The 72,089-nt window shown below is 35.7% G+C and overlaps 1 protein-coding gene and 1 long non-coding RNA gene across 3 annotated transcripts; both read left to right on the top strand.

Moving 5' to 3' along the window:
* The first annotated feature begins 1,641 nt into the window (after positions 1–1,641).
* Positions 1,642–3,288, top strand: LOC128920208 (uncharacterized). The gene is made up of 3 exons (XR_008470325.1): positions 1,642–1,807; positions 1,879–2,751; positions 2,835–3,288. It is a non-coding gene; the product is annotated as an uncharacterized LOC128920208 (long non-coding RNA).
* Positions 3,289–6,364: 3,076 nt separating this feature from the next.
* On the top strand, positions 6,365–27,319 carry LOC105208498 (uncharacterized). Of its 2 annotated transcripts, XM_054226987.1 has the most exons (11): positions 6,365–6,498; positions 10,245–10,972; positions 13,463–13,570; positions 16,958–17,045; positions 17,476–17,924; positions 18,040–18,649; positions 20,828–21,326; positions 21,759–21,956; positions 25,172–25,325; positions 26,370–26,598; positions 26,675–26,813. In XM_054226987.1, the coding sequence occupies exons 2-11, from the start codon at positions 10,394–10,396 to the stop codon at positions 26,683–26,685; spliced, it is 2,925 nt and encodes a 974-aa protein (XP_054082962.1). In that variant the 5' UTR covers positions 6,365–6,498; positions 10,245–10,393; the 3' UTR covers positions 26,686–26,813. The 2 variants fall into 2 exon arrangements, with proteins under 2 accessions (XP_054082962.1, XP_028893766.2); XM_029037933.2 differs by having other exon boundaries at positions 26,370–27,319.
* The last annotated feature ends 44,770 nt before the right edge of the window (positions 27,320–72,089 follow it).

Consider the following 72,089-nt stretch of genomic DNA (forward strand, 5'->3'; position numbering starts at 1 on the left):
TTCTTAAGGCAAGACAATAGTAGATTTGAATGCCCTCAGAATGCAGAGAGATACTAATAGCTGAAACACACAATACTATTGTTCGTACGAATACTAGATGTGTGTCACCAAATACCAGCAGTTTACCATGTAGTATTTTGCTGGTAAAAATGTTAGCATTTTAATAACCCTATGTGAGAGCTTATTTGCAAAAAATATTTAGTCAAAATGACTTTTCAAAAATAAATAAATAAAATGGAAAATTTTTTTTTTCAAAACGCCAGGGTCATGTATCGCCATATTTTGATGGCCGTATGTAACGGGCTTTTAAGATACATTTCAACTACTTCAGTTTTTGCAGAAAATACATATTTTTGCAATTTTTTTATAACGTTAAAATTGCTTTCTCCATTACCCATATGTAAATTTTTTAAACATTTTGTTTGAAATATCTGATGTCTGTGAAACAAAATTGGTATTTCAGTTTACTACAAATCGATGTGTGTCAATGTATATAGTAAACACATTACCATAATACTTTTATCATTGTATTATTATCACATGTGTGTCTCGGGTATAAGAACCATTCCTAGGTCTATAGCGTAATAATTTTAGGTAGAAAAAGGTTACATCTATACGAGACATAGAGAGTTCGCTCATCTTGATCTCGGCTTTATTTCGCAGATACTGGATCATATTACGTTTATCTGCTTAGCATTAACAAAGGCTCGATACATAGCTATTAACGAGAGTGTTCTTCTTAAAAATTTGGAAATTTGGAAATTTAGGTTCTATTAATAACTGTCAAACTGTCATCGAAAAATCGTATAGCCTAATTACAATAATATGGCTTATAGTACATTCTTATATTACATGGACCATTCGTCCAACGAAACCATTTCAATTACACAGTACAACAATCAGCTGCGTATTACACCAAAATATTTTTACTTTGGAAGAATGAGAAGTAAATTTTCGAACTTCGAAACCAAATATTTTGATTTTGGAGGCGAACTATCACAAATTCAGATAATACAGCTACATATTCGTATATCCAAATAACTTATTTGAGGAAATTAAATAATGAAGAATTCTTTGTCTGAAAATTTATTTGAATACTCGAAATTCATCGATAATTTAATCAATTTTTTGTGCTCGTTGTATCGATTATATTTTCATAATGAAAGTATTACTAGTACCGAGTGTACTCAACGAAAATTAAAATGTAAACTTATTATTCATTTGGCTGTTAAACGAACTGTTAAGCTCGACATAATGATAATTTTTTAAGCAGAAGCTTTCATTTAACCCTTCTGCTATGTTTGGTCAATTTGACCCAATTTTCAGTAAAACTCGTCGAAATTCGCGTTTAGTCTAGTCGTATTGTATTGATTCTTCTTCTATTTGTTAACTGCAGTAAAAAAGAATAGATAAATATGAAAATTAAATAATATCTGTTTTTTATGTTGCTGGAGGATGCCAAATGTAATTTCATTACACTTATCACGTTGTTGGGTCAATTTGACCCGCCTAGTATTTTGAAACATTTTGCCGTATATTATTACATCACTCGATCAAAAACGCCGACAAAGAAAGCAAGTTATGGGAAATCGAGTATATTTTGCACAGCTCAATGTTTATATATTCTCGATAAATTTATAACCTTTTCGAAAAAGGGAAACTCCCGTTTTATGCACCTGTGCAAAGAGTAAGTGTCGATTGTTTGCTTAGTTAGTAATTTTTTGTCGCGCAGTAAGGAGCTTATCAAAGTTTTTATAAAGAAAGTGATTGTTAAATATATATTTCTACAATGTCCCAAAGGAAGAGAGTAAGTCAAGTTATTTAATTTACTATATTTATGTTGCTGTTACACATTTTTATATTTTTATTTTTGAAAAGAAACTAAGTATTGAATACACCAAATTATTAATTCTGATGCTAAGGATATTTTCGACGAAAGTGAAAGCGATGAAGATTTTGTACCTATCGTAGAAAATGAAACGGACGATTCAAATACTTCATCCAGTGGAAGTGAAGTAGATGTCGGTTTTGAAGGTAGCAATGCGACAGAAGAAGTCAATTTGGTAAATATTTTATCGAAAGATAAGAGCATAATATGGCATGATCAGCCACTTCCAATGTCAAGAGGCAAAATTCCTCGAAATCAAATTTTAAATTGTTTCAAAGTGTGCTATTTCTATGGTCACAGATATAAAATCCTCTTTTGATATTTTCATCCCCTCAAGTATAAAAAAACATAGTGGTAGAAATGAGCAACATCAAAGGATTGCAGTTTTTTGGAGATAATTGGAAAATTATAGACCTTATACAATTGGAAGCATACATAGGATTGCAAATCTTAGCAGGAGTATACAAATCGCACAATGAATGTCTAATTCATTTGTGGGATGAAAATAATGGCAGACCAATTTTTCGGGCCACAATGAGCTTGGAAAGACTAATGAACATGTCACGATGCCTTCGTTTTGACTCCGCTGCAGACAGGGATGAAAGAAGACAGCGTGATAAATTAGCACCTATAAGAAACATTTGGGATCAATGGAATCGGCAGCTCAGGTCATATTATCACTTACATGAAAATGTAAATGGTCGTTGCAGCTTCAGGCAGTACATTCGATCGAAGCCCGCAAAATACGGCTTAAAAATATGGGCTCTAAGAGATTCATATGTGCTCTATGTGATTCAAAAAGCAAGCAAGGAAGTTTATTTAGGACACAAGGAAAGGAAATACACAACCGGAAAGGAACCAAGGTAATGAATTTATAAATTGGCTTTTTGTATGTCTCAAACCTATGTACAGTATAAATAAACCGTCTCTATACAAATATTTTTAGGGGAACGTGTTGTTCTATCCCTATCAGAACCCCTTCCCTGAGGTCACACTATTACTTGCGATAACTTTTTTACGACGTACAATCTCGCCGTTCAGCTACTTCACAGGAACATTGCTTTAGTCGGTACAGTGAAGAAAAATAAGCTTTTTTTGCCACGAGAAATTGTCGACATGAAGAAAAAGAACATTTTAGAAAGCAAATGGTCGAACCAAATATTGTCCGCAGAGAGAGACTGCCACGAGGAATCGCTGCTAAGAATATAGTAAAAAATATTCAATCATACAAAAAATTCGAACAAATATTCAGCTGTTTGTAGTACGTGCCAAAAATTTGTTTGCAAGGAGCACAGCAGCTTAGTTTGAGAAAATTGCCGTTAAAACATACATATCTCAACTGTTTTCTACAAATAACATACACTTAACTTGATTCAAATAAAAAAATATGAACTCTTTCAATAAAATGGTGTTATTAGTGGAGTTTTTATAAGTGGGTCAAATTGACCCAAAATACTATATGTGTAATTTTTTTACTAACATAGCAGAAGGGTTAAAAGTCTACACGGTCGATTTTTTCGAATTTCAAGTTTAGATGTGGGTTTAGGGGCGCTGCTCATCTATAGAACGCAATATTAGAATGTTAGCGGCATAATTATGCACTACTCGAAGGCTTATCCTATGGACTACAGAATGCTGGTATACAACATATCAATAATATAAACAATCATTTACCAGATATACTATCGTGTATGCAAGCTTTGACTTAAGCGTATTAATGCCAAATTTATATCGAAAACTTAAGCTTCATATAATCATAAAAATAAATTAATCATAGCTAACAAGTTTAACAAAAAAATTAATTTCTGAATTAAAATAATGAACATCACAAACTTCATATAATCCCTTTAATGTTATCAATTTAGTTTTATGTCTTGCATAATCCATCAGCAGCCTCAAAAATTGCTTTGTTCATACAGCAACAACAAAAATGATGTAAACAACAGAAAAACTGTCGTGGATAATAGCAGTGCACTGCCTACACAAAACCGGATATGCCTCAAGACAGGCCAAAGTGTGTGGCGTGCCAAGTTAGCCGGGCAAATAAGTGTTGCAATAAATTGTAAAATGCTCAAGGCACCAAAAACACACACACGTACAAATATACTTAACGACAAAAAGTTGTTTTTGTATTAGTGTTCGCACATTTTTTTATGATCGTATGCATGCTTAGCACGTATTGTCAACATATCACAACGCGCGTTCAACTGCTTGGGTGTGGCATGGTGATATTTGTGAGTTCACTCTGTGTTTGTCCTTGTTGTTGGCACAGTTAACTAAACTCTCTAACGCTTGGCAGTTGTTACTATTCTTCAGGTGGAAAATATTATTGTGTGGCTGTCACGTTGTTATGATGATTTGTCGCACGTGTAGCAAATATGAACTCGCTGCTTTTTATTCTTTCTTTGCAAAAACAAACAGTTAACTTAAAGCGAGTGTCAATGAAAGTGAGTTTGAAGACCAAAACACTTCTATTCTTACAATTTTTGATAGAAAATTATATTACTGTGTGTAGAAATAATAATGCCCTTCACATATGTACATATATCACAGACTGAGTTCTTATCGAACACCACAACTTTAGCTTAATTGTAGTTAAAAAGGAATCTTAATCTGAATCAGTAATTGAACCAACATCCTTCTGCTTTTATCTTTCGGACTATTTCTCCTTTATTTGGAAGCCGACAAAGAACTTTCCGATGTGATCGTATTCAAAAAACTAAAAAAGTGTTATGGTATTACTAAGGATACATATATCAAGACCTGACATGAATCTACACGACTAAATATTAAATAACATTTGATAACATCTACTAGAAACTAGTGTTTATAAAAACTCAAAAAATAATTTGCTTTAAGTCGGTTAGTTGTTTCTATTGTACATTACAGAACATTATAGATGGCTTCTTCTTCTTCTTTGGCACTACAACCATGAATCGGTCTGAGCCGAGAACACTAAATTCGCCAGTTGTCTCTATATTTTGCGAAGTCACGCCAGTTGTACATCCCAAGTAGAGACAGGTCCTTATGCACTTGGTCTTCCAGAAGATGAGTGGACGCTCTTGCTATGCGTTGTCCACCCATGGCTCTCGAATAACAAGATCTTTTCACCGGAGTGTGTAAACAGCGCTTTCGTTAGATTTTGATGTGCTTAACTATAACCATTTCGTCGTAGATCTCATACAGTTCATAGTTTCATCATCTGCGGTAGTCCTCGTTTCAGCGGACGCCGTGAGAACGGAACGAATCTTGCGGATAACAGTTTTTTTGAAAGCTCCAAGTAACTACTCATCTCGGGTTGTCAACGTTCATGTTTCCGCGCCGTATAATAGGATGGGAATGATGAGAGGGAGACTTTTAGAGTGTATTTTTTGTTTGTCGAGAGAGAGAGATCTTCTCAATTGCCTACCGATCCCAATGTAGCACTTGTTGGCAAGAATAGTTTTATCTTAAGGCTTAGCTTATTTGTGGCATTTATGGTGGTTCCGAGTTGTAAACAGTGACATAGCTCTCAACATGCGAGGAAACTTTGTATGAGGACAAAATGTACTTTGTCTTGTACTCGATCATCGCAAGTTCAACATCTTTCATTTATCTTTCTAGACTGTTGATGGTTCTAGCCATAGTCCAGCGAATAAAAAGACAGCAGCTACGCTGGCTAGGTCATGTTGTTCAAATGGACGAAAGTGCTCTAGCTCTGAAAGTGTTCGATGCAGTACCCGCTGGTGGAAGCCGAGGAAGAGGGAGGCCTCCACTCCGATGGAAGGGCCAGGTGGAGAAGGACCTGTCTACACTTGGTGTTTCCAGTTGGCGCCAAAAAGCAAAAAGGAGGAATGAGTGGCGCGCTCTGGTGGATTCGGCTATAATCGCTTAAAGCGGTTCCTACGCCAAATATATATATATATAATATTTCCAGCATTATATGTATTGAAGAATACGCACGAGAGGGAATCATCCTGTCTAAAACCTTGTCTGGTATCGAACGGCTCGGAGAGGTGATTCTCGATTTTTGCTAATAGCCCAACATCATTATACATACCCGTGTGAGTTTAGGCAGCTCCTATTAGTGCAATCGTAAGCGGCTTTGAAGTCGTCAAAATGGTGATGGGTGGCAAAATGTCGGAATATAATAGCAGAATCCTAAATATGTATGTTTTTGACACAGTTTCAACCGACTTCTGTGTACATATAATTATTTAAAAGATCAATTTGAGATATTCTTACGTACCCGACTTCATATTTTCCTAGATAGTTACGAGCTGTCAAAAACTTTTGTACATAAGTCATCAAATATTTATATCTTCTTAGCGCCCAGTATAATAGTGGCTGCTTACCTCCTCTTTAAGGCAAACTATATAACTTCAAACTGGCAACACCAAACATATCCTTAGAACTGCGCATGTCCTGAAAACAATTGTTATTACCGCCACTGCGTGCAACAGCGAGGCATGCTTGACATAACTAGCATTGTCTATGAATGAAATCAGGTGCGAACGACAACGACAAACGAACAGCACACATAAACCGAACAGAAGGAAACAAAACGCGGAAGTGAAAAGTGCAAAATTAACAAATCTCAGTGCAAAGTAGATACAAATTGTGTGAAAAGTGTAAATAAAAGATAATTTAAGTTCCAAAATCAACTAAAAGTGTAATAACAACTGCTTATCAAGCACATTTTGGAGTAAAGCAAGTGCTAAGTGTACAGAAAAGCTAAAAAAAGTACACAAAAGTTGAAGTACAAGCTGCAAGGACATGCAGCTAGGCTAATATTTAGTGTATAATTTAGGGCTTAAATATAATTGCAAGGGTTGAATGTTAGACCGGGGTGTGTTACTAAAGAATAAAAGCACTCAAATCTGATGAAGAAATGCTGTGATTTACATAATACGAGCGAAATCAGTACATTTTCCGCAGACACAATTGGCGGCGCCTATTGATTTTTCCCCCAATACAATATGCAGAGAAGAAGCAGACATCGGCAGACCAAGCGTTGTGTGCTGTAAAACCGTTACACACAGCTGTCATCATATATGACATGCTGCTCCCACACAGCTGTGCGTGCTTGCTCTCATGAGCGCGCGCTCTGCGCACTGAGAGAGTTTACGCTCGCACGCGGCATTTTTGATTTTCCAAAACAAAACCTGCCGCTCACCCGCCTGTCAATTGCCGCTTCAATTTGACTCGCATTTCTTAGGCGACAACCAGTGACTTTGACACTTTATTGTTATGAGTGTCGGTTTTTGCGCCGTTATTGTGTTGTTCGTGTGGCACTTGTTGACATTGTTGGAGTTGTTTTTTTTGTACGTATGTTTTTTTAACGAAGCAACACGATATTTTTGTTTACACCTGTAGTTTTTCAATGATTTTATTGCATTTTTGATTTCTTCTATTTTTTGTTTCATCTTCTTCTTATTCTTCGACGCTTATATTTAATAGCGTCCGTCTTGGGGGGTTGGCAATTTTATAACGTTCGGAATAACACTTGTCCCCTATTTGCTGGAGAAATGCAACTTCGTCGATTTTTGTTTATTTACGTATATATTTGCTTTCTTTTCTTTTCATTGCAGTTTTGTTTTCGTTTTCCACTTGGTAGGACACTTCAGTTGACGCTTCGTAGTTGGCGTTTGCAATGTCAACAGTTGGTTGGGTTCGTTATTGCGTATAGTTGAGGGGGTTTGGCACCGCGGCACTATGTAGTTTGGCAGTGTAACGGCAAGCAATTATGTCAATAGTTTGAAGCGGTAATTATTTACGAATATTTTGTCACAGTAACGGTGTATTTGTTGTTATTTACATACATTTTATTTAAGACGGTATACTTTCTATGGTTTCCATTAGATTAAGGACTTCTGGCATAGCTGTGGTTGTCATGGGTGGGTAGGCAGGCTTATTATTATTGTTATTATTATTTTGCGCGAGATGTGAAGTTTTGTTGCACTAATTGTTATATATAGTAGTACTGTTATCACGTTTCATCGTTTCATACGTACTTTCGATTAAGCTGCTTCTGTCCGTTATGCTTTTACGTAGACATCCATTCAAAGTTTTGAAGCCTGATAGATTCCAAGTGTTCTGTGTCAGATCTCTGATAGTCTTTACTTATTGCTTTCTAGTTCTCAGCTGTGGCTAATATTTTTGTGGGGCTTACCCACTTTTATTGCATGTTCTCCAAATGGCCAATATCCCGTTTAAGTAGTTGTTAGTATGAAAATACTTTTCCCGGATCTATTTAAGGGGTTAGAGGTAGTCAGGATATTCAAAAAATATATTTTTTTTGCATTTTCGTTTTTCCAAAAATCTAAAAAAATGTCCTGAGACCGCCATTTAATTTTTGAATAAAAAGCTTCGATCAGGCTCAGGATTATCTATTCATAAAACTAATTTTTCTTATCCGAATGATTGTAGATGAATCTTCATGAACTTATGATAGTCATCGCAAGGACCTTTTTTGGAACTGGGACAGCATATCTTTGGGAATTATACTATTTTTTTTTTTTAATTTTCGTGACTTCAAGTCAAAACATTGTGTAATAATAATTAACTTTTGTAAAATAACATGATTTAATAGCAAAAGAAAATTAGTGAAAATTCTAATATTTCGTGTCTCTGACTACCACTAACCCTAGTTAGATTTGGGCCATATCAGTTTAGTTATTTCACATTTGGTTACAAATATATTTCCCATTGTTTGATTGATTCTAGTGAGCATGGTAACTCTGCTTCGGTTTCGTCTAGAAAAGCCCCTGTCTTCGTCACTCTTCTGCTTTTTCGTTAAGGAAAATGTTTCTGTGGCCGGGAACCAACAAGAAGTCTAGGCGGAATCTGTCTTCCAGTGAACTCAAACCCTTCTTGCAGTTATGGACTATGCTGGAATTCAGTCATTGGCGACGACAAGGCTAGAAGTGCCGCGAAGCCACCTGTGTGTTATGGTTGCTTTAGTTATCCTCTCGCAGAGCTTCACAAGCCTTCTCCATGACCAGTACTTCCGCATGATAGATGCTAGTCGAGTTCGGTAGACAGATAGTAAGAAAAACGTCAAGATCATCCCATCGGTATTGACTGAGATGGTAGGTACCTTCCTCCCCTACTAAGCACGCTTTTATGAGCTAACAACCGTTTGAAGGTACCAACTTCAGGAAATATAATTTTTTATGCAATTCTGGTCCTATCTTCTACCAAATATAAATAGTATTCGTCACTAAAATTCTCAAAATTACACCATTCATTTAATGATACGGATCATAAGAGAAATACGCGAACGAATGAAGCGCTACGTCATTCCCATTTGGCATGTGGCATTCCACATTTTTTAGATAACCACTCATTAACTAAGTGCAAGCTGTGAAATAAGTGAGGTTAACAGAAGTTTTCGGGTACTGATATATATAAATAATGCAAAGTTAAGCTCCACTTTTGAACTGTGACAAGAACTTTTTGTTGTCCAAAATAATTTTGCGGGATAAAAATCCGGATCCATTCCGGTTATCTAGAATCGACTGTCGTAGGTGCGATATATGTAAAGCATATGCTGTCACACCTATTTTCCAATTTTTGAACTGATACGCCTGTGAAGCTACCTAATTATTCTTAATTATTCTAATTCTTAGCGGTAAACGACAAGGGATCTGAAAACAATTTCACAGTTAAGAGATACCCCAGAGAGCATTATAATTGTAGTTATAAAATAATTTTAAATTATTTTCAGAGAAAATCTTACCATACATATGCTATTATAGAAATATATCAATGGATAAAAAAAAACTCATAGAAGTCGTAAGAAGGAATATGCTTTCAGTTTATGATGACATAAATTAAAAAAAAAAATATATATGTATTATTCGTTTCCATTATGGAACGAACTAACGTTCAAAAATAACTTAAGGTGGTCAATGATATCAACAACTCTTCGACATCGAATTTAGGAAGGGTGAACCAAAAATTTGTGCTATTCATCCACTCCATACTGGATTTATATCTCGTGACAAAGCAATTTTTGGAGACTTAGTGGGAATTTCATTTCAAAATTTCACTCGGTTTTGGATATGACCTGCTGGAAACAATAACTTTTTTTGATTGGTTTAATTGGTGGGTGAAGCCTTGCTTAGAAACCAAATTATACTGAGTAGTAGTATTTAGCAAACACCGAAGAGAAGAGAAGGTTTTCGGATGTACATACTTCTAAAATTTTTATGAACATTAAATGTTTATAGGACTCCAACAAGGTGTCGACTTTGGGCAAATTTTTTTGAATTACATGTGTGTAGTTTGGTTATAGGATTCAGATGAAGAAAATAATACTAGAAAAAGTAAAAATATTCTCGAAATAATTAAAAAATATGTATTTCACTTATAGATAGTGCTTCCAATTGTATACTTATAAATAAAGTGAACTAGTAGCGTTCAAACAAAACAAAAACAAACAATAACAAATACTGAAGTGTGCGCAACAACAACAACAAACTTATTCACGTTATCTCATAAAAGTGTGACAAATATCAGAAAATGCCTTTCAAATGGAGCCCCCCACAACGTAAGAAACTTACCAAGGGGGGCTCCGAAGCATTACTCTCTTCAAATTCATCTCTAACGTCGAATACTTCGAATGCAAACAAATCCACCGCAACCAACAATATCCAGCAGTATGACGACGATAACTTCTTACAACAGAAGCAACAACAACAGCAACACAACTCAGCACCACTGAAACTCGGCAATTCGAAATTTCCACTGAAACGTTCAACAACCGCAGATTGTAGTACAAGCAGCTCAATGCAATCGCTATGCTCAACGAATTCCACAAAAATCGCCGATGCGAAGCGTGAAAAGGAAGATGATTATGACTTTGATCCAAAATTAGGTCATCATTTTCATAATAATCACCATCACACACATTCGCATGTGTTCGGACGTGGTGGTGGTAGCAACAGCTCAAGTGAGAGTTGCAGCGGCAGTAACAGATTCGGTGGTAATACGTCGAAGCGGGGCAAAAAACAAATATGGGGTTCTCGCGAACGCGCAGGCATGAGTTTCTTAATTGTTATTGCATTCTTTGCCGTCTTCGGACTGATTGTTTTGATGGAGGTGAGTACAAATAATGTTACAAGTTGGTGGGTTGTCTGATCGACCAATTATTAATTATATATTTAATATACTCGGACGTTAAGCCTATCTTATATTTTGCATATCGTTTAACAGCGACGTGGATCCATATGTACTTAACTTCCCCGATATCGACGATGTTTCCAGAATATTAGTTTTATCCGTAATTTAATCAATGACCTCAATGGTAGTCTTAAAAGCTTGTCAGATCCAGACGGTTCATCAGTCTCCAACTTTTAAACGAGTTTTATTAGTTTAGTAGTAATAGTCACAACAGATTTCGACAGATTATGGACTTCAATCATACTTCCCTTGGACGAAAACTGGATTTATACAAAATTCTAATTTGAACATTATTGACTGAGTTCTATTTAACTAACAGGCTTCTGACACTCACTCTGATCTCACAAGCTTAAGTAGAATTCAGAGCCATGCTTCTTCAATAAATATTTTTATCCCTTTCACTAACGTTCTATAAACAGTGAGTTTATTTAAGTTTTTTTTGAAAAGATCATCTTAAACATTAATTTCTTAGACAGGACCTTTTCTTATTCAAGTCGAGTGAGAACTGGATTTTTGTCCATTTTTTTATGCGATGCATAATCTCGATCATAGTAAAAAGATTATGGTACCTATTAAGTATGTAAATGCCATAGCTTCAATTTCTGGGAGATAATATTTCTGTTATCTTGAACTTCTTGATATGTACAGGAGTCAAGTCTTTGTCCACACCAACCTTCTAATTGGCTTAAAAAGGCCAAATAAAAATATTGAAAGAAATTTGTTACAACATGAAGCGAGTACCTTAGTTTGTAAAACTATTGGTATAGAATAGTTTCTACCAGTAGACCATAGACCGCAAAATGTTTAAACTGACATTCAAAACATATTAAAATGGATCACATGAGCTCTTTACGGTTTTTTTTAGGCTAGTTCAGAATTTCTGTTCCTATAACTTAGAAATTTATTGAAAATGTTTATCTAGCCAACAATTAATATAAAAATCCCTATTGAGAGTGTCGACTGGAAAATTACAATTACTCATTTATCAATAAAAAAATTTCCAATCGTTTGAAATTTTGAAAATTGAATCTTGTCGAACAAATTACAAAATAGTATATCAAAATATGATCGAATCAATCGACGGGAGTTGATTCTACTGCCAGTAGACACTCGCAGAGGTGCAAATTATAATAAAAGATCAACATGATCAAAACAAAGTTCAAAGTATTATACGCCATTGCTTTTAATCCACTAGTTTAGAATAAAACTTTATGAGCAAGATTTACTAGTCCCAAATGAGATCTAGAGACAAAAAACTATATGTAATAAACATTACGTCTCTCTAGGTTTCTGCGTGAGCGACACATCTTCAGGCAACCATTCAATAAATATAAATGAGTATATAAAATTATCACTATAAAATCTAGTATCGTCCTAAAATTAATGCCTATGATTCCCATATTCATTAAATAAATTTAAAAGCATCTACCCCATTAAAGCAAACCGACAAGACAGTTAGTCTCTTTCAATTTTGGTTTTGAAACAAACTCACTGTATTTTGTCCTCGATAATAATCCAATAAAAATCCTTCCCGGCTACAATGACCCGACTATTCTGGAAAAAACTGATAAATAGATTTTGGACTATATGTATGGTTAGCTATCTGAATACTGTCTGATATATACACGACCCAAACGTTACAACGAAAACATTTCGATAATTCGAGAGACAAAGAGAGAGAGAGAGAGAGAGAGAGAGAGATAATTCAGCAGAGTTTCAAGCTTAGTCCGTTATAGCCCTTTCACACAGCCAAATTAATTGATCAATCAAATTTCGATTGATAAACCAGTTTTTGCGCTTCACCCTGCCGGCTACTCGATAACCGATTAGCTGTTACGCATTTTTGTTTTTGCTTTCCATAAGAAGTTGGTATGTTTCATCAGCTGATTGCTATTTTTTAGCAGCGACAACTACCGTCGTGTTGATGAACTACAACTCGCAGACATATAATTACAAATACGGAGAGTTGCATTTCATTTTCAAGTCGATTGAAATTCAATTCAAAACTAATGTAGATTTTTATTTTGTATGGTAAATCGATCTTAATCAGTGTTTTAATCGAACAGAGGCCGATTAATTGATCAATTAGCTGCTTTGTGAAAAAGCTATTACCTCCCCTGAAATCTGCTGATCATCCTTTCAGCTGGAAGCAATTAATATTACACCTCGCCTTTATTTTTTTTATAATCACGACATACGAGTATTTTAAATTTATCACATTTTTAATATTTTCATTTAATTAAGCGCTGAAAAAGTATAATCGTGTTAAAACCTCGTAAAAAAAAAATGAAAAAATCACAAAAAACAATATGACATTTTAATTGTAAAATAATGCAGCGATTTTTTGCATATTCTTTTTCTTCTTTTTTCCATGAAACTTTGCCACACTGCTGTTGTTGCGCGCAAAAGCTCTTCATGATCGACGACCGTACGCACACTGGTTTGATGTCGTTGCGCCATGCCAATAACTTTGGCTCACGTTCGGGTGATTCAATGCCGGATTATGATAATGTGAAGGTGAGTTCTTTTTTATTGTTGTTGTTGTTGTTGTTTTACAGTGTTAAAAAAGTAGAAACAAAAACATATGCTGAGATTGGTAGCATAACTGAAAGGGCATACAAGCCAGAGCAGAGCAGGCAGTTGAAAATAATAAAAAAATAATAAAAAATAGCCAGGATTAGATAGACAAACTGACCGAGGCTAAGCGAAAATACAATATTCTACGGTTAAGTGGAGATTTTTATAGATAAATATATACATATATATATGTATGTTTGTAACCATGCAAGTCCTGTTGCCGGGCTTCGACGATATTAAAATTCGTTGTAACAACGGTAAAAGTTAAGCCTTAAAGAGTTGTTCGTGTCTGTATTTTTTCAAAAAAGGTAAATAGCTAAAAACAACAACAACTAAAGCAAAAAGGGCGGCAAAGCCGGGCAACAACGTTGCGAATTATGCAAAATCATAATTCAACAACAGTTGCAGACTTTCACAATGCGTTTTAGTCGCTACACGTTTGCGCTTTTACTGCTGGCATTTTATTGTTTTTGTTGTTGTTATTTTATTTTTACGATAACTGCAGCTGTTAGTTCAGCACTTTGCACTCCGGCTCACCTGCGCGTGTGAAGTAAGTGACCTGGTGGCTTGTGTATATAACCCTCTATATATATATGTATATAACAGTAAATATATAGGTGTCCGTGCAAATTGTCTATCTGCACCGTTAGGTACAGTTAGTTAAAACTTTTTGTTGTGCATTAATTTCATGAATTTTTTGTTTTTTTTTCGCTTCAACTTTTGGTATTTTTTTTCACTCAGCTTTATGCTTTTTAGTCGCAGTTTGAGACAAATGGATTTGCATTTATTAATAAAAAGTGGCGTATGGCAAAATGCATGAACCAAGTAAAATGCATTTTACAAAAGCTGATTTCCTTTTAACCCTTACACTCTCACTCTCTCTATCCCTCAGTTATGAATTTCATTATGCGACTTTTGCACTACGCAAGGGTCTCATTGTGTGGCTGTGTATTTATGTGTCGGAGCGTGTGCTTGTGTCACGTGACGACGACGTTTATACTATTTTGGGTACTTAACCTGAAACAATGTGAATCCAGGCAGATTGCAGTAAATGAGTAATTAATGCAAAATACACACAAAAAGAGGAGAGTAAGGGAAGACTTTTGAGTACTTGTGAATTAATTCAATAACAACAAAGGGTATAAATTGCATAAGTTCCATTTTTTCCAAGAATTTTTGCAAGACTGCTGCTAAGGTCTTTCAGCCGGAGTGCGGTCCCTATAAAATTGCTTAAACCATTAAACATCTGAACACTTTTGTTGACACCGGAATCTTATTCATCTTCTTTCCAAACAAACTACTCGACGAAGTCTCCCTTCGACCGAAGCTACAGATGTATTTAATGCCATTTTATATAAAAACCCCTATTTTTTTAAATTCGAAGATGTCTTAAATGAGGTTAGGCTGTAGGCTGATGCCTGAGTTAGAGATAAGAGTGGTATAGAAACAGGGAAAATAAGCTATTTTTAATCTGATAAATCTAATAAAATCCGTTGATTGATTGAAAATTGCATGTATCGACAACATACCTTGAGCTCATCCTCTTAGGACATCGGTTTCGACTTTAGATAGGTTCCCTAGATGGGCTAAAGGTACAAGATTTCGACAAATAAACTTCCACAAAATTGTTGCATGCTCATCTCAGGGCGGCCAAAGAGGTAAAGGTCAGCTGGATTTTTTCATAAATTTTGAGACAGCGAACATTGAGGAAGAAGGTCTTGAAATTTACAGGGATCAGCACGAAATTTCCACCGCTCTACCATTGAAAATTGATGGTTCACTAGCACGCGACAAGGTCAGCGCAGCTCTCCGGTAATACACCACAAGTACTCAACAAAAATTTGACATGCTTCCAATCTGTTAATATTGAGAAAAGCTTTTCACGCAATTTCGCTATGGTCAGGCAGTCAAACTAGTTATATTAGAAAATAGTTTGAAAGAATTGATAACGAGATGAAGCAATGAAGTATACAGTCAATGAGCTCAAGTTTACAGGCTACTTCTGCACTAAAAACTCTGCAGTGATCTAGAAGCTTGGAAGTATAGTTGATAGGTGTATATCAAAATTATATTCAATACATAATTGGGAAATTTTGATTATTATTACATTGTTATTGGTGTTAATGCTGGTTCCCAGGTAGACGAAATTATCTACAACTTCAAAGTTATGACTGTCAACAGTGACGTGGGAGCCAAGACGCGAATGCGCTGACTCTTTGTTTGACGACAGGAGATATTTCGTCTTGTCCTCGTTCACCACCAGACCCATACGCTTCGCTTCCTTATCCAGGCGGGAAAAAGCAGAACTAACGGCGCGGGTGTTGTTTTCAATGATATCGATATCATCGGCATACGCCAGAAGCTGTACACTCTTATAGAAGATTCTCTATTTAGATTTGATGATATATACCGATGGTTTAAGCTCACTTTTGTTTGTAACGGGTGATCCTAGTAGAGATAATTTTTCAATGGAATTTTTTGACAGATCACGCTTGAGGCGTGTCAAGCTGTCATGTTATTTCTGTTCAGTATTGACGTTTCAGTCTGGAAAGACTTAAGCATGAATAACGTTTACACATTGTTCAATTCTATTACCAAAACTCACGTTCTGAAAAAGAATTTATTTCGCGCGTTTCTCTCAACTTATGGCGAACAAAATCGACCTACTGAGCGTACTCTTTGCAACACCATCACTCATCTTTAGAACCAGCATTCATTATTGGATAACATTCAACCGAGTAGATTACAGTCGGCACGAAGTGAAGTTGTGAACCGGTGGAAGAATCGGTCCATATTTCTTCAAATGATGGGGGTGAGAACGTGGCGATCACTATGATAACCGACTATTTGATGACTGAAATTGAAGCTCATGATCTCGACGATATTCTGTTTAACAAGACGGTTTCGCTTCGACAGGTCTTGGAGCAAAACATCACACGTGTCATTCGCCAGTTATCAGTCGGAATGCTGAGACGTAGCCGCGGCCGACATTTTAATGAGATAATCTTTAAAAAATTAATGCCAAAGAATGTTCTTTCGAATGATAATAAGCATTCCCATTAAATTTGAATTTTCTGTGTTTTTTTTCTTTAAAAAGTAGGGAACGTCAAAATGAATCACTATTTTCAAATATTATCACGATTCGAGATGAATAGACCTCCTTAGTTTGGGAAACTTAATTAGTAATTCGTAGTATAGTAACCGAAGACAAATTTTTCAAGAACTCAATGTTCTAGTTGTAAGTTCAACCGTTATTTCTAATTATAAGTAATCCTTAAGACATCCTTTACCAACGAGTTCATTACTTTTATCTATTTTTCTTTGCAGGATGACTACGATTTGCTAGATGAAAATCTACTGACGGATAGTAAATTGGGATTTGTACAATTTCGTGATAATAAATTAAAAATTCAAGGTGAGTAAATAATTGAAAATTGAAAATAATCATTGTTCGGTCGAATATGTTGGCGAAAAGATAACAAGCAAAGCCAGACAAAGAAAGGTTAAGTTGGAGGAAATTAAAAAAAACAAAGCATTCAATTATCTTAAGGGTCAAATTGGACAAGGTTGGGTGATGATTGGGATATTTTATACCATATATGCATACAAGTGCCTTCCACATGAATGCTGGAAATTCACTCATTGCATAAACGGAAATTGCGCATTTTGGTCACATTTCTAATTGCCCCCGAATGGCAGCCGGCTTGTGAAGAGCGATGCATGTCTGCAGATAAAATTTAGCCTACAGTCAATTCAATAAGTCCTTACAAAACCCTTCGTCCCTCGTATTATTTGGTTATACAATTCATTTCTTCCGCCATTCATTCATTTATTTATTTGCACAGACGCTGATGGCGATGGCAATGGACGTGTGGCGGGCGTACTACTCAATTCCGGCAGTGTCTCTGCGCAGCCACAGCGCGGTGCGGATGGTGGCGGTGCAGCCGCAGGAGTGGGAGCTGCACGACCAGGCGGCATGGGTACACCCATTATACCCTGGGGTAAAGTATTGCCCGCCAAAGTGGAGGAGACATTGCCACACTTTCCGATTGGCGTGCAGCCAAATGATGGCGCTTGGCAAGTTGTCAACGGCACACGCTTCAAGTTCTTCGTCTTTTCGACCTATTATGATCGACGTGATGGCGCGAAATTGGTGCGCGTCATAGGCGCAACCAAGACACGTACACCGGAGCGGGTGTGGTGTCGCTTCTGGTATCCACAGCAGTCGCCGCAGCAACAACAACAGCAGCAACAGCCGTCATATACATCGGCGACTGTGATGGCGCGAGTTAAGGTTAGTGTTCATACAATTTTTGCATTACCACTAATGTCCATTTAGCTGCACCTAAGCTGGACCGCCTTTTAACTGTACATACTGTCTGTCCTCATCTCTTTTTCCCACCAACCAGGTTATACGCGAAAATTGGAATCTCAAATACAGCGCCGTCTTTGTGCTCTGTCCGGTGCGACCCGCCGAGCTGGAAGTGCCGCATTACGTGAGCATTGTGGCACGTTTACGCGCCCCACCGGGTAATCTTCTACAGCTGCGTAACACCGATTGGGATCCTGACTTTGTGCATCTCCGCAAGCCACCGGCAGCTGCCAATAGTAGTGGTAATGCTGCGCAAACTAATGCATCCGCTGCACAACTTCAGCGTCAGCAACAACAACCACAATACCATCGGTATGCAACAATGTCACCGGCCGGTGCACAATATTTGCCATTCGGTTTGCCCACCGATGAACAGATACCGGATAAAATCGCTGTCTGCGTGAAACCCTTCCATTTCAATTATGACCAGGCATTGTATCTAATGGAATTCCTGGAGTTTTACGCTCTCATGGGTGTTGCTCATTTCACATTCTATAATCACACTTTGGGTCCGCACGCCACTTGCGTGCTGCAACACTACATTGACGGTGATATACCGAACACTTCGTCAGCGTGGGATGTGGATTTGGCGGAGGTGTTGGGCAAAGGTGTTTCTCTAATGGGACAGGATGCGGTTAAAGTGGACGGTAAGTTCATTGTCGGACATTTAATAGTTTTAAGCGCTTGTTGATTGCAATGTTGAATTGCCACAATAGTTGATCTTATTATAAACTAGCAAAGTATTATCGTAGAACAAATGAACCATTACTGAAGAAAGAGAGATTCGGTATTATAATCACCGAAATTTGATATATACACATTAACTTATCTACCAAATGATACATTTAGTTAGATTAAATTAAATAAGATATGACTCTCAGGTTCTCATTTGAGAATACAAGAGAATGAGATCTAGATGGAATTCGTTATGAAAAGCTTATAGTTTCACGAACCGAAGTGAGCTGTTTTCAAAAAGGTACTAGCAAATGAGAAGGGCGTTTCGGCAATAATTTCTAGAGTTACCCTAAAATATATGGATTGCGGAATTCTAATCAAGAACGAATGATGCACTCAAAATATCGTGCTCAAATGTGGTCATAGATAGGTAGTTAGGTAAATATAGTAGATATTGAATGACGCATCTAGACCTTATAAAACTCATTATAATACCATCGGTACTGGAATCCTCTCCCTTCACACTAACATGTCCTCATTGAACCACTTAGTGGTCTTGATGAAATTATTTAATTCCAAAAGTTTTAACTGTGCAACTTTCGAGATATCGTCGCGGAAACCGCGAACCATATTTGCCATTCTTTTCCTACTGCATTCTAAAGTTCTACAGGTTCTTCATCCTCTAACCCTTGACAGCTTCTGCAGTAATTATAGTATAGTCCCCAATCTGCATGCATGTCTACCAGAGTTCTTTTATCGATCCATTTAAATTTCAACAAGGGAAGACAGGGATTGCTTTCACTGATACTCAGCCAACTCTATGACATATTTATCTATTAGGTGTTTTCAAGTGGCCAAACGCATGCATATTCTCTCTTCATCGGGTTCTAATTGTAACGTCGTCTTTCATTAGGGAGGTTTTTTTATGTGGTGGGTCCGCAGAAGCGCAAACGGATGTCTGTTGGCTACCCAGAGGATACTTGGTCTAAAACCAGATGTCGTGAGCTGCTTGAGTCATATGCAAAAAAATTGTTCCGGGCTACTCCCAAGTTAATGGCAATCAGAAACTTTCCTCACTTGCGTGAGCTTCTAAATATGACTCCATCCATGCAGTACCCGCTGGAGGAAGCCGCGGAAGAGGCACTCCGATGGAAAGACCAAGTGGAAAGTGACCTGGCGTCGCTTGGTGTTTCCAGTTGGCGCCAAAAAGCAAAAAGGACGAATGAGTGGCGAGCTCTGGTGGTTTCGGCTATAATCGCTTAAAGCGGTTCCTACGCCAAATATATATATATATATGTATATATAATTGTAAGGTGATGCCCAAACTGACAAGTTCATCTGCTTTACAGTTACCAGTAGTATCGCTATGTCCTCGAACCCATTGGTAATTTATAGTAAAATAGGAAGCTAATTCTGTTAACAACTCTGGCATTCCTTTACCTACTTCATAGAAACCTTATAGGCTTTAGTGATTTTAAAACTGCTTGGCTGTTTGTGAATATAACTAAATATGTTTCTTGTTGTAAGTACTTTCATTGTCAGAACAAGGAGTTTTTAATTGGAAACTTCCTCCCGAAAGACGCTACAGTGTTCTGATAGACGGAAGGCGATTCTGATATGTCGCTTTGTTGAAAAGGCACCTCCTCCCAATCTTTTATCCAGTTTGGATCCATCAGTATAGATCCTTATCTCTGTGTCTTTATCCACCTCGTTCCTATTCCAATCCACTCTGGAAGGGAAGGCAATATCTAGAGCAACAGATGGCAGTGACGAAATACTGAAGCTTAGCTAGTTGGAATGGACTTGAAGAAACTTCATAATTATGCTTAGATTAGGTTTTATAACAGAAAAACCCAGTCATACGTATACATTGCTCTTCACTATTTATGAATTTTTTAAGAGTCTTCTTTCGCCGAATTTCAAGTGTAAAACTATGAAAAAGACTATGAGAGAAAAAAAGAAAAACATATTTGCATTCTTTAAACCAACAGAAGTAGTAAAAGACGATCTCTTTTCCAAGAACTTTTCCTATAATTAATTTCTTTATGTTCTTGAGTACTTCAAACACTTCTATGTTACCTCAAACTGCTCCCCTCAACTCACCTTTTCTTTTCCATTTTTCGTATTTCTTTTAATTATAATCGACACAGCTGTGCTTAGCGGTTACTATAATCTTCATAGCAACAACAATAATTACAACAAAGACAACGATGGTAACAATTTGAACCACAAAATCAACAATAAGCGAGAGTATGCTGGCAATCAAACGGGTGTGGCAAATTCAGAAACGACACAACAAACAACAGCAACAACACATGAAAGAGAAGTAACCGGTGCATTACAACCACCGCCACCGCCACCACCGGCTGAACCGCAACAGCAACAGGAACAGCAGGCGAAACCACCTTTACAAACAACATTGCCACCGGTGAAGCGTTATAAGAGTACACAATACGCAAAGCCCACAATTAATATTCTGCCATGGAATTTGCGTATGCGTTCGCAAAAGGAAATACGCACCGAGGGGCTTTTTGCGGCACTCAACGATTGCCTCTATCGTACGATGCATCGCTACCGATATTTAGCGATGGTGGATTTGGATGAATTCATTGTGCCACGCCACAACGACACGCTCAACGAATTAATTAAGTAAGTAACGGTACACACAGAGATACATTGAACGGTGTACAGGCAGCAGGCGGAAGGAATTGCGAAAGCTGTTTATAAAGCAGCTGAGGCCGTAGCGCTAAAGCAAAAGCAGCGCCATTGCATACTTTTGTGCGCGCAAGTGAGTGTGCTTGACGCCTATTTGTAGGCAACACTGTTGCGCTACTATTGATGGCGCTGCCAGTAGCTCTGTCTTAACACAGACAGTCAGACATACATATAGCAGAGTGTCTTAACATTAACATAATATCCGCACTAATTGCTTTCAGCTGCCTGCCTGGCAGCTTAACCTCAACACAATCGCTGGCACACTTATGTGCTCAGCATCTTGTAGCTTGTAGACACATTCTCATGCCATAGTGTGTCTTATCTTCTCTTGTCTTGTCTTGTGTTATTTACTTTGCTGTTATTTAGCTCGCTTAATCATCGCTTCCGTTATCGCAATCTCGGCGCTTACTCCTTTCAAAATGCCTTCTTCTATCTACAATTCCCCGATGATCCACTGGTGTCGCTGGCACATACTCAATCGCAGTCGTGGCAGGCGCAACAGCCATACGCGCACACAAATCCGGGCTTACGCGCCTCATTGGTGACACAACGAAAGACACGCAGGTGAGTCGAAAGCTTTCAATTTGTATGTACTTCTGTGTGTAATTACAATTATATTGAACATGTTAATTAAGTCGCAGCGGGTATAAGATGGTTTGTAGTTAAATAATGTTGGAATAAGTGTTTAATATTATGGTTACTGGTGAGACGTGCTTTTGGGGTGAGTTTTAAGGGGGGGTCTCTGATTTGTAAGGGTAGTTAGAGCAAATTTATTTAGATGGAAAATAAGATAGATTACCACAAAAATGTGTATGTCAACTCAGACATGGTATTATAATGAGATCGTAAGCGACACAAAGGGTACAAGGAATCTCAATCAACGGATTTTTGAAAACGATAAAATATGTTAAATAAGCTCCAACTCAACTGACTATACAGCTGATAGGCTACAATTCACATTTTATGGGTGTTTGCTTGTTAAGAAAACTTTAAACCTCAAGCTATTTTCATTTGACTCAGTAAAACCTACGTAGAAGAAAAATAAATTAAATCCTTTGTCAATGTTTTAGTCCAAAGTCTAATTTTGGGTGACCTCCGCAAAGAAGTTAATGGTAATCTCAGTCATGCAGGCGAAACACTATGGATGAAAATACCTCCATTTATCGTCAATGTCAGTTCACCTTGTTCATCGAAGTTGTGACAAGCGAGACGTACGAACAAGAAAACTTGACGCTTTCCATAAAATACAGGTGTTTTTATTTGCCTCATGGACTAAAACGGATTAATTTAATTGAAGGAAGAGTCCTGGAAGCCAATTTGATACCCAGCATCGGAGATCTATATCAGCACCAAAACGACGTAATCTTCCATGACGATTCTGAGCCAAGTGACAGGTCCAACCTTCCTAGTTATTTTTTGGGAGGTACGCGATTTTTTGCCTAAAATGGGAATAAATCAGTCGTCGTGTCCAATTGCATAAGCTTCAGTGGTCAGTCTCTAGATTGCAGAGAGTTAACGATGTGGGGCGACGCCTTACATTCAAATCTGACGCCCTTATAATATTATCGGACTCATGGGGAATGGGGTCATATGTAGAAGTTCACGCAAGTGAGGAAAGTTTCTGATTGCCATTCACTTGGAAGTGGCCAGGAACGATTCTTTTGCATATGACTCAAGCAGCTCACGACTTCCGGTTTTAGACCAAGTATCCCCTGGGTAGCTAACAGACATCCGTTTGGAGGCGAGCTAAAGTGAGAAGGCGAAGCCCACTTCTGCGGTTGTGCGTAGGGCTTGGGACCCACCACATAAAAAATCTCCTCAATGAAAACAAACACCGAGCCTCGGATGAGAAACCCACCTTTTGATGACGACCCCTGCAAACGTACTAAGGATCATGATTTGAGGGCATGCACCTGGAATGTCCGGACTCTTAATTGGGAAGGTGCCTCTGCCCAGCTGGTTGATGTCCTCATACAACTAAAGGCTGACATCACCGCCATCCAAGAAGTGCGATGGACGGGACAAGGACGGAAGAAGGTGGGTCCTTGTGACATCTACTACAGCGGCTATATAAAGGAGCGCAAATTTGGTGTTGGATTTGTGGTGGGAGAGAGACTACGTCGCCGAACAAACACAAGGAAGGTTCGACGTAGAAAAGCTGCAATCACAACCGACAGCCGAACGATTTTCTACTCGACTTGCACTCCTGCTCTCTGAGAGCACTCATCAGCATCTCGATATGAGGGAGCTGTGGAACGGCATCTCAAACTCATTGCATACCGCTGCAGCCGAAACAATTGGTCTCCGGCAACGCCAAAAAACCAGTTGGTACGATGAGAATTGTCGTTCCGCAGTGGAGAGAAAACAGACTGCCTACCTCGCAACGTTGCGATCGACCACAACACGTTCGGGGTGGGATAGATATCGAGAACTGAAGAGGGAAGCGAGACGCATTTGCAGACGTAAAAAGAAAGAGGCCGAAATGCGTGAGTATGAAAAGCTTGAAAAGCTGGCCGACATGGGTAATGCTCGAAAATTTTGTGAAATGATGAGGCGATTTACAAAAGGTTTCAAGACCGGAGCATTATCATGTAGTGACCGAGGAGATAATCTGGTAACGGATGTCCAGAGCATACTGGGATTATGGAGGGCACACTTCTCCGACCTGCTCAATGGCAGTGAAAGTACAACACCAGGAGATGGCGAACCCGATTCCCCAATCGATGACGATGGAATAGATGTTCCATTACCCGACCATGAAGAAATTCGAATAGCAATTACCCGCTTGAAGAACAACAAAGCAGCGGGGGCCGATAGAATACCGGCAGAACTATTCAAATACGGCGGCGAAGAACTGATAAGGTGCATGCATCAGCTTCTTTGCAGAATATGGTCGGAAGAAAGCATGCCTGACGATTGGAATCTGAGTGTGCTCTGCCCAATCCATAAGAAGGGAGACCCCACAATCTGCGACAACAGGTGCTACTTTGGACTGAGTAGGCAATTGAAAAGTAAAGTCCTCTCTCGACGAACCAAAATCAAACTCTATAAGTCGCTCATTATTCCCGTCCTGATGTATGGCGCTGAAGCGTTGACGATGACAACATCCGATGAGACGACTCTTGGGGTTTTCGAGAGAAAGGTTTTGCGCAAGATTTATGGTCCTCTAAACATTGGCAACGGCGAATACCGCAGACGATGGAACGATGAGCTGTACGATTTATAAGAGGACATTGACATAGTTCAGCGAATAAAAAGACAGCGGTTACGCTGGCTAGGTCATGTTGTACGGATGGAAGAAAACACTCCAGCTCTGAAAGTATTCGATGCAGTACCCGCTGGAGGAAGCCGCGGAAGAGGACGACCTCCACTCCGGTGGAAAGACCAAGTGCAAGGTGACCTGGCTTCACTTGGTGTTTCCAGTTGGCGCCAAAAAGCAAACAGGAGGAATGAGTGGCGCGCTCTGGTGGCTTCAGCTTTAATTAAAGCGGTTCCTACGCCATATATATATATATATATATATATACATATATTTACAGGGGTAGTGACATTTCTAATAAATACAACTAGAGAGAATACACGGTGCTTGACAAATAACTATCTCGAGAAAACAATATAAATTTTGGGTAAATTTGACTTTTAGATTAAATAACTATATTAATATTACTAACATAACCACAAATTTATACTCCAGACATCCTTTCATTTTTTATTCTGAGCTTTTGTGTTATTTTCCTTTTTCCTTAATATCTGTTATATATGTACATTCTCATTTTCAGACGACTTAAGCTTCACCCGCAGAAACAACGTTCCAAATACATTTGCAAACCCGAATCGGTTATCGAAGCTGGCAACCATTTTGTTTGGGAATTTTCACCAGGAAAAGGTTCGCTAAATGTACCACCAACTGATGGCATATTGCAGCATTATCGTGTAAGTAGATATTTTAGGAACGATGTAGTCTATATGGAGGTCTATGTGCTTCCAAATTTTAGAAGCTGAAGTTAAGATTTGACATGACGTGTGTGACTCAGTGGAACACAAAGAAAATTATAACATATAGGGAAATACTACATAATGAAAAGGCTTTAAATGACTTATAATTGAAATAATAATTCGAAAAGCGTTGCCTTCGAAGTTGGCTTACCTTTCAAATGATCTATTAAGTTAGTTTTAATTAAATAAGGGATTAGGTATAGTTAAATTGAATTAGATTAGACTAGAATATACAAAGGTTAGGTAAGCTTGCCATTTATGTCCTCGGCCACATAAGAATACGAGAGAATGAGAAATCGGTGGAATTCGTTATGATTGACATATAATTTCCGAATCTGAGAGAGATATGTTTGGTAGATGGAGGGATGGGGTTTGGGCAATAATTTCTTGAGTTTCCAAATGTTAAATTGATAGGACATTCTTATAAAGTACGAAAAATCAAGGTCAAATGTTGTCATACTAACTCCAGGGCATTGTTCCACATGTTTGATAGATGACAGTGACTTACCCTTAAAGATAATGGAACAGTGGTGGCTCAAGCGTTACCTGAGCTTACGAAATTTAGATTAAGAGATTTAGCAGCATCCACTGGACGTAAAATTAACATAGAAATTTAATATGAATATAAACAGGTTTAAGAAATATTTTTGGGAAATAAATTTTAAGAATTATTATCAACTATTTATTTCCGATATTGATATCACGGAGTATCTTAAACATACATCCCGGATCTGTATCCCCATTACTCTAAGGTTATCAATATAAAGATTTCGAATAGTCAACACAACTCTATCTTAGGAAAAAATCAATATGAAAATGTCCAAAAACATAATTCACAATATAGATTCCATAAAAATCTTTAAAAACAAACTATAAATATATTTAACTACCGACGAAACATGTATTAAAGATACCAAAAAAAATACCGTTACTACTTAAGAACCTAATTTATTATTTATCCATATAACCACTTTAACTTAGGTCTGCGAATTTGGCGGCAACGATTGCATCAAAGCTCCTTCGGTGGTGGATCGCACAGCTACCAAGTATGTAAATCGTTTGGTGGAGCGAGTTGAGCTGGTCTACAAGCATTTGAAACAACGTTGCGATCTTCCGCCGCTACCGAACGAACCACCTTCCGAGCAACAACAGCCACAACAACCACAACCCGAACAACAACGAAAGCAGCAGCAACAAACACAAAGTACAGGTGAGTTGTTTAAGGCAGAGGTGAACGCTAAAGGTTTAGCTAATAAAACCAACAATAATAATAACAATAATAACAGTAATGGCGTAAGTAAGAAACGCGCAGCGCATCAAAGCGATGATGAGCGTATAAGAACATTAGCAAATGTCAAATCGAAACGTGACAACGATCGTGAAAATAACAGTAATTTTAGAAATAGCGGTACAACGATACAAAAAACAGCAGTATTAAACAGTTTCAATAGCATCGATCCAACGCCGAGTGCCGTACAACTGGAATACAAAGTGAAACGACAAAAACGTAAAGTTGTTGTATTCGAGCAGGACGAAAATGGTTTGCCAATAGCGCGTATTGAGTATGTGGATGAGTAGAGCGGCGAAAGGAACAAAGAGAAACAAATTTTATGGAGCAAATTGGTTGTTTTTAAATGTGAAAATAAAATATATATTGTGAAACACAGGGTGGTATATATACAAAAAAAAAGAAAAAAAAAAGTTTATTTTAATAAAAAATTTGAAATTGGCGCCTGTTAATAGTTTTTGCGCTTATGAGTAACGCTGAAAGTTTGCAAAAAAATATTTTAAGTGAATATAGCGCAACTAGTACTTAAGTCTTCAATTATACTTGTAATGTTAGTCGATTTATTTTTTAAGAGAATTATGATAATTTAGATTTTATAATGAAATATATTTAGAATTATGGAGTATATTAATTGTATTGTAGAGTGGGTAAGAAAACAATTTTTTTTTCAATTTTTAAGTAAAGTAAATTCGTAAATAATTGTTTTATTAATTTAGAATAACATTAAAAAATAATAATTCCTTATTATCAAATTAAATAGTATTTAAACATTATAAAATTAAAATTTTTTACTTTAAAAATTTTATATATTTTTAGTTTTTAAAACTTAAATTATTTTAAAATATTACATTTTACATTTTCATTAAAAAAAAATGTTTCTCATTTAAAATTTGTATTAAATATATATTTTTATATATTTTATTTAATTTTTTATATAAATATATTATGTATTAAATGAATAAATTTAACAAAAATTATAATATTTTTAAATTAATTAATATCAATATTTTATTTATGGTATTAGCAAAAAATCTCATTAAATATATTTATTTTTTAATTTAAAGTTAGTTGGCTTATATTTTAAGTAACTATAGTTTAATAGATATAATTTCTAATTTCCTTTTAATTTTTTTATGTTAAAATTTATAAATTAATTTCTATATTATTTATAAATTTTTTTTTATTTTAAAAATATATATTTTGTGATTTTTTAATAAAAATGTTAATATACATATCAGAGAACTGCAAAAATCACTATTTTCTTGATTTACTCATACGCGAACTTTTTCATTCAACTCAACTCACTGAAAAAAAACAGAGTGATGAGTAAAAATCAACTCAATTTGCCGTACACATCATTCTTTGGATTTTGAGTCCTCGGTTCAAAATTTCTCACTCAATTCAACTCACTGAACAAAAGTCAGCGTTCAATAAAATGAGCCTGTGTTGACGAAAGCATCATTCGGTTCAATTTGAGTTGATCGATTATGAGTAAACAATTAGCGACAAGACGACACGATGTGAGCGTTACGACTGCATGACTGCATGTACCGTAACAATTTCTATGCAGTTTGTTGTTGTAGCTTGTCTTGTTCTTCTTCTCACATTTCATCTGTGCAGAAAAAGTGCCGCTTGCTGCGCGCATGAGTAAAATCATACGAGTTGATTTTTGCGAGTTGAGTGTTGTTCTTGTTCAAAACAATGATTGTTGAATCGAATGAGCAAGCGCCCGAAATCATTATATTGAACACGAGCCGAACAAACTCGGAGTGAAACAAAAAATCGCACACACACGAGTGAATTTAAAATCAACAACGAAAATGTGAGCTCAGGCAAGTTTGATCGGCTGATCCGAACTGTGTGATTATTCGGCTGTTGAGCGCGTACGAATGTTTTTCATTCAGCAAATGCCGTTCTCTGATACATATATAAAAAATATATTTATTTTATTTAAATATAATTTGATTTCTGCAGATTTTGAAAAATAATTTTAAAACCTTCGCTCAATTTCATTAAAATTTTATTACTATTAAATGAATTTCACAAGTTAAATATTTTTATCATTGTTCAATTGCATAAGGCTGTGTCGATAGCCCAAAACAATTTGTAACAAGTAGGGAACATCAACCGAACATTTTATACTCTCGCAATTTATTGATGTAATTTTATTACACACAATTTGAGATAAAATCCAATAGAATAACGAAAATCAGCATATATAGTGCATGAGGGTTGAGTTATAATGGGAATAGGGGCAACTTGGCACCTGTTACTAGGCAGACAAACGGCAATTCGGCCTTGAAATTACTCCTAAATTGCAAATCAACGAAACACCAGTCGGCAAAATCGCCAAAAAAAAGAGCTATAACAAAGATTTTCCAGATATTCAAGGTACTGCACAGGACTTTAAGAGATTTACGCGACAAAGAAAATATTTTTGGTGAAGCCATGATTCGGTTGGCAGGTGATTTTCGCCAGACTATTCCTGGATCAACTGTTGCTGACGAACTAATCACATTCCTAAAATCATCTAATTTGTGGCGACACATAAAGAATCGCCTATTAACAAATAACATACGAGTGTTTTTCCAACAATATAATACTGCGATTATAGAAATAGTTGAAAATGGTAGCGACGCAGTTGACACCTCGATAGATTAATAACATTTTTAATGGGTTTCTGTCTGTAACTTCATGGCCTCGAAAGAGGAGCTTTTTCATCGTGTTTTTCCTGACATGAAATCATAATATAATAAACATAAATGAGTTATTGAATGACCTATTTTGGTGGTAAAAATCAAAGATGTCGATGATCTCAATGCGACAATTTAGGATTTCGTTCCAGGAGAGTTGGCACAGCTACAAACCAGGATGACATATTCAATTATCCCACAGACTATTTTAAATTGCTGGACTATCCCCACTCACTTGCAATTAAAAGTAGTGTGAGTTGTCATCATGCTGCGTAACATAAATCAACATCAAGCTTTTCAAAAGAACAAGACTGGCTGTGAAGAAGGTAATCAATATCGTCACCAAAGCCAAGATAAAGCCAACTATGAAATTTGGCCATTTGTTACTTTCTCCAATATACGATTAAAAAAATTAAAGTTTTACAAATTATGATGATTTACGCTTAACACAGATCTACAATAATGTCTATCAATCATTTTTAAATCTATCGGCTATAACGTTTTCGTCTTTATGCTTAAGAATTTTTTCTCTCCATTGAAAGATTTACTAATTTAATGTATACCTTAGCCACAAAAACGTGTGGCCGGGTCTGCTAGTAAAAAAATAAAAATTAAAAGAATATATATTTATTTTATATTTTAAAAGATTTTATTTTAAATTTTTTATAATTTTGTTTCTGCAGATTTTGAAAAATAATTTAAACAAATCGCTCAATTTCATTAAAATTCTATTATTTTTAAATAAATTTCATAATTTTTAAGTAATTTTTCAAATAAATATTTTCATATTCTTTAATTTTAATTGAGTTTATTATTTTTTGTTAAATTTTCTTTATTTACATGATGAAATAATAATAAGGTTAAATAAATATTAAGAAACAAATTTAATTTTTTATTTGTTTTAAAAATTAGTTTTTTTTTATTTTTTATTTTAAATTACTATTTCATCCATTAAAAAATAAAATAATATTTTAATTTTCTTTTAATAAAAATATTTTTATATAAAAAAATAATATTGAAAAGAAAATTTATTTATTTTTTATTGTAGTTTTAGTCACTAATATTTTATTTTATATTTTTTTTATTTAAAAATTTATTTTATTTTATTTACAAAAAAAAAAAGCCTAATTGTGCCAAGTTGTGAATAAAACAAGAGCTTAAAAATCGTTTTTAAAGTCTTAAAAATAGCAAAGTATTTTTCAATTCATATTTTCTTTATAAAAATTTATTTATTTTAGCAAAGCAAAAAATCGAAAATGTAACCAAAGCTCAAGTAAATTAAGTGCAGCAAACAACAACAAATAAATTATAAATTAAATGGAAATTCAATAAATATATGCTAACATATCAAAATATGCAACAATAGTAAAAAAGTGTAAAATACAAAAATAAATAAGATTTGCTCTGAAACAGCTTAAGACATTTACTTACATACATAGCAAGAAACATACTTACACATATATATGTACTTATATAACTAAATGGAGAAATATTACATGATTAAAAAGACACTCAAAGACAAATTCTAAAAAAGCAAACGTAAGTTGCTCAAATCCGCGAACAAGTATCTTCCCTCTGTTGCTATATGTGTTGTTGGCGTAGTATTGACAAACAAGAAATTATAATAGAAACACTTTTCAGACAGTGCAGTTGTTGTTATATACAAAAACAATAACTCATCCTAAACAATATCCTACCATAAAAAGAGAGCTTTAAAAAATTTGTAGAAATAAAAATTTAGAAAAAAAAGAAAAATCATGAAAGTAACTCAAAATTCTAGTTCCTGATAATCATAATAAACACATTTCAAAATTATGCTTTTAGATTAAAAATTGAGTTCCTCAAGTAAAAATATACATTTGGTTGTTTGATGATAAAATTCTTTAAAAATATAAATAAAAATATTTTATTTTTAAAAACTCCAGTAGTAGCATTAATTTCAGGATCGCTGAATAAAATTAACGATAAATACACAAACTCGAAAGAAAATGTTTGCGAATAGTATCTAAAATCTCTAATCTCCAGCTCAATCCTAAGTAACCCCAAAGTGAATGATCCCAAAGGTATACCTTTCAGGTATGATAGGAGATTCATAAACGTTAAATCAGTTTCGAAAATTAGAATTAATTTTTTTAAAGAGCAATCTCGAACCAAAAGGGAGATGACACGTTGGAGAGTGGCGAATCGAACAAACAACTATTTTTTGCTTGAATATCATTTCCTAAACTACCTCAACCTTAAAATGTATATACTCAATTAACAGTTTGAAGAGAGAAAATGCGGAGTTAAATGAATATACATATGTAATTAACACTTTTTGAGATAAAATATATATTTTCTGGCTAACCTAATGAACATTCGTTTCCTTTATAACTGCACTGTCTGCAAATAAACGAAGTATTATAATAATGGGCAATATATCCGTCTGAATGTACGAAAACAAATAAAAACAAATTAGCTTAAAGAATCTTTTAGCATAAACACTGTGAAAATTATGAAAATTAATACATTTAATCCTACACCAATTTTTATCTAATTTAAATCGGGTTAGGCTTCGTTTTAATATTTTTTATTTGAAGACTTCGTTGTGTTAGAGAACAGACTGGCCACTCTGACCTAAATATATACCTAGTTTCCCTAATAGCGTTTTTAGACAGAAGCTAATTGATCAATTAACCGGCCTCTGCTCGATTAAAACGCTTATTAAGATCGATTTACCATACGAAAAAAAATCTAGATTTAGATCTTCATCTATTTTTAATTGAATTTTAATCGACTTGAAAATCAAATGCAACTCTGCGACAAAGACGTACGATATACGTTTTTTGTATGCGATTGGCTGAATTTTTTTATAAAAAAGCTACGGTAGATGTCGCTGCTAAAAATATTAATCAGCTGATGAAACTTACCAATTTATTACGAAAAGCAAAAACCAAAATGCATAACAGCTGATCGGTTATCGAGCAGCCGGCAGTGGAAAAGGCAAAACAGGGTTTCTCAATAAAAATTTTAATTGATCAATTGATTTGGCTGTCTAAAAACGCTATAAGAAGGGAGCTTTCGACGGGCTTTCATAATTGTGAAAGCTCTTTAAAGAACATTTTTGCAATCGATTTCAGACTTTCGAGAAATGTGCCTGATTTCGAAACTTTTTCTAACTGCCAGTCACTAGGAAACATAAAAAAATATATTTATTTAGAGTTATACTGCAAATTGTCTATCCTGTTTTCAAAATTCTATAAATATTTAGACAATATTAATTAGTTTACAAACGCAAATCTAAATCCAACACACCTAATATTATTCGAGCTTGAATCAAAGTATATGCATTATATAACGAACACTGCAATAATGAAAGTATTATTTAATTATAGTGAAAAATATTCATAATATCAGCAATAAGAAAATATTTACATATGAATGTGAAAGCTTCAAACTATTAGATAAAGCAAGTTGGAAAGAATAAAGCTTAAATTTTTGCATATTGTGAAATTAGTAATCTCGATCGCTTACAGATTTTGAGGCAACAATATTAAGTGGCAAACGAAAAAAAATATATATATGTTTGGAGAAAGAATGCATTTAGTTAGATTAGAAACAAAATTACTGAAAAATAATAATTAATAATAAAAATATACCAAAAAAATGAACACAAAATGTATTTATTTGACCGATTTTTGTAACCTTGTCATTAAAAGTTCTCATAATATACAACCATAAACACTTCAATACATTAATAGAGTAGATCATTTAGTAAACTTCAAACTTTTACCTCACCAACACTTTCATAAGAATCATTTAAATTCTACTTACTTTCATACTAGCAATCACAAATACCTTTTATTTGCCTATGCGTCTATAAATATGCAAGGCTTTATACATTTTTATTTCGTATAATGTAAAACTGTAGTTTTAAGTTTACCTACCTATAGCAAACCTTGGATAAATATGTAAATTAAAATCTATTATATAATAAAAATAGTTAAGCCATACATCACATATATATGTAGATACTTAGTACTTATATGTGTAAAAAAATATAATAAATACATTTAATAAACTTAATATATATAATAAATATACAAAAATATTTCAAATAAAAAAATAAAAGAATTTTATTTTATTTGTATGGAGAATGGTTTAAGCGCCGGTAAGTATGCAGTGATTTTTAGTATTTGAGTGTATACATTCTATTAAAGTACTTCATTGAAATGGTAGTCTTCTTATGTGGACTTACATTTGTAGTGATTTTGGTTTAAACGCCTAGAAGTAAGCAGCATATTCTTTGCTTTTTATTAATTGCTTATTCATTTGTTGAATTTCTTCGAAGTAGCAGATATTAGCATACCTTTGTTAGCAAAATAAAATCTATTTCTATAATCTATATAATAGAAAATAACCTTCAGAAATTTTGGTTTACAAGTTTAATATTCAACATGGCCACATTGATGATATTATATTGAAGAAACTGCCACTTGACTCAAATTTAACCTCACCTACGCCAGTCAAATAATTACATGTGCATTTCGGCTTTTGTTTATATCTCTTATTCACTGCTATTTTTTGGATTTCGGTAAATGTGGAATAAAAGGTTGATATGTTACCGTTACTATGCAACAAAAATTGTTTCATACTTTTCTCGTTCGTTGTAAAGTTACATTAAGAATGTGCTTGTGAATTGGGTATTGCATAGTAAATATTTATATGTGCAAAATCAGTTTAGCGGATCTTTCTTACTGATAGTGTCGCAGCAAAAACTTTTTTTGCTAAAATTTGGATTCAAAGTTATTGTAGCTGCATTAACTTAATGAATTGTTAAAAATTTAATTACATTTATTTAACTTTAAGCCTAATATGCCTCGTGGTACTAGTTTATCAGCCGAGGAACAAGTAATAATCATAGGAATGCAAGAAAGCGATTCCAAAATGGCTCTAGACCAAAGCGACATCGGAACTGTATCTCCAAATTTCTTAAAAACTCCACTAATTATGGTATAGTGCGGCGCAGCGGATAGTGATGAGCGGTGCGAAAGGATGATTCGACGGCTAGTAGTTGCGGACTTGATAAGCAGCGATCAAATATGAACCTAGTTAAGACAGAAAATCACAATAAATATAATTCTTCCAATTATACATAAAAATCAGTTTCTGTAACACACCTCCATGGCACCTAAACCAACGCTAAAGAAAGACACAATAAAGCACATTTGAGGTTTGCAAATAAATACCAATTCTGTGCCGATGAGTGATAGAATACAGTCTTTAGTGACGAAAAAAATTAAATTTGGTCGGCCCAGGTCATTGCAAGAAATATTGGAGAGATTCACACCAGGAACGACGGTCCTACTACAAGCGATGTTTTGGAAGCGGTACCTTGATTTCATGGGCTGCATTTTGCTGCAGTGGAAAGCTATATACATGTTTTATATTCACTCAAATGAATGCTAATATCAATGTAGATCTTTTGGACAGTGAGTTAATAAAATTTGCTGGCAATATTTATGGCATATAACTGGACATACCGAAAGGATAACGCTTCAATCCATACGAAGAACATTTTTAACGCCCGGAAAATTCCGATATTACAATGTGCAGCATTGAGTTCGAACCTAAATCCTATTGAGGATCTCTGGGGAACCTCTCTGCTGCTGTTTTCCACAACGGAAAGCAGTTTGAGACAGTACGTCACCTTAAATTAGCCATAAAGCAATAATTTGCCAATATTTACATAACTATTCTACAGTCAGTAGTTAATTCTCCGATTAAGCGGCTTAATTTAGTTTTAAAATATAAGAACAATTCTACTGACTATTAAAATAAACATTTCTTTCAGTTAAACTCAAATGTATAGGCTTTACTGGTAAAAATAGTAAAATGCACATATAAATATTTACCATTAGCCTAAACTTCAATTCTATTTTATAGTTTAAAATTTTTTTTGAAATTTGTTAATTTTTTGTTTTTTATATCGTATACATTAATAATAACAAACCTGCATACTCAGAAATATTTTGCAATTTTGTAATCTTTAATTTTTTTTGCAAAAAGTTCATGCACATATAATTATTTGACTGAAGTATTTGAACCAAATGAAATAAATCTTGGTAGAATTGGTTCAATTCTTGGATCTCGTATAACACTTTATACCTAAAAAATTTTAGTACATACATGAAAAATAATTTGTAGACATATTACAATAAAAGCTCAGAGGGTAGTACAAGCAATAATTTATGTCTGCGCGCATAATAGTATGCTATATTTTCAAGTGGTGGTTGTTGTACAGAATACTACATTTGTAATAACAGAATATATATATATTTCTCTCTTATACTTATGACGAAATTATATTTGAATTGAAATTATATAGAATTGAAGTTTAAACCAAAGTTCCTATAAATAAAGCTAAGCTATTTTAAAAAAAACATATAACGAAATAAAGCTCATCATACTTTTACATTGAAAGCTTACGTTACGGAAAACCTTAAAAGCTATAAGTTATTTCAAAAGCTTGCTTATGAAAGTACAGAAATAGAAAGCTCGTTTTAAACGTTATACTAAAATATGATTGTAAAACTTATAGAATATGAATATTCATGATATCAACTGTTCTCATTTACTTAAGTGGTATAATAATATTGTGTCGTCAGAAATTTTGATCATGGTGAATCAAATATCAATAATGAAACTAAAAATTTAAGGGTCCATGGAATATATTCAAGAGAGTGAGAGTTGAGCAAATACAAACTGCTATAACAGCTCCATGCCTAGTACTTCGTTTGGAATAAAAAAATCTAATTCACCGAATTTAACTAGACTTTAGTAAAAATGACAATGGAAATAGAATGGTAAGAATGTCTACTAAATCATTATCTCACTGTGTCGGTTTCAATTAATGTTTTCGTATGGAATTTCCTACTAGACATGAAAGGAGGAAAGGTGCTCAGAAGGAGGCCGACATAATAATTTATGCGGACGATTATAAAATAGACTACTAAGTACGTGTGAGCAAAAAACTGTCTGGCTTTTTGTGTATCAACTCGCAAGTTTATTTATATAGTTTTAGGCAAAGGATATGTCCATAATCTCCCAATAGGCAATACTGGTCAGAATTTGTAGAAGAAGAAGAAGTTTTTCAGTTGCTTGGGATAGAATTTAATATAGCCGTTAATAATACTGGTGCATACAAGGTAATTAGAATGGGGAAAGCTTTGTCAAGACATTAGAATCTCTTACTAGAATTATGTCACACCAGAATTTAAGAACATAATGAGGACGAACAAACTACATATTATGAAGATCAAATAGAAGTACAGTAGCGGACAAAAAAAAAAAAACGGGACACTTATTACTTGCAGTGACTTTAAATTAATACTACACTAACTGTCAAAAACAAGAAAGTATACATATATTATACTAAGTACATTATTCAGATAGAAGAAAACGCTTTTAAATATTTTCCTGAGTGTACACGTTATTGCATTAACAGCAATAACAATGTCAGCCTGGAAATCCAACGCAGAATCACTCTTGCCAACAGGTGCTTCTATGGACTAAGTAGGCAATTGAAAAGTAAAGTCCTCTCTCGACGAACAAAAACCAAACTCTACAAGTCTCTCATCATTCCCGTTCTACTTTACGGTGCAGAAGCGTGGACGATGTCAACATCGGATGAGACGGCACTAGGAGTTTTCGAGAGAAAGGTTTTGCGGAAGATTTATGGTCCCTTAAGAATTGGCAACGGCGAATACCGCAGACGATGGAACGATGAGCTGTATGTGTTATTCGACGACATAGACATAGTCCAGCGAATAAAAAAACAGCGGCTACGCTGGCTAGGACATGTTGTTCGAATGGATGAAGGTGCTCCAGCTCTGAAAGTATTCGATGCAGTACCCGCTGGTGGAAGCAGAGGAAGAGGGAGACCTCCACTCCGATGAAAGGACCAGGTGGAGAGGGACCTGGCTTCGCTTGGAATAACCAATTGGCGCCAAACTGCCAGAAGGAGAGATGCGTGGCGCGCTGTTTTGGACTCGGCTATAACCGCGTAAGCGGTGTCTACGCCAGTCAAGAAGAAGAAGTACACGTTATTGAAAATAAAATGGAAAGTGCAAAAATGCCAAAATTGAGTGAGATTGATAAAACAGCAATTTTGGCTTTGCGATCTCAGAACTTGAGTATACGCAAAATTTGTGAACTAATTAATTTTATTTAGACTAATATCAATGTTTTCCTTCAAAAATATCTTCAAAAGACTGGTTCTATAAAACGGACGCCCGAAAAGGGCTACTGTCAAGGATGACCACCATATTATAATAAGCAGAATAGAATTCGGAACAAATTCAAAACCGTTGAAGACATTAAAATCGAAGTTCGGAAACTGAATGGAACCGAAATCAGAACAGGGATTGTACTATGGCGCCTCCAAAAAACCAGACGAACTGGCCGTTAGCCATCCAAAAAACCACTTTTTTCGGTAAGAATGCGACAAAAACGCCTCCAGTGGGCTAAATTGCACAAAATTTGGACCAAGGAGTATTGGAGAAAAGTCATATTTTCAGATAAATCCAAAATTAACCACTCAGGTTCATACGATATGTCGCACGTTCGCAGAAGAGTTGGTGAACGTTTCTATAAGTAATGTGTCAGAAAAACCGTTAGACAGGGGGGACCCTAATGATCTGGGGGTGTTTTTCTTATCATGGTGTTGGAAAGTTGCCCTTAATTGTTGGAAATGTTAACTCAATTAAATACCAACAGCTCTTACTGGAGAACATGGCCCCTTCAATTGAAGAGCACTTTTCCTATATGGACAACGTAATTTTTCAGGATGATACTGCACCATGCCATCGAGCCAAATCGAAATATCAAATGAAGACATTTAAAGAAAATCACAAATTTCTTAGGTGTAAATTTTTTTTGTCCAAAATGGGTGTATCCTCAAATAGTCATTATATTCGTTTAATTTCTAAAGAGAATGTGTAAGCAAGTTCCGCAGCTCTTAACAAATCAAATAGAATACCTCAACCTCTATGCTGCATAATTCTTATCCGACATATGGACGTATATTATTCATTCAGATTAAATGTTTCTAACATAGTATGGTTGAAATAAGTATTAGACAGTGCACTATCAGCAAGTTTCTTGAATGGTAAAGATTCAAAACAAAAACTACTTCTCTTAAATCCATCTAAATAAAGTAAAAAATTTTAATAAATACCTTAATTATCAATATGATCAAATTTCAATTGATTTCCTTGTTTAATTAAGCAAACATTTCTACTGAATAATAAAAGCAATAATTGTTTAAATTTCGGAACTCGATGAAAGTAAGTGTTTTTGGTTTAAATATGTATGTTTATATTAAATTATTTATAAATATGATTTTCAGATTTTCTAACAAATTTATGCAATTATAGTTTTAGAGAAATGCCAGAATGATTAAAGTTTCCAGCTTGAAATATGTAAACCGCTTTAAGAACTTAGGAGACACAAAGCGAGTAAGTGTAGCATATATAAGCAGATGTTATACAGAAATATTTGGAAATGATATGTATGTGTGTTAGATATATTTTAAGATTTAGACGCATATGTAAATATGTATGTAGCCTTGTGAATATTGAAAACAAAAGCAACAGACAAAGTCAAGCAAATATTTGATTTTATAACGAAGAGCAGTACTGAGGAGCATTTGTTGTCTTATAAGGCGAGTATGACTAATATATATTTAGGCTTTTAGAATACCCAAGGTTGATAATGTATGTATACAAAGTATCATATATGTAAATAATTTTGATGAGACTTGATTTCTTCATCAATTTGACATAAAAGAGACCTAAAACAAAGTAAAAAACAAAACAACAACAATAAAAGCAAAAACTTTAAACATTACTCACAGTTTAAATTTTGTTTTGTACAAAAGATAAAACATGTAAAAAAAAATAATCACAAAACAACAACTCCAGCAAATACTCATTCAACACAACTGACTTTGTTTGCTTTTAACAAACATATAGTATATTCTTTACGTACATACATATGTATATTAGGGTGGCCCTTAGTTGTATGGAAGATAAAAAAAGTTTCTGGATTCTCGATCGCACCCCCTAGAAATTTGCGAATAGCCCAAAAACTAGTATATACAAAGTTTTGGGTCAATCAAAAAAGGTTTAGAGGTTGCGCAAGGAGCTTGAAATCCTGAAAAAAATAAGAATTTTTGCCATTTTTATGTCTCAGACTTCCATATTTCAAAGTCACACTATCCCTTACTGGTTTTCCATACCGTAATAAGATAATAAGAATAACATTAGAACCGTTATAACGGTATATCACGAGCATGCGACGCTTGAGAATGCACCACATTAAATTTACTTTAATATTTGTATTTCTATAACTCTATCATCAATCGACCGATTTTTAAGATTGTGGTAATTTTGGAAAGGTAATAAAATGCAGATCTTATTACGGTATGGAAACCAGATAGTGTGGCTTTGAAATATGGAGACATAAAAATGGCAAAAATTCTTAATTTTTCAGGATTTCAAGCTCCTTGCGCAACCTCTAAACCTTTTTTGATTGACCCAAAACTTTGTATATACTAGTTTTTGGGCTATTCACATATTTCTAGGGGGTGCGATCGAGAATCGGAATACTTTGGAAAATAAGGGCCACCCTAATGTATATAGTATATACTATATAAGTATATATATCCACATTGTGTGAATGATGAAGCGTTGATGTTGTGCCATCTCAGCCGTCAATGACATTTTTCAATACAAAACAGTCGTACTTCGGTCCGTCTATTGGTCCATCTGTCTGTCTGTACATATGTCTGTCTCTCTGACTGTCTTTATTGCCTCATTGCCTATTTTACGGCGACATAGATGGCTGATTTGTTCTGTATATATATATATGTACATATGAAGTGTGGTGTGTGTTTGCCATATGCAATACACACGCATTTAGAAGTGCGTCGAGCTGAATGTGGAGTCATCAATGATTATATATGTACATATATGTATAGAATTGCTTATTGGAGTGATGGCATAATCATATGTATGTGTGTGTTTATATATATGTATATATATATATGTCCTCTACAAACCGGCTAAGCTGTCGCCCTGTGTGCCTACTACGAGTATTTGCCCAGCAGGCAGTCAAACAGCTGTTGTATAAGAACTTGCCATTGGCTACGATTTTAAATTTACATATAATCTCACATACATATATGTGAGTATATACTCGTAATATACAAATTTAGCCAACGTAAAGGCAGACAGAGCTAAATTGAAGTTAGATAAAAAATTTGATACGGAAGAAAATTAAACCTGGACTCACTAAAGATACTTAAAGCATTACTCGGTAGAGTTCGACCGATTAATCGGCTTTAGGATCGGCCAGTATCGGCCATAAAATACAGTATCGGCATCTGCATCGGCCAAAAATTGGAAATCTGTTGGACACTATTAATCGGTTTAACACCTGCAAGCTCAAACATGCTATAATCAGTACTTCAGTGCTGGGGCAACTCTGAACTCCGTTCCATCGATAACAAGAAAATTTTCACGATAGGATCTGAAAATATCAGCCTATCCTGTGAAGTATCTGAACCTTACCTTCAGAGTTAAGGGGTTATATACAGTTAGAATTTTCAAAAAATCGATTTTTTTTATTTCATTTTCTTAATATATATTTAAGAATACACACAGAAAATTTCATATCGTTCCGATGAATATTTTCACAGTTACATGCAAATGATAAATTTGAAAAGGCGTTTCAGAGTGCTTTTAAGTACAAGGTCCAAACTTTAAATGCGTTTTTCTCAAAATGGTGTTTTCAAAGCCGGTGACCAACATTACTCGAAAACGGCTAGACCGATTAGTCTTAAATTTTAACACGACCTTCTTAAATATATTTTTTAGTAATTAATCGTAGATTTTTTCTCTCCGATAAATATTTTTTTTTTATATAAACAATTTAAGGCCGAAATTTCGGTGAAAAATCGATTTTTTTTTTTTTTTGAGAAACCGCCATTTTGTCTAAAAATTTTATTTTGCTTATTCCTTCGATTAATTACTAGATTTAACATTATTTTAACGAAATCTGTTTGGTTTTTTAATTTCGGATGATCCAGTTCCGAGATATAGTGGTCACCGCAAAACGTCTTTTTTGAGAGGAGCTCCTGGAGATCAGCTGTAGCTCTTTTTCAAATAAATATTTTTACTAAAACTAAGTCTTAAAATACAGTTAAAAGATACCATAATATGTGTATAAATTTTTGGATCAATAAATTAAAAAGTTTTCTCAGAAAAAATTCTGGAAAATTCACTTTTTTTCGGCCCTCTAACTGTATATAACCCCTAAAGAACTTTAAATATGGTTCTTCGAGATGGCTTCACACTCCCTATGCTAAATTAAAACTTTTAGTAAACAGTAGATACGGTCCAAGTAGATTAAAGCAGAATTCATCGAGAAGAAAATGAGAACTGCGGACCATCAAAACCAAAAGAAAATTGTCTCGATGAACCAGAAAACATCAGCCTGTTCTGTGAAGTGTCTGTTTTTCAGAGTTACGAACTTCAAGAATGAATCATACGTATTATTATCTGAAGGACATTGTGCTAAATTTAAACTTTTAAGGGTCTGAAACAGTAGATACGGACCAAACTGTCGACAGAAATATTTACCGAGATGTACCCATATAAATTCATTGGGTTATATAATAAGAAAGCAATATATTCAATAAGTTAACAGAATAGCATTCTTCACGGTTTCATATGATCCGACTGAAAGGTGAGCTCAGAGGGCTTAAGATGCTATCGGGTCTAATTAGTAATAAAAAACCATTCGATCGTTTTGGTTTACAGGAAAAACTCACATATCAAATCTAGGACACTCATCCTAATCGACAACATCAAAGCGATGCTTCACTACATTTCTCCACAGGGTTGCTTCAAATCTGCATGCGAAATGACAAACATAAACATTAACACGTCAAAACCGGTACAGTGTCAACTGTCAAACTAATAAAGCGTCGACTTGTTGGCAAACTGGCTGCTAGGCATGGAAAAAATACAAACATACATACATATATAAGCATATAGACGACCGCAAAAGGGACACAGCAAGCCATCAGCCGACTGCCAATTTCTACATATCCTAGTTAAGCAATGAGACGTTGGAGCTGAAGGCGATAGGAAAATGAAAAACATTAAATGGAAAATGCAAAAACTTCAACGAGCGATGATGAGACATCAATTTAAAGTCATCAATGTGTGGCATATGAGGGAAACATTCTACATATATAGCCAAGTTATCAATGACACATGACAGCGGCGATAAAAAGAAGACATTTTTAAATGAATATGTGCGTATAAAATGAGAAAACTGTGTGGGCGGTCTGTAAATGAAGGAAGACAAGTAAAGAAGTGAATGTGTGTGTAAGTTAAGACTTGGGGGCAACCATAAAACCGGCAAAATCAAATGAAAATGTCCACTTAAAAGGAGGTGACACAAAATAGAACAAAAACGAAAACGAAGAAGAAAACAGAATGAAAGCACGACCCCAAATAAAAAAAGTATATGCCCATAGCATGCCAGCAAAGCCAACAAACATCAACAGAGTCAATACTCTTAGCAGGCTTTTGATAATAATGAAGGCACAATGACAACTGCCTTGTCGTCGTCAACACAGCGAGCGCCGAGGAGACAGTGCCAGTCAAGACGCAGACACAAAAGTTGAAACGATAAAGAGCCGATCTAATGGCCGACAATGCACTGAAGGGTTGCATAATGGCAAATCAACGAATTGAGGCGGAGAAAATGTACGACAATGAATGAGTGAGAGCGACTTGTAGACCCAACAATGAGCAGTTATGGCTAGTATACATATGTATGTATATGAATACATAAATAGAACACGACTATTTGTGACCCAAACCTTTTTTTTTTGTTATGTACAACTGTATGCAAAAGAAGGAAGACCCTCAATTGCTTCGAGTACGTTATCTGCCTGTTGAGCGAAGAATAATGAGCGTCATATATGCAGTTATATTTGTAAATCAGTGGGTTTATAGATTGTCGAATGAAGTATGACTATGCAGGGTTGCATATTAGAAAATTACGTTGTAATCAAAACAAGCATGAATGAATGAGGAAATTATTGAAATTTCACTTTAAATTTTCATAATAGCGTGTTGATTTGGCAATTCATAATGTCATACATATACACGTACAATTGTCAATCAAGTTCGGTAAGTTTCATGTATGTAAAATGAAAATACAGAAATCAATGGAAATTGCTTTGACAGTTGTACAAAAGCGTGTCAATTGAACTGACGTGCGGTGTTTGGTGCATAGGAAACATGTGTTATTGAACTTTTTCAACATACTTGTAGGCGTGCAACGGGCTATGTATGTGTTTGAAGGTACACAAATTGCTATATATAGACACTTTTGAGCAGTTTTAGTCTTTCTCTGTTAAGAGATTATATTATTCCCATGTCAAATGGGGAATGAGTAATCCATGTCAAATTTCGTGAAGATACCACGTCAAATGCGAAAATTTTCCATACAAGCCCTTGATTCCGATCGTTCAGTTTGTATGGCAGCTATATGCTATAGTGAACCGATCTGAACAATTTTTCGGGAGATTAAATTGTTTCTATGAACAATAACTCACACCAAATTTCGTGAATATATGGAGTAAAATGCGAAAATTTTCCATACAAGCCCTTGATTCCGATCGTTCAGTTTGTATGGCAGCTATATGCTATAGTGAACCGATCTGAACAATTTTTCGGGAGATTAAATTGTTTCTATGAACAATAACTCACACCAAATTTCGTGAATATATGTGGTAAAATGCGAAAATTTTCCATACAAGCCCTTGATTCCGATCGTTCAGTTTGTATGGCAGCTATATGCTATAGTGAACCGATCTGAACAATTTTTTGGGAGATTAAATTGTTTCTATGAACAATAACTCACACCAAATTTCGTGAATATATGTGGTAAAATGCGAAAATTTTCCATACAAGCCCTTGATTCCGATCGTTCAGTTTGTATGGCAGCTATATGCTATAGTGAACCGATCTGAACAATTTTTCGGGAGATTAAATTGTTTCTATGAACAATAACTCACATCAAATTTCGTGAATATATGTGGTAAAATGCGAAAATTTTCCATACAAGCCCTTGATTCCGATCGTTCAGTTTGTATGGCAGCTATATGCTATAGTGAACCGATCTCAACAATTTTTTCGGGAGATTAAATTATTTCTATGAACAATAACTCACACCAAATTTCGTGAATATATGTAGTAAAATGCGAAATTTTCCATACAAGCCATTGATTCCAATCGTTCAGTTTGTATGGCAGTTATATGCTATAGTGAACCGATCTGAACAATTTTTTCGGAGATTAAATTATTTCTATGAACAATAACTCACACCAAATTTCGTGAAGATATGTAGTAAAATGCGGAAGTTTTCCATACAAGCCCTTGATTCCGATCGTTCAGTTTGTATGGCAGCTATATGATATAGTGGTCCGATATCGGTAGTTCCGACAAATGAGCAGCTTCTTGAAGAGAAAATAACATCTGCAAAATTTCAAAACGATATCTTAAAAACTGATGGACTGGTTCGTATATATACAGACGGACAGCCAGACGGACATGGCTAAATCGACTCAGCTCAACATACTGATCATTTATATATATACTTTATAGGGTCTCCAACGCTTCCTACTGGGTGTTACAAACATCGTGACAAACTTAATATACCCTGTCTGTTCAGGGTAAAAAAATATATGGTATATAAGGCATTTCCTGCCTCATTTCGAAAGAAATTAAGCACGATGATGCCGCCATATTACAATGCGCACCAAACGGACAAGCTTTGGGGATAAAATTGCGTTTCCTACACCATACGAGAACTTGACTCACCCCAGTAGCGACAATTTTGTTTGTTGAAACCATTGAGCAAGAAATGAAGCACGTCTAATTTTTCGATGAAAATCGTCGTTGGCTTCCATGATTTTCAGTGCCCGATCCGCAAACATGCGGCGTTTAAAATTAACTGTCGACTTCAGTTCTTGTGCCAACATAAACTTATACGGATGCAGAGTCAAATCTAACCGTAAAATTGGGCATGTTGTCTTCGGCCAGGAACCTAACTCTGCATAATGACGATAAACCGGCTGATTCGGATTGTCCTCAACATTGGCCTGAAAGGTAGCAATACTTCCTTCACATCGCTTTTTTTTGCTTTTATGCGTTAAATAACGCGCATTATGACGATTGTGTTTGGCGCGAGAAGCTCTTACAGTAGTCACCGGTGAACATGAACTTCCGGAACAATAATCTTCCAAACGTTATACCAAGGTGAAATGTGACACAAGTAAATGGCAAACCTTACTAAACACACTGACAAAATTTGACACAAGTCACAAAAAAAAACAAGACCACCACGACCTGTCAATCCTATTATATTATATATTATATATTAAAAGAAGTTTTTACCAGATACACCTATCAATATACAGTATACGACAAAATTATGGATACATCACCACAATTTTTACTATTATTTGAATATTTCTTCCATGAAACAAAAAAAAATGCACATACTGTACATACTTTTTGAAAATACTAATTTGGAGTAATGGGAAAAATTTGAATTAAAAATGTGAAAGGCAGTTAAAAAGTTTGACAAAGTAGTCATGAGAGGCTCCAAAGTAAGTAAGGCACCATTAAGTTCGGAGGTGGAATTCTTTTAGTTTGGGATTGCTGTAGCTATCAAATCTGATATTAATCGAAGGTAAATGACGGGAGAGTCCTACGGAGCGAGGCGCCCTCAGTACAAAAAATGGACTTAGAAGATAACTTTATCTACCAGCAGTACAATGAACCCAAACATACAAGTCGGGCTAAGAAAGAATGTTTCGATCAAAACTCGATTGAGCTCCTACTATGGCCTGCCCAACCCTCTGACTTTAATCCTATTAAGCATTTATAGCAATATTTAAATGATAAGCTCGACTGATATTCTTGTCGTCCCAATAATTGAGACATTTTAAATAGATTGAAGGACTAATGGGAAAACATACCACAATCACATTTTCAGAACTGGATAGACAGCATGTCTCAAAGTCTTTTTGCTGTTGACATTGACATAGTTCAGCGAATAAAAAGACAGCGACTACGCTGGCTAGGTCATGTTGTACGGATGGATGAAAATACTCCAGCTCTGAAAGTGTTCGATGCAGTACCCATTGAAGGAGGCCGCGGAAGAGGACGACCTCCACTCCGTTGGAAGGACCAGGTACTAATTAGCGCAAAACTGCCAAAAGGAGGAATGAATGGCGCGCTGTTGTGGACTCGGCTATAACCGCGTAAGCGGTGCCTGCGCCAATCAAGAAAGAAAAGAAGTCGATGGTCTGGACATAGTGCTCAGTGCAGACCTTCTCCTGTTCACAATATAATGGGCAATTTTTACCTTCATATCGGGTTCATTCATTCTCCTATTCTTAATGTTTTTGCAATGATTGCCGCTTAAGACACAGCTCCTCCTCTAACAGTAATGCATATGCAACGCTTCAAAATCGCACAGATAATTCTTCAACATTTTCTTCAAAGTACTTACGTATGTACTGCAAACTCGTAAGCATAAAGAAAATTGCGCTGCTTAAACAGCTGCCATTCAAACAGAGAGAAAGCAAAGAAGTGGAAACGTGTTGTCTGTGAAAAATAATATTTTACACAACAATTCAACCATGGCCTCGTGGCCTCACGTAAATATATATTATACACAAATACAAAACATATGTGTTAAACATATAAAACATATTAAATGCGGTTAGTTGTAGATGCTCAGAATATTTATGTTTGCATTTATTTGCATACAACACTTGTGTGTGTGTGCATTATACATTTTCTGCTATTTTGCTTTTCTTTAGTGCAACATTGGCTGTTTATAATGACGTGGCACGAATATAAAGTGAAATCGAGCACTTCAGGGTGTAGCACAAGCATATACAGATATATGTAGTTATATAGTCTTACAGGAGTAGACTCATACGCAGTGTGCGATATATATCAGTTGCGCCAAATGCATTTGTGTCTGTGCGGAAGCCACTGAAACTGTTAGAAGTGTGAAAATGAAATTGAAAAATTAGTTCAAAGTATGTAGAGCATTTCGGAAAAGTGTCAATATAGCGCGGTTCAGAAATAGGTGCATGATGAAAAGGTGTAACATATTGTTTTATGGCATGACATATAATTCATTTACACTCAAAAAATAATCTTATTTGCGATGTAATATGAAAATTGGTTATTACTCGAAAATTATTATTTAATTATTTTTTTTAACAAAAAAATTTATAAATAAAACTACTATCTGAATGTTTAGAATGATGTTTGCTTTTATATTCTAATTTTTATAGAACCTTGCGCCTAAATGTATGCAACATCCTACTCTAACTTATTGATCTGTTGCATAATAAAACAAATTTCAATACATAAAATTTATGTGAGACCTGAATAAAATATACGGCATACCTTGTAATAGTCAATATTAGTATGTAAGTATAATTCTAATTAAATACGGCGCCTAAATGTAGGCAACACTGTTTTATAATTTAACGATAACTTGCATAAGATACAATCAATGAATTATAAAAGAGGCCAAAAGAAATATCGAAGTCGGAAACTGGCGCTAAGAATAAGAATACTATAATTAGGCGTTAATAAAATCGATATTCTTGGGAATCCTCTATATGTCGTCTTATAATTGTGCATTTTTTTTCTATATATTAGATTGGCAAATATCTCCCTTTCGCCTCTTTGTCTTTTGAATTTCGCGGCTATGTAAAAAGCGGTACAGAGCTCGTATCTGACAATACTACACATCTTTGAAAGGTCTTGACACAACCTACAAAACGACGCTATGCATGGTAAGTTTGGATATTGCGTTCAGCAGTTATAGACGTGTAAACATGGAGTTCAATAACGCCGAACTTCGCGCTATTTTAAAGTTTTCCTTCGTTAAAGGCAAATCCGCTAGAGAAATGTTCCTTGAGATTAATGGTATTTTGGGGGATGGTTTTCTATCACTAAGAACTGCGAAGGATTGGTTTCGACAATTCAGAGTGGATAAAAACGAATCCATGGAAAATATCGAGTTAGACCGGCATGTGGCATCTCGTGACATCGCCCAGGAGATGGCAGTTAGTCACCAAACCATCTGCAGAAAGCTGGATACACAAAAAAGCTTGATGTTTGGGTGCCGCATGATTGGAAGCAAAAAAAACCTTCTGGACCAACGCCTGAGATATGCTGCTGAAACTGAACGAACTCGACCCATTTTTGAAGGTGATGGTGACTGGCGACGAAAGACGCCATACGACAATATCAAGCGAAAACGGTTGTAGTCGAACGCTAGTGAATCGTCCCAAACAGTTGCCAAGCCGGGATTGACGGCCAGGAAGGTTTTGCTGTGTATTTGGTGGGATTGGAAGGGAATCAACCACTATGAGCTGACTCTTAATTCTACCATCTACTGCGAAGAAGCAGTAGCTTCCAGAATTGGCCAACTGGAAGGGTGTAGTGTTCAATCAGGACAACACCAGACTACACACTTCGTTGATAACTTGTCAGAAGCTACGGAAGCTCGGATGAGTGACTACCACTTGTTCCTCTCCATGGTGAACGGCCTTGATGGTGTAAAGTTGAACTCATAAGAGGCTTGTGAAAGTGGCTGTCCTAGTTCTTCGAAAATAAGGAGGACGCATATTTGGACTAAATCCGATCACTGTAACACTTTTTATAAATCATTGAATAAAGAGCAAAAAAGCGGAAGGGAGATATTTGCCAACCTAGTATTATGATTAAGGCAACAGAATACATAACCGAGATTTTATAAACCATGTCCATGTATACAATTAAAAGTAGCCAAATAAATCATCAGTGACATAATGAAGAGTACATAATATATAGGGATTTGAAAAATCTTCAATTGGTGTGATAATCATAGTTATTAAGATATTCCCTAGATCATTGATATTCTTCAGACTCTCCTGAAAGTTGTCAAAATATTCATACAGGAAATCGTAGCAACTTAACTTGAAACTATTTTAAATTCTTGAACTTAATAAATCTTTCCCTTTCAACTTTCACGTAATTTCCAAGTTGGGAATGTCAGATTTATGCAGAGTTCTAAGAAATCTTATTATTTCTCAGTTATCCATGTAACAGACATACATATCTTTAAGAACTATGATTATAAGCAGTTGTCTGGCTTGGTTTATGGACGTTTTATAAAGCATATACGAAATAACAACATAAAATTGAAACAAAGTAACACAATCTCTGAACAAACCAAAGGATCTGAGAATTAGATTTATGGAAACTATATGAAAAGATTTCTAATATTTCATGAACAATATAGCATTTCTTAAATTTTCCAGCATTTATTTCAAACAAACTTTTGCAAAAAGAGTTGAAATCTCTCAACTCAACTATCACATCCCGCTGAATATCACTTCAAATTACAACTAAGCTCAGTCATTTGCATAACCGTGTAATTGAAAATGTGCGCAAGCTGTGTGCCAGTGCGCATTCATACATATTTGAGTAGGAAAATCAGAACGGTTAGTGGTGACAAGTGGCATGCAACATGCAGCATGCAGCATACAACAGCAGTGTGGCAAGTGTGACCATCAACGATCGAAACGACAGTTTGCGACAGCATGGCATACGAGAAAAAGACAACAAAGAAAAGAAACAGAAAAGAGAAAACGTTAAGAGCATCACGTTGCAGTTGCAGTACATTTCTTGCAATTTCATTGCGTTTCTAGCGCAGTTCATATGAACTGTGCAACGAATATACTATGTGTGTTAGTGTGTGAAGGAGCTGCTGTGAAAGTGGTAGTGAAATAATAAAGTGTCAATGTTTAAAGCCATTGGAGCGTGCAGTGTTAAAGAATTAATGTGAAAATGCCGCAAAATCCGAAATAAATTGTTCAGATTTTTTTATATGGTTGCCGCACTGTTAATATAATAAAAAAATGTTAAAAGAAATATAAATTTCAAAACTTTACTATAATGTAGATAAAAAACTTTATATATTCGCAATAAAGTGCAGTGCAATAACGAAAATTATCATAAATAGTATATGAGGGCTGAGGTAATTCCTTGCCAACCGTATTTTAGAGAAACCTATAATTAGGTATATGGGGCATTCTCTGGAAAAAAAGCCACTTGAAAAAAAGTTCTTTATTTTCTTTGGCAATGATATATCTTATAGTACATGTAAAACCTTAAATAAAACATATGGTTTTAGGTCTGTGTAACGCTGGGTTGCCATATTATAAGGGGCCAAAGTTTTTTGTAAAAAAATGTTCGAACCGCCATAACTTTAAAACTAATGTACAGATTATAAAACACCATGTGACTTTTTTGTGCAGAATTTCTTAAACTTTGAAACTGTATATCGTAAAAATTTTTAAAATTAATATTTCATAGCAAAAAATGAAAAAAAAAAAAAATTTTTGGAATTTTTAACAATTTATGCCCCCTTCGATTTTTTTTCGAAAATATCTTAAAATGTTCCTTATTTAATCACCTTTTTACCCCCAAAGGGAATTTTGGGACAGCAATATTTGTATGAGCTACAAATAAAAAATCAACTCAGAACATGATGAAAAATCATTGATTTATGCACTATTATTATCAGAATTTAGCGTAACCCAGGATTAACGACGTGGACGTAGCAGACATTAAATCCCTTTTTGTTTTTTTTTTTTATTTTTTAATATTTTTTAAAATATTTTTTAATTTTTTTGTATTTTTAAAATTTTTAATTATTTTTTTTTTTTTTGTTTTTTATTTAAAATTATCACGTACTTGAATCTAATCTACGTATTAATTTAAAAAAAAAAGCAAAAACCAAAATACAGTATTTTTGTAAAATTTTACTCCGCTATTCTCATTGGCTCCTGATGTATATAAAGGGTGATTTTTTAAGAGTTTGATAACTTTAAAAAAAAAAAAACGCATAAAATTTGCAAAATCTCATCGGTTCTTTATTTGAAACGTTAGATTGGTTCATGACATTTACTTTTTGAAGATAATTTCATTTAAATGTTGACCGCGGCTGCGTCTTAGGTGGTCCATTCGGAAAGTCCAATTTTGGGCAACTTTTTCGAGCATTTCGGCCGGAATAGCCCGAATTTCTTCGGAAATGTTGTCTTCCAAAGCTGGAATAGTTGCTGGCTTATTTCTGTAGACTTTAGACTTGACGTAGCCCCACAAAAAATAGTCTAAAGGCGTTAAATCGCATGATCTTGGTGGCCAACTTACGGGTCCATTTCTTGAGATGAATTGTTCTCCGAAGTTTTCCCTCAAAATGGCCATAGAATCGCGAGCTGTGTGGCATGTAGCGCCATCTTGTTGAAACCACATGTCAACCAAGTTCAGTTCTTCCATTTTTGGCAACAAAAAGTTTGTTAGCATCGAACGATAGCGATCGCCATTCACCGTAACGTTGCGTCCAACAGCATCTTTGAAAAAATACGGTCCAATGATTCCACCAGCGTACAAACCACACCAAACAGTGCATTTTTCGGGATGCATGGGCAGTTCTTGAACGGCTTCTGGTTGCTCTTCACCCCAAATGCGGCAATTTTGCTTATTTACGTAGCCATTCAACCAGAAATGAGCCTCATCGCTGAACAAAATTTGTCGATAAACACATTTCGAACCGAACACTGATTTTGGTAATAAAATTCAATGATTTGCAAGCGTTGCTCGTTAGTAAGTCTATTCATGATGAAATGTCAAAGCATACTGAGCATCTTTCTCTTTGACACCATGTCTGAAATCCCACGTGATCTGTCAAATACTAATGCATGAAAATCCTAACCTCAAAAAAATCACCCGTTATTATAAAGTGAAGATGGAATTCAAAATTGAGTTATATGGAAAATAGGCGAGGTTGTGAATCGATTTCGTCCGTTTTTCATCCGTGTCATCAGGGTGTTAAGAAAATATTATACACCGAATTTCATTGAAATTTAATCTTCAGGTCCTTCTGCCATTTCTTCTGTAAAATTTAGTGTATCTAACGTTTTTTGTTAGTGAGTCAACGCACTTTTATGAATTTTCAACATAACCTTTATATGGGAGGTGGGCGTGGTTATTATCTGATTTCTGCTATTTTTATGGTATATAATATCGTAGGTAAGGAAAGTGACTGCATAGAGTTTGGTTTATATAGCTTTATTGGTTTACTAGATTTATACAAAAAATACATCTGGAGGCGGGCATCCAAATATACAATTCCTTAGTGTGATCCTCTGTACGAAATACTACTTTCATAAGATTGGTTTATGGCTTAGTTTTGACACTTTATAGGTTTACGGTTTTCGCCATTTTGTGGGCGTGGCAGTAGTCCGTCAATTTTCACTAGCAACCCTCTCACGATCCCAAGGAACATGTGTATCAAGTTTCGTCAAGATATCTCAATTTTTACTCTTGGCTTGCACATACGGACGGACGGATGGACAGACAGACATCCGGATATGAACTCCACTCTGATCACTAATATACATAGATCACTGTGATATATATAACCCTATATCTAACTCGTTTAGTTTTGGGTGTTACATACAACCATTATTTGAACAAAACTATTAAACTCTCTTAGCAACTTTGTTACGAGAGTATACAAATTTTGAAATACAGTTGCCACCATTCGATGAATGTAAATAAAATAAAAAAAATTGTATTGCGAAAGTCAAAAAGTATTCTGACTGCCAATAAATAATTTTTTGGAACAGAGTTACCACCTATTTGAAAAAATAAATTAAAATGTATATAAAATGTTAACAGATTGAAGTCAAATATTAATAATTTAAGCATAATCTTGCGATATTAAATACTCCAAGCCGAAAATTATGTGCGATAAATACACCAAAAGAGGTTTATTGAGGTTAATTCGGGGACAAAAGTACTTTATCCACAAAATGCTCAAAAGCACAATGTTAAATTCTTATTCGACTGAAAATTCATATTGCTTGCCTAACCCGTATGCGAATGCTAATCAAACTTTTCATTTCCGCATAAACATATGCACATGCCGTACAGCATGTGTATGCAAAAATTCATATGTTGCTCATACGCCGTGTGCTCTTCTGTATGCATTCATGCAGCTGCAAGTGCTTGTAATTGAAAATTCAATTTTAAATCCTTGATTTGTTCGAACATATGTGTTTTTTGCGGCGCTACAGTGCGATGATTGGGTTGATTAGCTGATCTTGGAGCAATATTTCATTGTATATCGAAGGAGTTAAAGAAGTTCAAAAAAAATATTGATTTTTGAGAGACCGATATTTAGAAAATTAATGCGGTGTTTCGGGTTGATTTTGAAAAAAAAAAAAATCGAAAAACATTTTTTTAATTTTATTATTATTATTATTTTCAATACCCAACCGAAATACATCGTTTTAGAGTTTAATCCCACAAAAATATCTAAACCCTGTTCCACATGCGCACATTTCCGACTGTAGAGCATTCCAAAAAATTTTTTTTTTTTAAATATCCAAAACGTCCATTTCATATACTCGAAGTCAAGCATACACTCAAAAAAAACATACACAAAAAAAAATGGAGCAAATTCACACAACTCACGAAGTCCAAACACTTACACACGTACATTTTGTTCGCCTTTGGCTTGAAGCATCGTTGCTGGGATTGAGCACTTGCAGGCAGGTGAATGAAGTGGATGACATTAAAGTGAGCAAAACGAATGACAAGCATAAAATAACGGTGATGTGATGTGATGATGTCGAAATCAAATGGACGCACGGAAGAAGTGTGCAAATTTATTGTTGCAGCAATTTAAGGACAAATGCATATTTAGGTCAACTAACATATGGGTGAAAAACTAACTTATGGTATGAGTACTTGTTATGCAATCGAATATTTGATTTTACGTTTGAGTGCATTGATTGAGTTTAACTGTAGAATAACAATGGATGATTTTTGAAGTTATGGTTGGAGTTGTTTTTCCATTTTTATACTCTCGCAACAAATGTTGCTAAAGAGAGTATTATAGTTTTGTCCACATAACGGTTGTTTGTAACACCCAAAACTAAACAAGTTAGATATAGGGTTATATATACCAAAGTGATCAGGGTGAAGAGTGGAGTTCAAATCCGAATGTCTGTCTGTCCGTCCGTTCGTCTGTGCAAGCTGTACCTTGAGTAAAAATAAAGATATCTTGATGAAACTTGGCACACTTATTTCTTGGCACCATAGGAAGGTTGCTTTCGAAAATGAGCAAAATCGGACCACTGCCACGCCCACAAAATGGCGAAAACCGAAAACACATAAAGTGCCATAACTAAGCCATAAATAAAGCTATGGAAATAAAATTTGGTACGAAGGATCGCACTATGAAGGGGCATATTTGGATGTAATTTTTTTGGGGAAGTGGGCGTGGCCCCGCCCCCTACTAAGTTTTTTGTACATATCTCGCAAACCAATAGAGCTATATAGACCAAACTTTCTGCAGTCGTTTTTTTAGCCACTTCGTAATACAGTCCAAAAATGAAAGAAATCGGATAATAACCACGCCCACCTCCCATACAAAAGTTAGGTTGAAAATTACTAAAAGTAGGTTAACTCACTAACGAAAAACGTCAGAAACACTAAATTTCACATAAGAAATGACAGATAAAAGCTGCACTCAGATTTTTTTACAAAATGAAAAATGGGCGTGGCGTCGCCCACTTATGGGTCAAAAACCATATCTCGGGAACTACCCGACCGATTTCAATGAAACTTGGTTTGTAATAGTTTCCTTACACCCCAATGATATGTTGTGAAAATAGGCCAAATCGTGTCACAACCACGCCTACTTCCTATATACCAGAACTTTGAAGACAATCTGAATCGTTTACTTTACAATATATAAAGTAAGTACTAGTGATTATATCGGTGCAGAACTTTGCACAAATACTATGTTAATAGTGTGGCAGCCCCATTCTAAAAATCGCCGGAATCGGACCATAGGTTTTTAAGGCCCCATATATCGAACACGAGGACCTCGGTCTTTCTAACCTAATATTATGGTTTCCAACTTTCAATGGACTTTATACAATATATATGACGAATATGTGGGTCAAATTGTGTATTATATAATATAAATAAAGTTAAATAAATAAATTGCGAGAGTATAAAATGTTCGGTTACACCCGAACTTAGCCCTTCCTTACTTGTTTTTCCTTAATTTGATTGAATTATATATGTTTTAAAAGATAAAGTACTTTGTTAAATTTTATGTTTATTCATGGACGAAGCAACGGATTAGCGAACACCTAATTATCAGACCTGGGTGGCATCTCAAACAAGGCTCTGAGATCGCAGGGTGTATTTTGTAAATTTTTCAAGAAACCGTTTCTAGTTCTTATACCATTTGGTAGAACATCTCCATTAGGATTCCGAAGAAATAGATCAACAATTGATGCAATTAAGAATCATTATGATGACAAAAGCAAAGCCACAAAAGAAACCAGATGAATGTCTGGCTCTAAAAGAAAGCCATCGTCACTTTGAGTGTTAAGAATTCGATCTGTTGGTTTCAATTTATAAAAGCCTTGAAACTCGAGAAAACATGACTCTATTTGTGGAAGATTATTTCCAAGTACCTGCCGGAAATGCTAGTACTATAAGGTCCAGACGTAGGTCTACAAGACTAGGTAGTAACTTGTGAGGTGCCACAGCGGTCAGTTCTTAAAACACTAATGTCAAAAGCACTATACGATGGAGTGCTGCGGATATGCTGCTGATATCTCAGCAACTGTAGTGACGATGTATGCTAGCCATATATAGTCTCTATATAATAATCCTACGGCGTTTAAAATCAATAAATGGTTTATGGTAACAAAGCCATACAGTAGGAAAATACTAGAGGGTATTAAGTTTAGTATCGATAGATATAACTTTTCAGTACAGCAGTCCTTCAAGTAATTTGGTGTAATTAAAGACCCGAGGATAAACCACAAAATCCATTTTGACAAAGCTTGTGAAAAGGTTGTAAGACCAACAGTGGTAGACTCAGATAGAGCAGATGAACACTACTCGCCAACGCAAGACAAAACAACTTCGTGCATATGGAAAGCAGAATACAAAAGTCAAACGTTGTAGTACTACCGGGCGCCCTTCCAATCAATCAAAAATGCTCGGAGTGTGGAAAGCTATTAAAAATGCTTTAATTCTCTAAGAAAATACAGTAGAAATTATAAATTACATGGTGGGGCATCGCCCGTCGAAATCGGACCATACGTTTTCAAGGCCCCATGTATAGAACATGAGGACCTCAGTGCTTCTAATATAATTTTTACCGAAAATATAAGTAAGTCTCTTAAATATTTTTAAGAAATTGAGAGGCAACATTTTTCTTATATATACTGATTTTTGTTTTCCACTTGAATGTATGCCGAATGTGTGGGTAAAATTGTGTGTTATATTGTATGTATGTTATTGGCGTTTAACCGTTTATAGCCGAATGGATGAGAGCGCGCCACTCTTCTCTTTTCTTCGCAGTTCGGCGCCAGTTGGAGATTCCAAGTGTAACCAGGTCGCTCTCCACCTGGTCCCTCTAACGGAGTGGAGGCCTTCCCCTTCCTCGGCTTCCTCTGGCGGGTATTGCATCGAACATTTTCAGGGCTGGAGTGTTTTCGTCCATTCGGACAACATGCCGCTGTCTTTTTATTCGCTGAACTATGTCAATGTCGTCGTATAACTCGTACAGCTCATCGTTCCATCGTCTGCGATATTCGCCGTTGCCAATGTTCTGAGGACTATAAATCTTGCGCAAAATTTTCCTCTCGAAAACTCCTAGTGTCGTCTCATCTGATGTTGACATCGTCCAACCATAAAGCAGGACGGGAATGATAAGCGACTTGTAGAGTTTGATTTTGGTTCGTCGAGAGAGGACTTTACTGTTCAATTGCCTACTCAGTCCAAAGTAGCACCTGTTGGCAAGAGTGATTCTGCGCTGGATTTCGAGGCTGATATTGTTGGTGTTGTTGATACTGGTTCCCAGGTATACGAAATTATCTACGACTGCGAAGTTATGACTTTCAACAGTGACGTGGGAGCCAAGACGCGAATGCGCTTACTGTTTGCTTGATGACAGGAGATATTTCGTCTTGTCCTCATTCACCACCAGACCCATACGCTTCGCTTTTTTATCTAGTCTGGAAAACGCAGAACAAACGGCGCGGTTGTTGCTTCCGATGATATCAATATCATCGGCATACGCCATTAGCTGTACACTCTTGTAGAAGATTGTACCCTCTCTATTTAGTTCTGCAGCTCGTATTATTTCTTCCAGCATCAGGTTAAAGAAGTCGCACGATAGTGAGTCACCTTGTCTGAAATCTCGTTTGGTATCGAACGGCTCGGAGAGGTCCTTCCCAATCATGACGGAGCTTTTGGTGTTGCTCAACGTCAACTTACACAGCCGTATTAGTTTTGCAGGGATACCAAATTCAGACATCGCGGCATAAAATCGACAAAAAGGTGGTGTGTGTCGATCCTATTTTCACGGCATGGTGAATATCTGGTCGGTTGTTGATTTTCCAGGTCTAAAGCCACACTGATAAGGTCCAATCAGTTTGTTGACGGTGGGCTTAAGTCTTTCACACAGTACGCTCGATAGAACCTTATAGGCGATATTTAGGAGGCTTATCCCACGGTAATTGGCGCAGATTGTGGGATCTCCCTTTTTATGGATTGGGCAGAGCACACTGAGATTCCAATCGTCAGGCATGCTTTCTACCAACCACATTTTGCAAAGAAGCTGATGCATGCACCTTACCAGTTCTTCGCCGCCGTATTTGAATAGCTCAGCCGGTAATCTATCGGCCCGCGCTGTTGTTCTTCAGGAGGGTAATTGCTATTCGAACTTCTTCATGGTCGAGTAATGGAATATCTATTCCATCGTCATCGATTGGGAATCGGGTTCGCCATCTCCTGGTGTTGTACTTTCACTGCCATTCTGCAGGTCGCAGAAGTGTTCCCTCCATAATCCCAGTATGCCCTGGACATCGGTTACCAGATTACCATCTTGGTCTCTACATGAGGATGCTGGTTCGTTAAGTCGCTTCATTTTTTCGTAAAATTTTCGAGCATTGTCTCTGTCTGCTAGCTTCTCAATCTCTTCGTACTCACGCATTTCGGCCTCTTTCTTTTTTTGTCTGCAGATGCGTCTCGCTTCCCTCTTCAGCTCTCGGTATCTATCCCATCCAGCACGTGTTGTGGTTGTTTGCAACGTTGCGAGGTAGGCAGTCTGTTTTCTCTCCGCTGCGAGACGGCATTCCTCATCGTACCAGCTTGTTTTTTGTCGTGGCCGAAATCCAATTGTTTCGGCTGCAGCGGTAAGCAATGAATTTGAGATGCCATTCCACAGTTCCCTTATACCGAGATGCTGATGAGTACTCTCAGAGAGCAGGAGTGCAAGTCGAGTAGAGTATTTCGTGGCTGTCTGATGATTATCGCTATTTTGTCGGCGTGACAATGTTTTAATGGTACCCGGAAGTACAAAATTATTAAATGTTTTGACATTTAATATAGTATATAAATAATATGGCAATACTATTTTTTTTTTTAATTTTTTTTGTGTGAGAAAAAAATAAAAGAAGGTTTGCAGGATATGTATTTTTTATGTAAGAAAAATTTATGGTTTTAATATTTGAAATATATTAACGAAATCCTGAAACTGCACGTGGTTATTAAGTACAACTGACCCTTAAAATTCAGAATACTTTTGAAATATTTCGTAATACAAATATAATTTTTAACTTCAAAAAATCATATAATTGAAATTATTTAAATTAATGTAATAGAAAGTAGAAAATATCATTTATTTCACATTTGCATACGAAATAATTTTTTCTCAAATATATTTCTTTTGTAATTTTGATGCAAAAATAGAAATAAAAATTCTATAGAAACATGTGTTGACCTACATTTCAACGCCCATGCGAACGCAATGCATAAATAGCCAACTGTAGGCGCTTTTCAATTGAATATTAATTTTTGATGAGCACACACACACTAACACATTGGCATGAATATTTGCATGCATGTGTCGGGCAAGTGATGCTGCATATGTATATAACATATGTATGTATATATATGTGTGTGCGTGGGCGCATTTTCTGCAAATATTTTTTCAGCACTTTAGCGGCTTTTAAAATTGTTGTTTTCAATTAAATAACATGCAATGCAATTTTCAACATACTCCACACACACCCACACACACACAGCCACTTTATTGCCAAACAGTTTATTTTCGTTGCATTTTATTTACAAAACCATACATACATACATACAGAAATTTTTTTCACTTTTCGCGCGCACATTATTAAATTTGACTCAGTTGTATAGCGTATACATATATACTCTGCTCTTATTGCCACTAGTGCGCGGCTCCATGCTATTATGCTGCTGCCTTTTTTTAAATATTTACATATTTTTATTTTATATACTACGGCCTGTAGTATGTTGTACACTCTATAAATGCGGCCATTTTATGCGTTTTTATTGCTTAATTTTTTTATTTTCAATATTTTTTTTGTTGTTATTTTTTTCCACTCATACGTTTGCTCTTTTCATGCTGTTTGTTGTTGTCGATTTTTTCATGTTTGTTGCTGCTGCAATTGCGGTTGTCGTTCGCACTTCCGTTACGTAGTGTTCACTCTGCAGCTGGCAGCAGCCGCAATAACACTCATACGACCTGTTGTACAGCCGACGAGTGCTGGTCACTTGACCAGTGAGTGCAAATGAAAACAGCAAAATGCAACAACACAAAAATAATAACAACAAAAATAAAAAATAGTTGTTGTAGTTGTGAGAATTGACACACATTTGGTCATAAATATTTATGTGTGGGTGTCGGTGTGTGTGTGTGTGTGTATAAGCCAATTTACGTTGGTACAACTGTAGTTGGATTTTTGAAGTCACCTCTACCTCACTAAATGCACTGCATATGAACCTGTTTATTCATGCAAAATCGGATTAACAAATGATCAAAAACGATTTTATGCGAAAAAGTAAATAAATAAAGACACGACACATGACGTTGCCAATTCTTAGTGCTGAGCCTTCCCGTCCACCAACTCTGAATATATATACGCTATAATACGTCTATAAACGTATTTATTTAATTTTATTAATAGAACACACAATTTGAACCACATATTCGTCATATATATGGTATAAGGTCCTTGAAAGTTGGAAACTCTAAAATTAGGTTTATGGGAGGGGAAGTTATGACCCGATTTCACTCATTTTTGGAACAGAGACATATTATTAGAAGAAAACTATTCCCTCTGAATTTCTTCAAAATATCTGAGAGACTTACATATAATTATACACTCGCAACAAAGTTGCTAAAGAGAGTATTATAGTTTTGTTCACATAACGGTTGTTTGTATCACCCAGAAATAAAAGAGTTAGATATGGGGTTATATATACAGTAAAAGCTCCTTATTCGCGCTTCCTTTATTCGCGTTTTCACTATTCGCGGATTAAAAAAATGAGACCCAATTTCTTTATTCGCGGATCTAATAAGTACATACATAATAATGAAATTATTCCAAAAGATATCCAACCCAATATTCTTGTCAAATGGACTAATAAAAAAGTTAAATAGATCTTATTACAAGAAAATGTTAAATATTCTACAATTTTCGCAATATTTTTCAACTTTTGTTAATATTTCCATAGAGAAGGGGCTCACTTGGAACTGAACTCTTGTGCTTACCCATTTTTTAGAAAACTTTCAAAAAACAGTTTAAATTAAATGGAAATGGAACTCTTCACTTTTTTAATTATATGAGCACACCCGACTAGATTACATGCGAATGAGCTCTGCGATTTCTTTATGAACATTGATCCGTCTATGGAACGAAGTCTAATTTTTAAGAGACAAATTGCTAATGCGACTGCTGTGTATCAGTCTGAATTGAAGGAGCTTTTGAAAACTGCTAAGCAAGAAAAAATTACAAAATTCTTCAAACCATTGCCTAAGCCTTAAGGTAATTAATTAAAATGTTCAAAAACTTCAATTAAATAATTTTTTTATATACCTATTTGTTTTTTTGTCACCTAGGAACATATCCCCTATAATCCCCTATATTACCATCCCGTATTCACGGTTTCTGTATTCGCGGCATATTTATGGAACATATACCACGCGAATAAAGAGCTTTAACTGTATACAAATAATCAGGATGACAAGTAGATTCGAAATCCACTTGTCTGTTCGTCCGTCTGTTCGTGCAAGTGATAACATGAGTAAAAATTGAGATATCTTATAGCGACGGTCACACCCACAAAATGGCGAAAACTGAAAACCTATAAAGTGTGATAACTAAGCCATAAATAAAGTTATGAAAGTAAAATTTCGAATAGAGGACAACATTAGGAAGGGGTATATTTGAGTGTAATTTTTTTGAGGAAATGGCCACGCCCCCAAATAAGTTTTTTGTATATATCTCGCAAACCAATGAAGCTATATAAACCAAACCTTTCTGCAGTCGGTTCTCTTAGGTACCCCACTACACACCATAAAAATAGTTAAAATCGGATAATAAAAACGCCCAACTCCCATACAAAGGTTAGGTTGAAAATTACTAAAAGTGAGTTAACTCAGTAACGAAAAACTCAGCCAGAAATACTAAATTTTACAGAAGAAATGGCAGAAAGAAGTTGCACTCAGATTTTTTTACAAAATGGATAATGGGCGTGGCGTCGCCCATTATGGGTGAAAAACCGTACCTCAGGAACTACTCTACCAATTTTAATGAAATTCAGTACATAATATTTTCTTGACACCCTGATATATACATATCAAAAATGGGCACACAACCACGACTACTTCCCATATGACACAATTTTGAAGTCCATCTGATTCCTTCACTTTATAATATATTCATAAGGAACCAATGAAGATAGCGGAAAAAAACTATGCACAAATACTGTATATGATCTGTAGCACTACTTACGAAAAAAATTGCCGAAATCGGACTATAACTTTTCAAGGCCCCGGATATTGATCATGAAGAACTCAGTGGCTAAGGTAATTTTTCACCGAAAATAGTGGTTAATCTCTTAGAGGACTTTTTTTTCTTCTAAGAGTATGTCCTTGTTCCAAAAATTATTAAAATCGGGTCATAACTTCCCCTAGCTCCCATATACCTAATTATAAGTTTTTCAAAAATACGGTGCGCTTTACTCCACATATATCGGTTAATATGTGAAATATCTGAGCCAAATTAAGTGAGCATATAATCTTGTATATATTGTCTGTTGGTGGTGAAAACTCGTCATATATTATTTATGAGTTTAGTTATTCTGTTAAACTTTATGCCGAATATATGGGTCGAATTGTGTGTTATATCTTAATAAAACTATAGCAATAAATTGCGAGAGAATAAAATGTTCGGTTGAACCCGAACTTAGTCTTTCCTTACTTGTTTTGGTAAAAAATATATACTTAAACGTAAACGATTCAGATCGACAACAAAATTCGGTTCGCAACATTTGCTTCGCATCTCAATTCTATGAAATTGGGTGAAATCGGTCCAGCACCTCAAAATGCTGAATTCAAATTTATTTCACAATATTTCATTGACAGGATTAACCCAAGAGTAAGAATTCTTGTTTAAAATATTAAGAATTTGGTTTAACAATTTGGAATAGTTTACTTACGTAATATTTAATGTATTTTTGGTTCCACAAGATTTTCGAATAAACCAACCAATTGTTGGAAACATATATACTGGCATAATCAAATAGTCATCGAAGTATATACCATTTACCAGTAATGATTTATATGAATGCTCATTGTTGATTAAGCGCTTTATTTACATCTGCGGCAACAGCACACATGATATTGACTCTAGAAGTCCCCTAGATCGGTAACCCTTCAGCAAAGGTTGCGGAGCAAGGTATACCACCAGTTCTCGAAGTAATTTGGTCAATCACTGCCATGTTAACCCCTTGAGCAGCGTCTTCGATGTTCATTTTCAGCATTGCAAACAGTCTGAAGACTAGGTATTTGCACATTTTGTATTCGCATATTGATTTTCAAAAACCAATATTTACATACATCGTAACACGATCGACCCTTCGCATGTGGCCTTGATCATCTCATAACTGAGTGAATTACAAAATATTTAAAAAATATATATTTTTATTCTTTATATATATTTTTATATATATTTGGTTCGGTTCGAAACATTTCCTTCACATCCCAATTCTATATTTCTTATATAATGCATGTGCCAAAATTGGGCAAAATCGGGTCAATACTTTTAATACCTATAGTCAAATAGTCTATAGCCTGCTTGCTTCTTTCTCTAATTTAGAAATTCTTCTATTAAGTTCGGCTAAGATGTTTGGATCAACAATGGGGTATCGATTAGCTAGGTCAATAAGAGCTTGTATTACATCCGATGGAGTATCTACGCCTTGAGTAGCGTCTTTGATGTTTTTTGTACCAATATCTAGATCACCTAGAGGTAGCGCTGAAAACAAACGTTAGTATGTATGTATAAGCATTTAAAAAATTTCAATTTACTTACCTGCGGCAGAGATTAACAGATAAGAATATATGATGAACTTGAAAGTGGGCATTTTGTTTGTAATGTCTCTATAATGCAATGGTATGCTGATGACTGTATGCTGATAACTAATATTATGACCATATCGGTTCGCTTTTATATATATATACAGCGAGGTGACGAATCGAAAACATTCACATTCTTACGCTGATATTTAAACAGTTGTTTCAATTCAGAAATGTTTACACATCAAATTTTCAACATTGCAAAAAGTCTGAAGACTAGGTGTTTGCACTTTTTGAATTCGCATATTGAATTTTAAAAACCATATTTACATCGTAACATGAACGACCCATAGCAGGTGGCCTTGAAAATCATGAGATTTGAGCGAATTGCAAAATAAAAAAAATAAATATTTTTATTCTCGCTATGAAGTCGAAATATAATTCTTGAATTATAATTTTAGACGGAATGTGATTCGACCGACGATAACATAGTTTGGTGGAAAGCGCTAACGAAAAAGTGCCGGATTAAACCATTGAAACAGGTTCAGAGGACCTGCTTAATAGGGATAGTATGTGAAGTATGTTGCAGCGCCGTAAGCTGGGCCACTGGACGCAAACATTGAACCAATAGGGACATGGGATCATACTAAATCTAGTCACTGAACTTGGTTTGGATTGGTCCCGTCACCGGGAAACCGAGACTATTGTGGAAATTAAGGCAACGTTCTCCCACAATCATATATAGTACCAATGATGAAATCTATATATTCACTGACGGATCAAAACGTGAAACAGGAACGGGAGCAGGCTTTTTCTGTAAATACCCACATGTTCTGCTTTTTCCCGCATGGATAAGGAGGAGAAGCGAATGGGTCTGAAGGTGAATGAGGACAAGACGAAATATCACCTGTCATCAAGCAAACACTCGCGTCTTGGCTCCCACGTCACTGTTGACAGTTATAACTTCGAAGTTGTAGATAATTTCGTATACCTGGGAACCAGTGTCAACAACACCAACAATGTCAGCCTCGAAATCCAGCGCAGAATAACTCTTGCCAACAGGTGTTACTTTGGACTGAGTAGGCAATTGAACAGTAAAGTCCTCTCTCGACGAACCAAAATCAAACTCTACAAGTCGCTTATCATTCCCGTCTTGTTTTATGGTGCAGAAGCTTGGACGTTTTCGAGAGGAAAATTCTGCGCAGGATTTATGGTTCTCAGAACATTGACAACGGCGAATACCACAGACGATGGAACGATGAGCTGTACGAGTTATACGACGAATAAAAAGACAGCGGCTACGCTGGCTAGGTCATGTTGTCCGAATGGACGAAAACACTCCAGCCCTGAAAGTGTTCGATGCAGTACCCGCCGGAGGAAGTCGAGGAAAGGGAAGGCCTCCACTCCGTTGGAGGGACCAGGTGGAGAGCGACCTGGTTATACTTGAGATCTCCAACTGGCGCCGAACAGCGAAGGAAAGAGAGGAATAGCGCGCTCTCATCGATTCGGCTATAACCGGCTAAACGGTTGAACGCCAATCACATACATACATACCCACATACAGAAAGCGGCTTCAAACTAAACGACTACAACTCGGCATTTCAAGCTGAGATTGTCGGACTAAGGGAAGGCGCTAGGTGGGCCTGCGTCCAAACAAACAGATCCATCAACTTTATTGTGGTTAGCCAAGGCTCAATTAAGGCTATCCGCTGCGCACGAAGTCTCAATGTGTCAGATCATGCAAAGAAGCAATTAATAGACTAGCGGGAGAAAACTCAGTTAGAATTATCTGGGTACCCGGTCATATAGGTATAAAAGGAAACGAAAAGGCAGATGAGTTGGCTCGCTCGGGAGCAGTTGGGAACGCAGTTCCCTTAAACTGCCTTAAACTGTTGGGAACGCAGTTCCCTTAAACTGCCCCAGACCTTTCAGTTGTCTCACGCGCTGCCTAAAGCAATGGATGCTAGGGGAACATCTCAGGTCCTGGAACATGTGCAACACGGGTCGTACCACAAAACTACTATGGGGTAGTGTTGACACTGGACAGACCAAAAAACTTCATACTTTAAGCAAAAGAGAAGTAAGTTGTATCACAGGGGTCATCACGGGGCACCTACCTACCTCTAAAAGGCCACCAGCAGAGACTTGGCATAGTAGAATCGGCTAAATGCAGGGCGTGCGCGGTAGATGACGAGACACTAGTGCATTATCTCTGAGAATGCTCAGCCTTCTGTCGGTTAAGAAGAGATACCTTCCAAGGCCCCCATTACACTAATCTGGGAGAAATTGGGCACCAGGGTGGAATGACGGGGAGCACAATGGACCTAATAATGGTGCGGTGCGGCCGCTTGCGGTCAGGCTCTCTTCGCCTCCCTTTTCAACCAACCAACCAGCCAAGCATTTTGGAAACTTTTAATGTAGACGTATTTCCGAGTAGAGTTGCCACTTACATAATAATATTACAAAAATACGTATTCGTTTAAGAAAAGTAATAAGTATCAAAAAGTTTTCAATTTAGATATATTTTAATGTAGGGTTGCCAACAATCGCAAAAATGTTAGAAGTAAACAGTACTAATTATATCAAATAAATATGTGAAAGGTTAGCGCTTTAGAAAAATATTCGAGAAACGGAATAAGATGTAGGTTACCCCAGGCATAAGAAAATATAATATATGATGTTGTATTTCAGACATAAGTTTATCTTCCTGTAAGACCAATATCTCTCCCTTCGTTTCTTTCTTTCGTAGATTTCTGAAATTGGTCACAAATACTCTTTCATACTTTAAACCAAAATTGAAGAGGTTATAATGCCAAAAAGTATGTTTTGGAGTTGGAGTTTAATTAAGACTACGGAACAAGATGCATATATGGCATGTATAGTGCTCATAACGCCCAGAAAGGGTTATAGATCTTATAGAATCCAAACCAAACAATATTATAATGCTAATGGGTTAATTAAAAAAAAACACTTGCATAAGAAAATCATAAATCTAGACTTACCACATGTTGCATATGATTTTCAACTTCGCTGAGACAACTCAATCTGAAACTGAAAAGAAAAAGAAAATATGAAATCAGTGTTTAATTTCATTTCTATACAGCTCCATTTTTATATATATATCTATAAATCAAGTAAATATATATGCTAAACTAAATACATTAACAAAAGTTCATATACTCATTATATTATATATTATATTATTGCACTTTGCACTCTTTGACTAAGTTTTCTAAACGAAACTCTCAAAAGAAACCGCTTTAAATCGATAATCTTAACACTTGTGTTTAAACTTTGTGGCAAACTTTTTTAGTAGAAATCTTCCAATGCCAACTAGGCAATAAGATAAATAAAACACTGATAATGTTAGCACTTGATGTGTCAAATATTTTTTTATGGTTTTAGGGTAAACTTTTCCTCAACAAACGCACACATACGCCTTTGAACTTCAACTTTAAGTTTGTTCGTTGGTTAAGTGACTGTTTTGTTTTATAACAAAATGAAATGTTTTAAACTACAAACAGACATACATAGATAATAGAAATGGTATAGAGGAAAGTTAAAATGTGGTTTTACTTTGTTAATTTTTTTTTTTAGTTTTTATTAGATAAAGTCAATGCTGTGTATACGATACGGAATATTATAAATAAATTATTTTATTCCTCTTGGGTGATATAAAGGATGGGAGGAAGGAAGGGAGAAATAAAGGAAAATAAAATTCAAATCTAATGGAGAATGTCTATTATCATTCGAAAGAACATTGTTTGGCATTTACTTTTTAAATATTTTCTCTATCAAATGTTGACCGCGGCTACGTCTCAGATGGTCCATCTATTTTCGATGACTCGTTCGAGCATTTCGACTGGAATAACACTAGTGATGTATTGCTCCAAGGCCTGATTCGAAGCGTGATTGTACGCATAGACTTTATATATCCACACAGGAAACACGATCAATCGACCGACCCAAAACCTGAAATTATCTGCTCACCGAAGTTTTCTTTCAATAAATGCATTGATAAATTCGATGTGTGGGAAGTGGCGCCGTCTTGTTGAAACCAAATGTCACCGATATCACGAACTTCAATTTCGGACATCAACTAGTCGGTTATCAATGCGCGATAGCGTTCGTCATTGACGGTCACGTTCTCACCGGTATAAATTTTGAAGAAATATGAACCGATGATTCCACCGGCCCACAAACCACACCAAACCGTTGTTTTTTCTGAACAAAATGTCATCTATTGAATCTCTTGAAGTTGCTCTTCGTCCCAAATGTGGCAATTGTGCTTGTTTACATACCCATTAGGTGAGTCATTGCCACTTCGACAAATCTTCGGCGGTCGTCTCTGGATTATACACGACAGCGCCAAATAAGGACTTCAAGTACCGCCAGATTTAAATCCATTTGAATATTCCAACTGAACTTGCGTCGTGCGTTTCTTCATCGGCCACCAAGTTGCATTAAATCGTACATTAGTATTTTTATAGTACTTTCTTCCATGCGAGAGACATGACTAAGCCTGCGTAACAGATCTCTTTTTATGCTCCGCATTATGTCCACATTGCCGAAGAGCTCATATAACCACTCATTCCATCGAAGTCGGAATGAGCGAAGGGGTACAAGGACAAAACTTCTTCTGAGATTTTTTCTCTTGAACGTTCCTAAAAAATGCTCATAGATGTTCGTCAACGTCTATGCTTCCGTACGAGTATTACGAGTGACTTACAGAGCGTTATTTTAGCTTTTCAAAAGAGTGATCTACTACTGAGTTCATGCTAGCACCTGGAAAGGTTTTCCGATTGATTTCGTGGATAACGTCGTTGTTGATATTTTTGTTGGATCCTAAATACATAGGTTAGGTATTTTAGCACTTAGACGAGTCATATTGATGGATAACGTATTGGTTCCTATATTACTGACCACTGACTTTCATTTGGTCTCATTCACCAGTTTTAAGCGAATATGAAGCAAACAAAACTTGGGAAATAAATTTTTATAATTTTTGAGAAACCAAAACTTACACATAACCTCTTATCTCCTGGCAGACAAGAGTGATTTGCGTGAAATTTTTGGTGCAATTCAATTCAATTTGAATATAATTTTGGATCCCTTTGAACCAAGTATATCTCTTCCTTGAAATTTTATTACTGCTCCACTTAAGTTAATCTTTTCCGCCAATAAGAAAATATTTTTCTACACTTTTTATTGCCAAAAACTAGAGCACTTTGTGGTAAAACCACTTTCAGCAACTCGAGAATGTCTGTCTCATGGTGCAATGTAACAATTTGCTGCAATTTCTTTTAATAAAAAATAAATTTTATTTTATTCGAAAAAAATTTTCAAAATCGACAAAAAGGGAAGCACATTGTGCAGTAGTCAGTCAAATGCTTGGACCAAAGCAACTAAACAATTTCATGAATCGATTTGCTACCGCACACACATTTCTAAGTAGAATGTTAACGAAACGTAAAAATTATATAAATAAAAATTGCAGAATTCTTTAGATTTACAACATTTCATTCATTTCCGTGTGTCAGTTTGTCAATGGCCTGTTGCCGCCGCCACCACAATTCGATTTCCCATTTGAAATATATTTTTGATTTTCATTGCAAATATTTCGTTTGTCGAAAAAATGCTTTTTGGGAGTTGCATGAATGCAAAAAGCAAGATAGAATTCTTAATAAAAAAGTATAAAATTTCTTGTGGTTTAGAATTTCACAAATGAAAAATACATCTGTGAGACTATATGTATATCTGCACATAACCGCATTGCTCTATCAAATGTGCACTCCATACCTACACGCACTCTTTATATCTAGATAAGTATATTCACTCATGTCATCAGCATTACTTTGTAAAATTCAACGAAAATATTCGAAAAATTCCAAATATAATCGTAAGCATTGCATTGCTTATGCAAAAGGGATATATTAAATTGGTTAAAGTGGCTGTTAAGAATTGGCACAAAGTGGCTCTGGAATTGGCTATTTGTGAGTGGATAAAACCATAAAATCTGCTTTAGTAGCACAGTAAAGTTGGAATTTTATTTTCTTGTTCTAACATTTTTCACCAATTAAAAACTTTGATCTTATTTGTGGTTTTTGTATAAATTTGTATATATAGCTATATATTTATTCATATTGATATTACTTCCTTAGAAATTTTGTATGAAGTCAATTCTTTTATATTCACACACTAGTGTAATAGTTATAATAATATTTTCACGATTTTGAAAAATAAGTTAAAAAAGTGACTCCGACTCCATTTAGTATATCTTTGACTAACTAAACCATATTTAGCACTTCTTTAGTATATGATAGGAAGCTCTCATGGGAGCCAAACATAGAGGAGAGAGTGAGTAAGGCTTCGGTAGCTCTTTAAAGCAGTAGAGGGGCTATTGGAAAAAGGTGAGGTCGAATTAATCTTATATTGTTCTATGGCGTTGTCGTCTGGTGGAGGGTACTCGAGAAAGTTACACTAGCTAAGCAGCTGGAGCGTGTCCAAAAAGCGGCTCTCATTGGAATCAGCGGAGCGCTAAGAACAACACCAACAATGGCTCTAAATACCATTTTATACGTCGCACCTGTGGATATTGCCAGTAGGTGCATTGCGGCAAAGGTCGCTGTCAGACTCAGAGACGTTGGGTACATGATCGGTCCCAAGCAGGAACACTCTGAAATTCTCCGTCGGTTCGTTTGCATCTCTGATTACTTGAACCACTGCATCGCGGAACCGTCCCCTAGAGGTTTTTTCTCTGCGCACATACCTACGAGGGCTATGTGGGAAGGAAGAAGTTAGTGGAGCAGAAGTGCAGTTAGCTTTTTCACGGATGGATCGAAACTAATGGGGAAGGTGGGAGGGGAGTTTTCTGCATAAAGCTCTCTAACAACGCCACATCAAGCAGAGTTCGCTGCGATTAAAGTAGTAGTGGGCACACTGCTCCATATGCTGACCTCTTTTAGAGTGGTCACAGAGCGGCAATACTAACATTGGAATCGACGACAGTACGATATGCGCTAGTACTCTACCGCAGACTACGCATGAGCTCGTCAAACACTGTTCAACAACCAGTACATGTGCGGTGGCTAGGTTCTTTTGGTCCTCTATGGAGCGTAAAAGGTCCTTTGAACTGATTTCTTTGGGAAAGGTCCATCTCAGCGCAATCAATGGTGTGCTTGCTGGACATTGTCCAATGGTACCCATGCGTTGAGATTTAGGATCGGGGCAGATGCAGTTGCCAAAGCTGTATGGAGGACGGCGAGGTGGAATCTTCTAAGCATTTCCTTCTCCCCAGCTTTTACCAGACTGAGGTTGAAACACTTCGGAGGGCCCTTTTTCGGCGATCCTTGCAGATTAGCTAGAATCAACATTAGCCGACTAAAGAAATTCGTAACAGATTCCAAACGTTTCGCTGAATCTTAAGGTTCTTTGATCCAGCGGGAGTTTACTGGTATCACTATCTTCAGTATTTGCAGAGATCGGCCTGCAAACCTAACCTACCTAACCAAACTTCTTTAATATTAAGTAGACTTCTAACAGCCGTATTCAGCTCGTGACTGAACCGTGAACTTTCGAATGCTTTTTGTGCATAAAAAAAAATTCATAAAACTCTACGGTTTCGATTTATGAAGTAAATAACTTAACTATAACAAATATATATGCAGTTTCAACTAACCAAAATCAGGCATCAAACGCAACCACGGCCAACTTCTAGTATAATGGAATCGTAAATTGGAACAAAAATAATGCTTAACAACGAAAAGTACAAATTATAAATTATAATTTAAGTATACCAGATGTTCTTCACGCGAAAAAGAAATGTTGAAATTCCATACCTCACAATCCGCTTAAAAATAACATTTCAGTAAATATTAGATTAAAAATTATTTTCAGAGACCCTTATTTACACAGTTGGAAATTTTCTAATGCTCAAAGAACATATATACTTGGGTTACTCACAAGTTGTCGTATCATAAAAAAAACTTTTACACTTGTTGAAAAAAATTTTATTGAATTGCTTACAAAATAAATTTACACAATTATGACTCAGTGCGTTATGTTTTTGGCTCGAAGTAT

Source organism: Zeugodacus cucurbitae, chromosome 3 (assembly GCF_028554725.1).
Source record: "Zeugodacus cucurbitae isolate PBARC_wt_2022May chromosome 3, idZeuCucr1.2, whole genome shotgun sequence".
NCBI lineage: Eukaryota > Metazoa > Arthropoda > Insecta > Diptera > Tephritidae > Zeugodacus > Zeugodacus cucurbitae.

What these genes read in the sequence shown, in the direction of transcription:
- LOC105208498 (XM_029037933.2), top strand. Translation starts at nt 10,394, where the DNA reads ATGCCTTTCAAATGGAGCCCCCCACAACGTAAGAAACTTACCAAGGGG. An exon ending in GACTGATTGTTTTGATGGAG is followed by an intron (nt 10,973 to 13,462) that starts GTGAGTACAAAT and finishes TGCGCGCAAAAG; the next exon opens with CTCTTCATGATCGACGACCG. An exon ending in ACGCTCAACGAATTAATTAA is followed by an intron (nt 21,327 to 21,758) that starts GTAAGTAACGGT and finishes GCTGTTATTTAG; the next exon opens with CTCGCTTAATCATCGCTTCC.